This window comes from Acomys russatus, chromosome 8 (genome assembly GCF_903995435.1).
Source record: "Acomys russatus chromosome 8, mAcoRus1.1, whole genome shotgun sequence".
Classification (NCBI taxonomy): Eukaryota; Metazoa; Chordata; class Mammalia; order Rodentia; family Muridae; genus Acomys; species Acomys russatus.
Window position 1 is genome coordinate 5,486,497 of NC_067144.1, and position 53,123 is coordinate 5,539,619.

A 53,123-nucleotide genomic window follows, 5' to 3' on the forward strand; every position below is an offset into this window, starting at 1 on the left:
TCCTCCTGTACGCCCTGTCCCACTTTCTCTTTCACCTCTCACTTCCTTATACCTCAGAAAAGGGGAGCCCACCTGTCCACCCACCCCAGCTCATTAAGTTACATGAAGATTGAGTTCGTCCTCTTCCCCTGTGCCTGGCAAGGTAGTCCTGTCAAGGAGAAGTGATTGAAAAGCAGGCAACAGAGTCCGTGTCAGAGACTGCCCTTACTACCCTTACTAGTGGACCATGTGGAGCCTGAGCTGCCATTGGCTACATCTATATATAGGACCTAGGTCCAGTCCATGCATGGTCCTTGCTTGGTGCTTCAAGCTCCACAAGCCCCTCTGGGCCCTGGTTAGTTGGCTTTGTTGGTCTTCATGTGGAGTGCTTGTCACCTCTATAGTCTTTTATTTTTCCTTTCACTGTCCCACCTGACTCCCTATGCTTTGCCCAATGTTTGGCTGTGAGTCTCAGCATCTGTTTTGAACAGCTGCTGGGTTGAGCCTCTCAGAGGACAACTCTGAGAGACTCCTGTTTGCAACCATATCAGAGTATCCTTAATAGTGTCAAGGGTTGGCTCTCTTCCATGGGGTGGGTCTTGGGTTGGGCCAGGCATTGGTTGGACATTCCCTCAATCTCTGCTCTATCTGTTCTATCTTTATCCCTGTCTTGTAGGCAGGGTAAGTTTTGGATCAAAGATTTTGTGGATGGGTTAATGTTCTCCTCCCTCCTAATGTCCAAAATTCTGTACCTAAATCACTTTCTTGTTATAACTTATATTTATCAAGTTAAAAACCATTTTTAGACCTAAAGCATTGTCTTAGTCCTGAAACAACTAAGCTTTGTAGTAAGACTGGGAATTTACATCACATTTAAAAATTTTTTTAATTTATTATAATTTTTTCAGATGCTATCCCCTCACTTGTATTTTCCCATTCCCACCCTCCTTCCCTCTTCTCCTCTATTCCCCGCCCTCCCAGACCTCTGACAGAAGAGAACCTCTTCCCCCACCATATGACCATGCCTATCAGGTCTCATCTGGATAGCCTTGCTTTCCCTTCCTCTGTGTGCCTCTGGGCCTCCCCACTAAGGAGAAGTGGTCAAATCAGAAGTGATCATGTCAGAGGCAGTCCCCACTCTCCCCACAACTGTGGAGAATGCACTGTCCATGGGCTAGGTCTGAATGGGGGGAGGTCTAGATTTACTGCATGCATTGTCCTTGGTATGTACAGCAGTTTGTGCAGGCCCTCCTGGGTCTAGATCTGCCAGCCTTGATGGTCTCTTTGTAGGGTTCCTGAACCCTCTGGGTCCCATTTTTATTATGTTAATCCTACTGATGCATGAGCATGGGACATCTTTCCATTTTCTTATATCTTCTTCAATTTTTTTTTATTCAGAGACTTGAAGTTCTTGTCATAGAGATTGTTTGCTTGCTTGGTTAGAGTTACATCAAGATCTTTTTATGTTTTGTTTTGTTTTGTTTTGTTTTTTTGTGGCTATTGCAAAGGGTATGTCTTCTCTGACTTCTTTTTCAGCCCCTTTGTCAAGTGTATACAGGAGGGATAGTGATTTTTTTTAGTTAATTTCTTATCCAGACACTTTGCTTAAGGTGTTTATCAGGTATAGGGGTGCTCTAGTGGGATTTTGGGGGTCACTTATGTACACTATCATATCATCTGTGAATAGCGATGCTTTGACTTCTTCTTTCTTTACTTGTACCCTCTCAATCTTCTTTAGTTGTCTTATTGCTCTAGCTAGAACTTCTAGTACTATATGGAAGAGATATGGAGAGAGTAGACAGCCTTGTCTAGTCCCTGATTTTAATGGGATTGCTTTGAGGTTTCTCTCCATTTAATTTGATGCTGGCTATAGGCTTGCTGTATATAGCCTTTATTATGTTTAGGTATGGGCCTTGTATCCCTTGATCTCTCTCAGACTTTTATCATAAAGGGGTGCTGGATTTTGTCAAAGGCTTTTTCTGCGTCTCATGAGATGACCATGTGATTTTTTTCAATCAGTTTGTCTATATGGTGGATTAAATTGGTGTTTTTTTCTATGTTGAACCATTCCTCCATTCCTGCAATGAAACCCACTTGATCATGGTGGATGAAATATCTGTTGTTTCTTAGATTTGGTTTGAAAGTATTCTATTGAGTATTTTTGCATCAATGCTCCTGAGTAAAATTGGTGTGAAACTCTCTGTCTTTGTGTGGTTTAGCTATCAGGATGACTGTGGCTTCATAGAATGAGTTTGGCAACGTTCCTTCTGTTTCTATTTTGTGGAATAGTTTGAGGAGCATTGGTTATTAGCTCTTCTTTGGAAGTCTAATAGAATTCTGTGCTAAAACCATCTGGTCCTGGGCTTTGGGGTAGGAGGTGGTTAGGAGACTTTTGATGACTGATTCAATTTGCTTGGGAGTCAGAGGACTGTTTAAACAGCTTACGTGATCTTGATTTAACTTTGGTAAGTGAAATCTATCAAGAAAATTATCTATTACCTTTAGATTTTCCAATTTTGTGGAATACAGACTTTTAAAGTAAGAACTAATTGTTCTTTTATTTTCCTCCTTGTCTGTTGTTCTGATTTTTAGAATTTGACTATTATCTCTCTGTCTTTTTGTTAGTAAGGCTAGGGGTTTTTCTATCTTGTTGATTTTCTGAAGCAATCAGCTCTTGGTTTCAATAATTTTTTTGTATTGTTCTCTTTGTTTTTATTTTATTGATTTCATCTCTGAATTTGATTTATTTCCTGTTGTCTACTCCTGTTTGGTGTGTTCATTTTTTTTTCTTCTAGAGCTTTAAGGTGTGTTGTTATGTTGCTAATATGGGATCTCTCCCAGTTTCTTTATGAAGGTGCTTAGTCCTATGAACTTTCCTCTGGGCACTATTTTCATTGTGTCCCACAAGTTTGGGTATGTTGTACCTTCATTTACATTGAATTCTAGAATGTCTTTTTTTTTCCTTTATTTCCTCCTTGACCAAGTCATTGAGCAGGAGGTAGTTCAGTTTCCATAAGTGTGTTGGATATTTTTTAATTTAATTTAAATTTTTGTTTGTTTGTTTGTTTGTTTTGAGACAGGGTTTCTCTGTGTGTGTCCCTGGCTTTCCTGGACTCACTTTGTAGACCAACCTGGCCTTGAACTCATAGGGATCCACTTGCCTCTGCCTCCTGAGTGCTGGGATTAAAGGTGTGTGCCAGCACACCTGGCATGTTGGCTTTTTGTCACTTTTGTTGATGTTGAGGTCTAGCTTTAATCCGAATTGGTCTGATAAAGAACAATGGGTTAAATCAATTTTATTGTATCAGTTCAAGTTTGCTTTGTAACTGATGATGTGGCAATTTTTTGGAGAAGGTTCTGTGTGGTGCTGAGAAAAAATTACATGCTTTTGTGTTTGGGTGGAAAGTTCCATAGAAATCTATTAAGTCCAATTAAGTCATGACTTGTTAGTTTCATTATTTCTATATTTAGATTCTATTTTGATGATCTGTCCATTGGTAAGAGTGGGGTGTTGAAGTCTTCCACTATTAATGTGTGGGGATCAATGTGTAATTTAAGTTTTATCAATGTTCCTTTTACAAATAAAGATGCCTTTGTATTTGGAGCGTGGATGTTCAGGATTGAGATGTCTTCTTGATGGATTTTTTTCCTTTGATGAGAATGAAGTATTCTTCCTCATCTCTTTTGATTAATTTTGGTTCAAAGTCTATTTTAGTAGATATTAAGTTGGTTACTCCAGCTTGCTTCTTGGGTCTGTTTTCTTGAAAGACCTTTTCCAATCCTTTACTCTGAGATAATGCCTATTTTTGTTGATGAGGTGTGTTTCTTGTATGCAGCAGAATGTTGGATCCTGTTTATGCATCCACTCTGTTAGCCTGTGTCTTTTTATTGGAGAGTTGAGTTGACTGACGTCGATAGATACTAGTGACCAGTGATTGTTAGTTCCTTTCATTGTGGTGTTGGGGGTGATAGTGTGTTTGTGTGCTTGTCTTCTTTTGGTTTTGTTGTTGTGGGATTGTCTACATCTTGTGTTTTCTTGGGTGTAGTTGACCTTATTGGGTTGGGATTTTCCTTCTAATATCTTATGTAGGGCTGGGTTGGTGCATAGATATTGTTTAAATTTGGTTTTGTCATGGAATATGTTGTTTTCTTCCTCTATGGTAATTGAAAGGTTTTCTGTGTATAGTAGTCTAGGCTGGCATCTGTGGTCTCTTAGTGTCTTCATGACATTAGCCTAAGCCCTTCTGGCTTTCATAGTTTCTCTTGAGAAGTCATGTGTGATTCTGATAAGTATGCCTTTATATGTTACTTGGCTTTTTTTTTCCTTGCTGCATTTAATATTTTACTTTGTTTTGCAGATTTAGTGTTTTGATTATTATGTGATGGGATGAATTTCTTTTCTAGTCTAGTCTATTTTGTGTTCTGTAAGCCTCTTGTATGTTTAAAGTCATCTCTTTCTTTAGGTTGGGGAAATATTCTTTTATGATTTTCTTGAAAATATTTTCTGGTCTGTTAAGCCTGGAGTCTTCTTTTTCTTCTATTCCTATTATTCTTATATTTCATCTTTTAATGGTGTCCTTGATTTCTTGTATGGTTTGTGTCAGGACTTTTTTCAATTTAATATTGTCTTTGAGAGATGTACACCTGATATTCTCTCCTCCATCTCTTGTATTCTGTTGACGATGCTTACCTCTGTGGTTTTTGTTCTCTTCTCTAAATTTTCCATCTCCAGGATTATTGCAATTTGTGTTTTCTTTATTGATTCTATTTTCATTTTCAGGTCTTGAACTGCTTTATTTATTTACTTCGCCTGTTTGAAGTATTTTTGGTATATCTCTGTTGGCCTCTATTTGATTGCATTTTCCTGTATTTCTTTGAGGAATTTATGTACCTTATGTGCCTCTAATGTCTACATGAGCATATATTTAAGGTCCTGTTCCTATGCTTCAGCTGTATTAAAATATTCAGTGTTTTGGGAGGTTTCTTGGGAAGCCATTTTGCTCTGGTTATTTTTTTTTTAAAGATTTATTTATTATGTACACAGTGCTCTGCTTACTTGTACTCCTGCAGGCCAGAACAGGGCATCAGATCACATTATAGATGGTTGAGGGCCACCATGTGGTTGCTGGGAATTGAACTCAGGACATCTGGAAGAAAAGGCAGTGCTCTTAGCCTTTGAGCCATCTCTCCAGTCCTTGCTCTGTTTTTCTGTTGATTGTGTTGTTATGCTGGCTTTTAGCCATCTGGTTGTCTATGGCATTGGCTCTTTGTTTGCAAAACCTACTGGGTTTCTTGGGCTTTTGTGATCCACTGAGGTCCTGCCAGTCTCCCCAAGACAGACAGCTAATAGAGCTGAATCTGTGCCTGGATATGCACATTGCTGGAGTCCAGAGTCCCCTTCAGTATGGTTGGGAAAGTCCAGAAGAATACAAATGGGTGTATTTTGGAGTCATCCTCACGGTGCATTTCTTGCCAAGCAGACAGTGTGCTCCAGGCACTCAGATTCTGCTGGGCTGTGTCATCTTGGGTTTTGTGACCCTGCTGCCTCTATGTACAGCTGTTCTCCCTGGGGGACCAATGTGACCCTGGATTGGAGGTTGGGGTGTTATCTTCAGTATCTGCTTTCTGCCTCCAGGGAAGCAGGAGGACTCTGAGGTCTGGTGGCTGAAGCAAAGCTCTTCTGGAACTGTGGACCCATCCTTGAGTAGGTATAAAGTGCCAGGAGGGGGAAGGCTCTGGTGCAGATGTCACAGGGCTCTCCTTGACCTGTGAGACTGCCATGGAGAGCCTGTATCTCAGGATGTCCCCCTCCATCTGGGAAACACTGACAGTGTTTTAGAGTCTAGGATATTCATTGGATCTCAGGTCTCTGACCTTCTGACACTCAGATAAGGTATGGCCTGGCCGCTGCCATCTTGGAAGAATTCCATGTAGCAGTTTTAATGAATTTTGAGTCCCCAGTGAAGACACTCTCCAGTCAGTTACATCTCAAATCCACTTACTTCATGTCCAAAGTAGGGGCTGATTTATCAGTAGGGACTTTAAATTCATGGAGACAACCAATAGCATATATTATTTTGGGAGTGTCTTAGACTCCCCTAACCAACAACTCAAAAGGAAGATTCTAATTCTCAGCCCAAGGGTTCTTGTGAAATAAGTATTGTCATGCCCAGTAGTTTACATATACTTTCCCAAATGAAGTACCCTTCTGTGTTTTTTTTTCCCCTTTCCCATTTTCCCCTTCCTATCACAGGAATTTTTTTGATCATTTAATTTATTGAGGTAAATAACTGGCATGTCTATTATCAAGTAATAGACATTTGAGAAAATTAGATGCCAAACTTTGTCTCTTTATATTATTCAACTAGTAACACAAATGTTCTTTCATGTGTGTGTTTGTGTGTATTTTTCTTTGCTTGTTTGATTATTTGCTGCTGCTGTTTTAATTATTTTATTTTTGTACATATACATTTATATTATTACACATATATACAATAGATTAACCTATGGTAAGAAGAACTATGACACAATCAGGAATTATATAAAGGTTACATTCTTAGTGTTTTGGCTATTTGTATTTGACAGCCTTGAAGAAGACATCTTTCCTATCTTGGTGCATCTAAATTTCTGAATGTAAATCGATTTCCATCACATATTGTCATTATCAACTTAGAACACATATCTAGCCCTAAAAATATCTTAACCCCTAAACAATTAAGCTTTGTTGTAAAGCTAACCTACCTGGTCTTTAACTCCCTCAGAGACTTGAGAAAGAGTAAACTTGATTATCTGAGTATGCCAGAAGTGCAGGTTAGTAGCTTTCCAAATGAAAAGATGACAGAGACAGTTTTCTACCTGTATAGTCACCCAAAACTCTCTATAACATTGGAGCATATTCTTCAGCCTTCTGGTCCAATATATCTGATAGACATTTGTGAGGCAGGAACTATTGAAGACTTGCTTACCCATTCTTGGCAGAATTTCGCTATCAACTCTGCCTGCATCCAAGCTTGCCCTTTTTTAAAAGATAGATTTCTGTCTGTGGTAGAAATGAGGAGCTTTTCCCCAGTAGCTAGTTTGCCACATTTGAAGCCTTCTCCATAAGGAGGTTCTTTGATGCTCATCATCTTCTTTGAGTTAGGCTGGGTGTTGCCAGGAATTAAGCTGTCTCATTGTCAATGAATCTTTAAAGTAATGAAAACATTTAAATGCCATACTTTGCATGTCTCTGGGGTATTTGAAGACCTTGTCTTTCTATAGAGTCATATCTATCTGCTGCATCTAAGATGTATATTCTTGTGATAAAAATAGACTAGCAATTGGCATGACCATGATTTAATCTACTAACATTTAATTTGTATAACCTATTTCTCCTAAACAACTTGAAGTAAACCCTGTATTAAATTACTCATATTAGGGTAGAAATATATATAATATATAATGCACGTGAAGAATAATCTTACATTTGAATTCTATACCACAGTATCTAGAACTTATTTTGCATCTATATACAAATTCTATATCTTGTGAGTGACAATTGAGGAGTAAATTCACTAATCTACTTTTGTTCTACCTTCCCTATACATTTCTATATTCCCTCTTCTTTCTTTTCAACTGCCTTCTCCAAACAGGATGTCAATGTTCAGTATGCTGCGAGGAATGTATCCTGTCAGGTCTGATCCAGTGTCAGTGTCTGGCTTTTTTGTTCTGAAAGCATATAGTTTCTCACAAGCATTATACAGTCTTAAAATTATAAGTGTATAAAAGGTGCGTGTGACGCATGGAACAATTAAGTGGATTTCTGCTCTTTGTATGAGCAGGAAAAGAAGACGTCTGTAAACCTTCATTCATGCCATATGAAGAATGGCATCTAATAGTAATTCATAGGGGTTCTGTAGTCTACAAGAAGCATTGTCTATGCTTAGACATTCACGTTTCAGTTAGTCTCAGAGCTTGTCCCATATGGTGAGATTAGCAACATAAGTTACCTGCTTGTTCTGCAGTTTAAATTCTTCCCATTCTGATTGTAGCCCCCTCCCTTCTTCCCTCCCGATCTCTCCTGCCTCCCTCCTCCCCTCTCCCTCCCTCCCTTACTACTCAGACAGGGGAGCCCTCTTCCCCTAATGTCTGACCTCCGCCTATCAAGTCTCATCTGTATTAGCTGTAACCTCTTCCTCTGTAGCCTGGCATGGCCACATTGCCAGGGGGAAGTGATCTAAATTCGGTGGCCAGAATGCATGTCTGAAGTAGTCCCTACTCTCCAGATGTGGGATCCACAAGGAGCCTGTGCTACTACATCCAAGCAGTGAGTCTAGGTCCACATCATACATGGTCCTTGGTTGATGTTTCTGACTCTGTTTTGTAGTGTAGTTATCCTGTATTATGTGGCTAATGTCCGATTATGAGTGAGTATACACCATGCATGTCTTTCTGGGTCTGGGTTACCTCACTCAACAGGCATTCTTCTGTTATCCTCTCTGGAGCTCCCTAGCATGGTACCATTTTCCTTTCTGTTTATGGTGGTTATGCCAAGTAATGTATTTACATCTCGATTTGGAGCCATGAACCACAGATGAGAGAGGAAATGCAGCGCTTGTCTTTCTGGATCTCTGTCACCACACTAAACATAATATTTTTCTAGTGTCATTTAACTACCTTCTAATTTCTTCCATTCTTATTTGCTGTTCTTGTTGTTGTTGACAATGACAGAAATGTTGTTATTGACATGCTTTCCCTGTCAGGTGGCCTTCATGGTCCCGGCACTTGCTTCATATACCAGGCTGGCATCAAACTGAGAGATCCACCTATCTCTGCCTGAGATTAAAGGTGTGCACCACGACGTTCATTACTCAACATGTCATTTTTTAAAAGCTACACTGTGCATATGTACTGCATTTTAATTACCATTTCATTAGTTGAAGGACATTTACATTGCTTTCCAGGTAGATTACTACAGAAGAAATGAACACGGCTGAGCAATTATCTGTGGATTAGGGTGTCAATGCCTTTGTGTATATTCTAAGAAGTGGTATACCTTGTTTATGTAGCAAAATTATTTTTAGGTTTTTGAGAATTTGCCACACTGATTTCCATAGCAGCTGCCGAGGTTATAGTCCCTCAACAGGTGACTGAGTGTTTCCCTTTTCCCACGTCCATCCCAACATTCAGAAATTCTGACTTGGTCAAAATGAAATCACACTGTTGATTTCATTTTTTATTTACTTAATTGCTAAGGATGGTGAACATAGTTTAAGATAATTCTTAGCCATTTTTATTTCTTCTTTTGAGACCTCTCTCTTCAGACAGATAGCACATTTTGCACCCGTGTCACTTGCTCTCTTTACTCTGGTTTTTTACTTTTTTATATTACCATGATATTAATCTTCCTTCAGATGTGTGGCTGGCAATGATTGTCTCCCTTACTGTGGACTTCCTCTCCACTCAGTTGATGGGTTCTTTAGCTGTAGAGAGGAGTTTAGTTTCATGAGGCCCAGTTGTCAACTGTGTGCCTTAGTTCCGGGTCTGGAGTCCTATTCAGGAAGTCTTCTACCACACCTCCATCACAAGGCCCCGCCTAGGTTTTCTTCTACCAGTTTCAGCATTTCAGATCTCATAGTGTGGCCTTCAATTCATTTCAATTTAATATCTATGTAAAGTGATAAAGTCGCTTCTACTTTGACTGTCTATACATGTGGACACACAGTATGCACAGCAGCAGTGACTGAAGGTCTTTTTTTTAACAGCTTTGTCAAATATCAGATGGCGGTAATTCTGTGTGCTCATGCTGGGGCCCTTGTTTTTGCTCTCTTTCCTGCCACTACTACACATTCTTATATCTTAAATTTGATAATGATAATGGTAAACTATCTGCCTTGTTCTCTTTTGTTCAGAATTACTTTTGTCATCTAGGATATTTTCTGATTTTCATGAATTTTAGTAAGTTATCTATTTCTATGAAAAATATTGTGAGACTTTGATCAGGGTTCTATTGAATCTGTAAGTTAGTTTTTGTACAACGATCATTTTCATAATAATCATTTTACCAGCGTATGAGCATGGGGTATGATCTTTCCATCTCCTAATGCTCTCCTCATTCTCTTTCTTTCAGAGATTTATAGTTTTTATTTTGAGCCTTTAACCTTCTTTGTTGAGTTTGTCCCAAGATATTTTATATCTTTGAGTATATTTTTGATGGGAACAAGTTTATGACATCTCTCTCTCTCTCTCTTTCAGCAGGTTTGCTACTTGTTTTCACAAGTTGATTTTACATTCTGCCACTTTTCTATAACAATTACAGCATTTCTGTGGTGGAATTTTTGCGATCTCTTACATATAATATATCAGTTACACATAAGGATTTCTATTTGTTTTCTCAATTTCCTTCTCGACTTCTGGCTCCATCTAGTGTTTAGAGCACCACATTGAAGTGTTGCTGTGGCCTACCCAGTGCGGTTTCTGCCTTTAGTTGGCTTGCTTGGTCCTTTTCTCAGTTGAGGATAATGTTGGCTGGGGTTTTGGCCTTATTAACGCTTTATTATACTGAACTGTGTTGCATCAAGTTCTACTCTCTCCAGCACCTTTACTATGAAGACATGTTGAGTTTCTCCAAAGATTTCCTTGTTTGTATTGTTTGTCATGTCCCATCCACTGCTTCCAGGATAAAGGCAATTAAATCATGATCTTTTTTATATGGACCTGTATTGTTTTCAAGAATTTTATCAAAAATGTTAACAAGAATAAATTTAAAAAAATAAATGAATAGAAAAAAAAGTTGAGAAAAAAATGTTTGCAGCTGTGTACATCAGGATATTATCTTGAAATAGTACTTTTTATGGTCTTTACTTACTTTGGATATTAGAAATGTAATGGTGCTCATAAAATGAATTTGAAAGGGCTTCTGCTATTGTCTTTGTAATCTTTTAAGAAATAATGGTTGAAGATTTTAATCTAAAATCAGGTATAATTCTGTTGTGAATCTATCTGGCCTTGCAAGGCTTTTTTTGGCATAAGATTTTTATTGTCAAAAAAAAAAAGATTTTTATTGTCTCATTTTAATGACCTGTTATGAGTCTATTTGTGATGTCAATTGCATTTTAATTTTGGTAGTTTGTATATTTCTAGGGACTTTTAAATTTATTTCATACTTTCCAACTTTTAAATAATGATCTTAACTATCCTTTAGAATTTAACACAATATATATTTTGACTATGTTCTGCTCCTCCCTTCACCTTCTCCCAGATTCTTCCCATCCTCTCAAACTAAACAATTATGTGTTCTTTCTCTTAAAAATGAACAAACAATGATGACAGTAAAATCTGTGTTGGCTGATGCTTCCAAGCATGGGGTCTGCCCTGGAAATGTTGTCTGCTTCATTTATGGCAGTCCTTCTTTGAATCTCTTTCTCTCAGTCTCTCTGTCTCTCTCTCCCCCTCTCTTCTGTCTTTTCTTCCTTTTGTTACTTAAGTAATAAAGTCAAAGATCTATCAAACTTGATTTCCTTCACAAAGAACTAGATCTTTGATTCACTGATTCTTTGTAAAGTTTTGTTTCTATTTCATTCATTTCTGCAATGGATTTTTACCATTTCTTGCCATCTACTAGATTTGTATTTGGTTTGTTCTTCCTACATATTCTTAAGTTGTATCATTAAGTCACTTACTTGTGCTATTTCTGATCTTTTTAATCTCATGCAACTAGAGCTATAATTTTCCCTCCTAGTAGTGCTTTCAGTGTCCCAGATGCTTGCTTGCTTGCTTGCTTGCTTTCTGTTTTGTTTTTGAGACAGGGTTTCTCTGTGTAGCCTTGGCTGCCTTGGACTCCCTTTGTAGATCAGGCTGGCCTCGAACTCATGGTGATCTGTCTGCCTCTGCCTCCCGAGTGCTGGGATTAAAGGCGTGCACCTCCATGCGCAGCTCCTGATGTTTGTTCTTGTGTTGTTTTTCTTTTCACTTCATTCCAAGGTTTATACTTATTCATTTCTTGATTTCTCCTTTGCACTCTTCATCATCACTGTTAGTATTGAGGGTTTTTTTCCTATATAGGACATGAGAACACGTAAGCTATCAAAAGGAGTGAACTTGGAAATGATGCATTTATGGCCGTGGTTCCCAGTGACCACACTGCTTGGCTCAACATCCACAAAGCGGTCAAGGATCTTCAGGCCCCTCGTGTGTCAGGACACTTCCTCCTGAAGCCCAAGGCTCCCCCAGGGACCACCAGCAGAGCAGTGACTCTCTTCCCTTCAAGTTTTCACATTCTGTGGATCTTCAATCCTTCTGTTGATAGTTTACGCAATAATTCCAATGAAACTCAACTGATACTACTTTTTCTAACAAAAGGTTATAACAATTTGGGAAATAGTTTGATAAGATATGGGATTTGGGGGCTGAAGAGATGTCTCAACAGTTCAGAACACCTACTGCTCTTCCAGAGGATACTGGGTCTATGCCCAGCACCACTCTCTGTAACTCCAGTTTACAGAGAACAGACCCTCCTACAGAGATACACATGTAGGCAAAATGTGAATGCACATTAAAATAAAAATAATTATTAGAAAACCAAAATTCTACTAATATATTTTTGTTGTGACCACTATGTGTGAATTCAAAACTAATTTGAATTTTTATCATCTCTCAGTTTTAACATAGAGAAGTCACTAAATTATTTTGTAGTATTTCTTTAATCACACCAAATTTTTTTTTTTCCAGATACAATACAACACATTTCATTGGTCGCAGAGACCTTAAGAATGATCACCTCACCGACAATCCATTCTGTAAGGCTAGGTACAACTGGAGGATTATCTGAGAAAGAACCAGCTGAGGGTTGTGGTCTGTCTTTCCCAATTGAATAGCTAAATTCAGCTGAGTCAGTTAAAAAATCAAAGCACAGAACATTCTTCTTAACACAAGTAAAGCTAAGAAATATAATACATTTGGGTAAATTAAAATAATAAGGTTAGATTACAAAGAAAGATGGAAGGTTGTATAAAAGTATTCTATGTCCGTCTGTGTCTCTAGTGATCAAACATTTCTACCTGTTCCCATGAAGGGAAGTCCTCCATGCTGTGCGGGATGGCTGTTTTCTCATCTTACGGGTATATGAATGTAGGCAGTATGACAGCATGGCTAGAAACCTAGAAGTTTCTAGAGGTTTCTAGACCAAACAGAGTAAACAAAGTGTTCTGTTTGGTGCAGATTGCCTAAACCCACATGTGTTAAGGTGGACATTATCATTACAAAGAGTTGCATGACCATGCATTGACCTGAGAGGTGCTTTAGGGGAGCTGTGTCAGTGGCACACCATTGTTATTAGTCCTTTTGAAACTTTAATGTGTTTTACCACACTGAATCACATACTTACAACTCCTCCAAGATCAACTCCCCCTCTACCAACACACTCAACTTTTGTCCTCTTTTCCCCCTTAAAACATAACAATATCAAATCATGTTAAACTGTGTTGCCTATGTGCTCCGGGGTATGGGAACAGTCCCTGGAGCATGATCCACCTGAACCACAGGCCGCATTTTTAAAGAAAACTGAAACTCGCCATTGTAGCAGCTATCCCTTGCCAACAGGGCCCTAAATAAGAACAGGAATATCTGCCCTTCTCCTTCCTAGATGGGATTTAGCCTAAGAATTTGCTTTGTTGTGGGACTTTTACACACTGTAACAACTCTTCAGATTCACATCTGCAACTGCTATATAGTGTACGGAAAATATTTTGTTGACTCCATACACTGGCTTTTACCATGATTCTGCACTCTCCTTGTCATGATAACTTTAGCCTTGATAAGAGGGGATAAGATATAGATATCACACTTAAAATTCTCCCTTCCGAAGACGCCCACGGTCCATCAATTTCAGGAGAAGTAAACTATTTTTTGGCTGAGGAGAGAAGCTGTGCTAGCGCAGGGACACGTCCTGAGGATAACAATACGCTGCTTCAGCTCCTCCTCCTCACAAGGGTGAGCTCTCAGGTGAGACATGGTTGTCTACACTCTGAGAATGAAAAGGATGTTTACAAGTTCAGACAGTTGCTAATCCAATCAGAGCAGCATCAGGGCATGCAGTGGTATTACAAGATTTGCCAACGTTTTCAAGTACATGGAAGCTCATGCATGCACACAATCAATATGTCCAGTCGGAACCCATGTGAGTTGCCTAGTATACACATGTTGTATTTCTCTTCTTGCTTCCATGTGTCCCATAAGAACACACAGGATGCTAGTATCATTTGAAATAATTTGAGAGAACCAGGATCTTTAGGGGGGAAAATTATGTGACTTAATATCAAAGAAACAATCTAGAGAAGAGAGCCCTAAGTTTCTCCTTGTGACCTGTGCTGTTAACTGTCAAAAATTCTGTCAGCCTTACTTAGTCAGAAAGTACATCATTATCATAAGTATTAGATATAATGTATTGCTTTATATCTTTTCAGTATTGTATGGAGTCTGCAAAGTGTCCCCTAACCAGCAGTTAGCATCAGCCAAGGCAGCCTTTTAAAGCCTATGAGCAGCTTTTCGCTGTCCAGAGTGGAAATGAGAGCCGTGGTGAGGACACAACCCTCAGATCCCTTCACGGCCCTGGCATTTCTTGGTTTGATGACATTTGCCTTGTCGCTTTGGGGAAATATCTACAAAATGCATTGCAACCACAATTGACGTTGGTGTAGTATTTGAGAGGATGTCTGTACCAAAGGATGTATTTATGTTTCATTAAACAGTGTGTAATGGAACAACCTCTGGATCCTATACCATTAAATGTCACCATGTGCTACAGAAGGCACAACCGCAGCAGGCAGTCTGGGGCCCTCATCTGGATCCACCCACCTGGCCACATATCCATGGTTTCCTCACAGACTGGAAACTGCAATCCCCCACAACTTGTTGCTCTCTTCTTTGGTGCTATATCATTCTACTGACAATTATTTTTCAAAAATGTTTACAAGATTTATCAGAATATACTTCAAATCCTTTTCTGCCCAGAAATAATTGATTCAACAGAAGAATGGACAGACATCATAAACTAAGCATCTGCAAAGACGCTCTACAACTTATTTGAACTGAGCATGAATAAGCACCACTATTCTGTACTAGCTCATGACATATGATGCTTCCTTTTTCTCCTTCCATCTATTATTCATACTGACCAAACTTTTTCCGAAAATCTATTTTCTATATTATTACATTTAAAATATTGTATGAATTCTACTTAGTGTATTATATGTGTTACACTTTCTTTTTGTATTATATATATTCTCTAGTGTTAGAATAAGTATTCTATAGTTGACTCTGAGACAACATTTTGTTTGTGGGTTTCTTTAACGCTATGGTATATGCTGAGCGGGGCCTGGATTGTGTTCTCTGCTGTAGCTCATACCTTCATTCATCTGGGAGTTTAACTGAGGCTCACTCACGTGTCTCTCACTTGGAGCTGAGCTGTTGTTATCTCATCTATGAGAATTTTGTCCAGACTTCTTTACATCACAAAGTAAGGGTATGCCAGCAAGGGAGGCCACTGATTTTTTTCTCTCTCTTTAAGTTTATTAATATGCCATTGGTCAAGGTCAAGTTTATTAATATTGTACTAGTCAAGATTGACTATGAGGGAGTAACTCCAAAATCCATGTAGGTATTGATGAGAGGCAGCACAGGTCCAGCTACTAAGATGAGAAATAAGGCCTTCATTGTTATGAGAGGCTCTTATTTGGAAAGTGTCAAACTGTTGAATCAAGGTCCATGTAACCTCATTACAGCACAGTTTTGTTTTTTTTTTCAGTTTTACACATCCACTGAATGCATTGGAAATATATCCAACAAACAAACAAAAACCAACCAGCCACGCAAGGAAAAACTGAGCCAGATCCTAACCTTGGAGAATAAGTTAAACTTTTGGGTGACAAATCTTATACAAAGTCGGTGTGAGATACTCCTCAGTATGTAACAATTAAAAATACAACTTTGTGCAGAAATACTGTCTTTAGAGGATCTGTAGAAATAGATGATCTTGCAGTCCTACATATAATAAAATCTGAAAATGGTCAAATCAAGAAATATATGCTCTGCTTGTGCTAAACACAACAGAAGAAGCAACACATTCTCACATGTGTACCCCTGTATGCGTAAATTCCTCTTCCACAATTTGAAGAAATGCTCACAAAGTAAAAGATTGAGAAACTATGAAGAGACTGACGATTTCATCTGGATGATCAAGGGAAACCTTTTCAAATTTAAAATTTGTAAGAAGTAATGAGCATCAACCTCCGTAGTCATCAGGGAAATGCAAATCAAAACAACTCTGAGATTCCATCTTACACCCATCAGAATGGCTAAGATCAAAAATTCAAGCAATACCACATGCTGGCGAGGATGTGGGGAGAGAGGAACACTCCTTCATTGCTGGTGGGAATGCAAACTAGTACAGCCACTTTGGAAATCTATCTGGTGCTATCTCAGAAAACTGGGAATAGGGCTTCCTCAAGACCCAGCTATTCCACTCCTTGGAATATACCCAGAAGATGCTCCAGCACACAACAAGAACATTTGCTCAACCATGTTCATAGCAGCCTTATTCATAATAGCCAGAACATGGAAACAGCCTAAGTGTCCCTCAGTAGAAGAATGGATAAAGAAACTGTGGTACATATACACTATGGAATACTACTCAGCTATTAAAAACAAGGAATTCCCGAAATTTGTGGATAAATGGATTGAGCTAGAAATGATCATAATGAGTGAGTTAACCCAGAAGCAGAAAGACTCAAATGGTATATACTCACTTATATCTGCATACTAGCCCAAGGGGCATGTCCCACAAAAGCCTTCACTTACCAGGAAACTGGGACAGAGGGGAGGACATCCTATTGGACTTTACATGAGAGAAGCATGGGAGAATAGCAAAGTAGAAGGATCCAGAGAGGCCTAGAAACCTACAAGTAGAACATTATGATAGGCAGATTTGGGCCCAGGGGTCCCGCTCAAACTAAGGCACCAGCCAAGGACAATACAGGTGGTAAACTTTAAACCCCTACCCAGATCTAGCCAATGGTCAGAACATTCTCCACAGTTGAGTGGAGAGTGTGATACGACTTTCTCAGGTACTCTGGTGCCTCATATTTGACCACGTCCCCTGGACGGGGAGACCTGGTGGCACTCAGAGGAAGGATAGCAGGTTGCCAAGAAGAGACTTGATACCCTATGAGCATATACAGGGGGAGGAAATCCCCCTCAGGAACAGTCATAGGGGAGGGGAATAATGGGAAAATGGGAGGGAGGGAAGAATGGGAGGATACAAGGGATGGGATAACCATTGAGATGTAACAAGAATAAATTAATAAAAAATTAAAAAAAAAAGAAGTAATGAGCATCACATTACAATATATAGGCAAAATAATATAAGTCATGTAGTAGAGCTGCTCTCCAAAGGGAGTGTGACACTGCCATTAGGGAGTGTCCGCTGAACATTAGAGGATAATATTAACTAGTGAACATTTTAAAATTTATTAACTACAATTAAATATTGGTTGTTGTGACAAAATTTGTAAAATTGTGATTGCTCTGCTTTGAGTGATCAATTCTTTGTTTTATTTTGTTTCAAAACAATATTTTTCTGTGTAGCTCTGGCTGTTCTGGAACAAACTATAGACATGGCTGAACTTGAACTCAGAGCTCTCCCTGAGTTTATATGAATATATATACTTTACTGAAATTCATTGCTAAAAAATTGATATGGAAATAAATTTCTTTGGCACCAAAGTTGCAGCAATATAGTTTTAGTATGTCTGATGAATACAGTTCCAAAGTCTGGGAAATATGTTTCCCAGAATTTCTTTCCATCCCCAGTCTATGAGGAGGATGAGGACTCATGGTAGAAAGAGGAAGGAGAAAACCTTGTGACACCAGCCTTGTATGCTGTCTCCAGACTGTTAGGAAGTGACAAGTGTACAGATGGCAATGTACTTCACTGCAGGACATCCTCCGAGAAAAAGCCTAGGAATCATGGTGCATTGACTAAAAATCGATCTTGAAAAACTCTGCTACTGCTTACGCGTGATCTCAAGACGGCTTGTGAAGGTGCTGCTTCGCCTCATTATGAGATTGTCTCATCTACTGTGCCTCAGAACAGTGCCACACAGAGAAGCTGAAAGCAATCTGAGTCCCTTTTCCTAGCAATCTTACTTTTAAACATGTACTGTGGTTTCCACTTCTACAAAGTTCAGCGTGCTTACTGAGTGGTGTCTGTCCTCTTCTGCTTTGCACTGGTGCAGTGTGTGGCTGCAGTGTGCAGACCAGAGTCACTGGGTGGGAAAACGTTGTCCTGCATTACATCTTGGTTTTCTCTTTATTTGTCAGGTCATCTTCACAGACCAGCTCGTTCAGTATAGGACCTCTACATCAGAGTAGGGCTGCTGAGAGAGCTCAGCTTAGGTGCATTTTTGTTTACTTCTATTTTGTTTGGTCCTTATCTTTCTTATTCTTTATATATAATTCTCCAAAGTTCTGTGTATCTATATAGATAGAATTTAAGAAGATACTTCCATACAATTCTTTTTTTCTTTCTTTCTTTCTTTCTTTTTTTGTTTTTTTTTTTCGAGACAGGGTCTCTCTGTGTATGTAGCCTTAGCTGTCCTGGACTCGCTTTGTAGACCAGGCTGGCCTCGAACTCACAGCAATCCACCTGCCTCTGCCTCCCGAGTGCTGGGATTAAAGGTGTGCACCACCACGCCCAGCCTTCCATACAATTCTTGATTTAATTGTTATGCATAAATATCAATCTCTCTTTTAATACCTGTGGGTTTTATTTTTTATATTTAAAAAATGTATTGTTTAATTTATTGACTTTACATGCTGATTATAGTTCCACAAGCCCCTCCCCCGCATTGCCTCTCCATCTCCCTCCTCCCCCTCCCCTAGTCCTCAGAAAGGGGGAGCACTCCTCACCTACCATCTGACCCCAGCCTGTCACGTCTCATCTGGACTGCCTGCATCTTCTTCCTCTGTGGCCTGGAAAGGCGTCCAGCCAGGGGGAAGTGATCAGTGAGTGGACACCGGAGTCCGTGTCAGAGGCAGCCCTTACTCTCCATGTTATGGAACCCACAAGGAGAGTGTGCTGCCTATGGGCTACATCTGAGCAGGGGGTCTAGGTCCTCTCCACACAATCTTTGATTTAGTTATGCATGAATATCAGTTTCTTTTTATATTATCTGTGGTCCGTTTTTTTTTTTTTCATTACGGCCACAAAATTTTGATGTTTAAAACGTTTTAACTTTTATATTCATTCACTATATATATATTACTTTCATTTATATTACAGCTTGTGGGGTAAAAGGTTTGCTTTAACTCCCTGTTGTAAGCTATTACAGTCCACAACTGCACATTAGTTGTCAGAATAAGACTTCTACCACAATATTTGAGCTAAATTTGAAGCAAATTTTAACAAATACTGACAGGACCATGGGCACTAGCCAGGCCCATATTCCTGATTCCCAGAGGATGGTACTGCCTTACTTTAGTAGTCAGAGGTTAATAAAGTCAAGACCCACAAAGCTCATCCAATGCAAGCTTGCATACTGAGACACTTCCTGCCTACACAGCAGCTCCCTACCATACATGTGATCAGGCACTTCCTGTAGACTAAGCTTGTTTACAGAAGCAAGACCACGTCTGCTTGTTATCTTAATTGAAAATAATTCAGGTTCTGCATATTACGTGAAACGATAGTTCCAAATATGCTATCCATCTGTAGTGAGCTAGCAGTAATTATCTGTGTGACATATATCATATAAAATATAAATGAATGATAAAACTAAAGAGCTGCATTCTAAGTAAGGATCCACCACTGTAGAAACTGATTTTAAACATCAGTCTTCATGCTGGCACTGTGGCTGCTGAACAGAATTTCTCCTGTATGGGCACTAAAAGGCATCGGAATCTGGCCACGAGACATCAAACGGCATTGCTGGATGCAAGAGGAACATTGGGGAAAACAGGAACCACTCATTAAAAAACACCATGTTTCAAGCATTATTATTTGCAGAGTAGAACATGTAATCATGCCATTTGAGCACTAATATTTAGCATAGTACCCGTGTAGTACCCGTGTTAGTTTTTATATTTCCTGTTGAAGTGATTAAAATTAGTTTGTTAACCAATATGCCCATGTCGGTATAAACACAAGAGCACTAGCCGTGCTATTTGGCAGTGCTCTGGGACTCTCAGAATAGCAGTTTTCTGATCATACACTGCACTGCAGTGTTTTTTGTGTGTCCGTTGAATGCAGACTCCTGATGTCATAGGCACTTAACTGCCTAATTACATTACAGAGTGTGGCATTAAACACTAAATATAACCATAAGTTTGCAATTGTATTATATTACTTGCTTTAGTTCTTGTTAATATTAAACCTACCTACTTATGATTCTTTGTAATGGTCACAATTAAAATGAGCTATTTTTTATGGAAATACAATTATACCATAATCCCCCATCCTTTTCTCCTTCTTTCCCTTCCTGGACAGCTCTACCCTCTCATGTCCATGACTTACAGCCTCTTTTAATTGTTGTGACATATGTATCTGTATCTTATATATTCACATCCACTCCTATATGCTTACATAATTAGGAATTATGTATAAAGACAACTGTTCATTCAGTGTATGGTTACTTGTATGTAATAATTTCGTGGCTGACCCCTTGGTGTTATATAACCAGTTGTGGAAATCTTTCCTAGGGGAAGACTATTTCTTCCTCTCTCAGCATCACATAGTCTAGAGTCCCTGCGAGATTTCTTCCCCCCCCCCCCCATGAGATGTCTGTTGATGCCAGTCTTGTCTGGCTCTTTTAAAACACTTTGTGAGGTGATGGATCTTGGAGGAGAGACCTACAACTGCATATTTATAATGAGCACTTAAAAGATGGGTGTTTGGGCTGGGCGTGGTACCACACGCCTTAAACCCTAGCACTTGGGAGGCAGAGGCAGGCAGATCACTGTGAGTTCAAGGCTAGCCTGGTCTACAAAGTGAATTCAGGACAGCCAAGATAACACAGAGAAACTGTATCTTTAAAAAAAAAAAAAAAAAAAAAGATAGGTGTTTGCTACAAGAAGAAAAAAAGTTGAATTAATAGTCAGAAAATTCCTAAGTGAACCAATATGGAGAATGATCATTAATTTAAAAAAAAAAAAAAAAAAAAAGGCTAGGCAGTGGTGGTGCACATCTTTCTTGAATCCTAGCACCTGGGAAGCAGAGGCAGGCAGATCTCTGAGTTCAAGTCCAGTCTGGTTCACAGAGTGAGTTCCAGAACAGACAGGGCTACACAGAGAAACCCTGCCTATTTTTAAAAATGGCCATTAAATTGGATGTTATTTGAATAGTGTTTTGAAGTTTATGTACAACTAAGAAATCCCAGTGTGGACAATGGGGAGTGTAGACACGTTTTTTCATGATATCAGAAGAAATGTCCTCAATTCCCCCCATATAACATTTTCTTACCATATAGAGCTGTCTTAATTTCCCACAAAACTTATTTTAAACTAAAGCTAAAGAAAAGAGATAAAGAGGGACACTTCAGTCTGTTCAAGGCAACAATCAATCAAGAACACAATTAAAGTCCTACATATAAACACCAAAGAGTGGTATGCTCATTTTCATAAGAAGAAGAATACTGGACTTCAAGAAAAAGATGAACTGAACTTAGTATGTGATCTTAGTACTCCATTTTCTCAAATAAACAGGTGATCTGGACAAAAAACAGTAAGCAGAGAAACATCAGGATTAAATGGGATTGTATCTCCAACAGACTAGCAGAGCTACAGACCACTCCACGCAAACACCAAAGAGCACGTGCTCTACTCGACAACTCAAGATTGTCTAAACTGCAGCGCATGCTGGGATACAAGACAAATCTCAGCAAATAAGGAACTGAAATAACCCTGAGCATTGTGTCTTCCCACAGTGCAACGAGCATCAAATTAGCAGCAAAGTGATGCAAGTAACAGCAGGAACTCACAAACACCACTGAACAGTGAGTGGTTCATCGTTAAAGGAGATTCAAAAAAAATTAAATGATTGGGAATTAAATTAAATGAAAACAGAACACCTACAAGGGAAATGTCTATCTCTAAGCAAATGTACACATTAGTGTGTGTGTGCGCGCGCGCACACACACAGAGCCCAGAAAGAGCACAGATAAATGACTTAGTAATCTGAAAGACAAGAACACACCAAGCCAAAAGCTAGCAAATGGAAAGAAATAAGAAAAAGAAAGAAAGCAGGAAGAAAGAAAAAAGAAAAAGCAGATATTAATGAACTGGAAAGAAAATAACAGTGGCAGTATATTTTACTAGTTAGGCATGTGATAAAAGACAGTGCCAACCACATATACACACACATACATACGCAAATTGGCAAAACATTCATCTTCAAGTTTCATAAACATCTGCAATTCTGATTGTAAAGTCTCTACGTGTGCACATTTCCATAGCCTAACGTTAACTCAGGACGGTCCTGTTAAGCAGTTAGCATTACCTAGATCTCACATTCTCTCTATAAACACTCAGGGAAGCAAACAAAGATGCTGTGACTTTTGGATCATATCCAAGCCTTAAGGGGGGGAAAAAGCAGCAACTCCACAGCAGCAAGGGCAGTGAGCCCTTTCCTTCTTTTTTGGACACAGTTGTTTGAAAAACACTAGAAGCAGACATGAGGTTTTCTATAGACTGCCCAAGAACTTGGCTTTGCAATTTTAGCTTCAGATTTTCTTCCTTAACTGCATCTACTCTTGCAGAAAGATCTTTGAGTGCGTGCTGGAGTTCCAACACCTGATTGATAAGCCAAGTGTCTTTTTTACAGTTCCACCTGATTCTCAGCATCAACTGCATCCATCATTTTGGGTAACAGAGTTTCAGCTCGTGGATGCAAACTCTTTGATGAATGGTCTTGCGTCTGAGGCACCGGGAGCGGGTGGGATGGGTAGGACGCCTCAGGCCTCGGCTCCAGCACCAACTGACAGCAGCAACTCCACCCTTTCCCTAATTTATTGTTTTATGTCTTTCCACGGTTTTTCTGCTAGTTTATTCTTCTCTTCAGAATGAAATTTTACTTCCTGTATTTTCTTTTGGATTGTTGGATTTAAATCCTTTGAGGCAGATTATATCATGGAAAGTTTTTTTCTCCTTCAGTTATGGCAGATTTTGTTGGCTATATTTGTCTAGGCTGGCCACCGTAGTATTGTAGGAATGGGATGCTTTGTTCCAGAATCTGGTTGTTTCTAATGAGAAATCAGCTGTTATTACGACAGGTTTGCCTTTACATGTGACTTGTTTCTGCTCTTGCAGCTGGCAATACACTATATGCTTAATATTAACCTATGACATGCCTTGAGGAGTTTCTTTTGTACTCTTGGTTTTTGTTGTTTTCCATCTGTATGGGTGTGATTTTCCTTAGTTTGGGAAAGTTTTCTATGATCTTGTTGAAGATCTGGTATATGCCATTGATTTGGGATTTTTCTTTTTTTTTAAAATCTGTAATGATTTTGAAGGTTTGGCTTTGGGTTTTTTTGTTTGTTTTTCTTATTATTGCACAATTTCCATTTGTTCCTTCTCTCTCTCTCTCTCTCTCTCTCTCTCTCTGTGTGTGTGTGTGTGTGTGTGTGTTTTAACAATTTTCACAATGCTTATTTGGTCTAGATCCTCTATGTCATCTTTAAATCATGATAGTCTATCTACTGCTTGATGTGTTCTTGACAGGCTTTTTGGGTTTTCTAGTTGAGTGTCAATGTTTGTCAATTACACTTTCATTTCAACTTGAGTTCTCTTTAATGTTTCTATCTCCTTACTAAACTCTGTTCTCAAGTCCTAGGTTTTCTTCATCATCCATGTTTTCTTGGGCATCACTCAGGCAGCTATTCTCTTTTAAGTTCTTACTCTTTACTTTCACTGAGCTTTTTCATTGTCCTCTTTAAACTCCTTGCATTCTTTGATGCAGTTTATGATTATTCATTTAAGTCTGTGTCTTGGGGTCCATCTAAGTAATTCTTGGCAAACATTTCTGTGGAGGGAATGTGACCTTGCCTTAGACTGGGCCCAAGGTGAAAGCAGTCTTGGGTGGCTTGACCCCACTGTTACCCCACTGAGATACACATCTGTGATGGACTAAGAGGAGCCATTTGGGCCCAGGACTGGGGCCGGGAGGACGCAGTCTGCTACAGGGCTGGGAATGAGATTTGAAAAAGAGCATCTGAAGTCCAATACTGAGAGCCATGATCTGTCCCCTGGAAGGCCATTTATCTGAGCATGTGTCTGGGGATGGTGGGATGCCTGAGTAGAAATTTCTAGAAAAGAAGCTGAACTGCTTTAATTAGAACACACACCTTAAGCATAAAGTTGAAACAGGATTTCCTGTCTATATTTATCCAAGTTATTTCCTTTTGTTTTGGGGGGGAGCTGGTGGTGAGTGTACATGTTCATGAGGGTGTGTGCATGCACACCTATGTGCATACATTTAGAGAGCAGAGGTTAAAGCCTAGGGTTTTCAATTGCTCCCTGTCTTATTTTGTGTGGTGGTGTGTTCACACCCATGAGCATGTGTTCCTTACATGTGCAGAGGCCAGAGAAGATCACAGAGTGTCGTGCTCTGTCACTGTAGGCTATTCAGACAGGGTCTCTCACAGCTCATCAACTGGCTAATCCTTACAGCCAATGAGCGAGCGCCAGGGCTTCACCTCTCCACCGCCCGCCACTCTGGTCCGCACACCGGGGTTACAAGTGTGTGCCACCACAACAGGTCTTTTTATGGTGCTAGGACCCAACTCAGGTCCTCAGGCTTTCATGGCAGGCAGTCTCCTGACTGAGCCATCTTCCCAGCCAGCTCTTCTCCTCTTCCTTTAGCTGCAATTTTGACCTAGACAGTAAGTCCTAAAAATAGCTTCTTGATGTGTTGCTCACTGTCAGAAAAGTCATTTAGGGAAATGTATAGAAGTGCAGCGCTGTTACTTCAGACTACGACAGCGAGACATTGGCTTCTATTTTCTACTGTGGACCAATCCAGGAGAGGAATGTTGGAACCAATGCTAAGCAGATGCCCGGTACGGGATAAATCCAGGGCTCAGGAAGGCACAGTGGCACACACCTGCAATCCCAACACTTGGGAGGCAGACGCAGGCAGATCTCTGTGAGTTCAAGGCCAGCCTGGTCTACAAAGTGAGTCCAGGCTAGCCATGGCTACACAGAGAAACCCTGTCGCAAAATACAAGGCTCCAGGGTCCCATCAGGTGTATTTAAGGGTCCCCCACCAGGTTCCTGGCTTGAAGAATGACCTATTTAACAAACAAAGCAAGTGACAGAGCAGCAGCACTCTGAAGGAGCAAACACTGTTTACAAACTAGAGATATAAATGTTTATTTCACAACTTTGCCATAATTTGCTAAGGAGACATATACTGGGGACATTTAAAACACTGGTGCAGCAGATGCTGAGACTCTCACACGCAGCAAGAACCAGACGCACCGTTCTAGCCAGCTTTCACTTAGAGCCACCTCCTTTCTTGGGGCCATTAGTCCTTATTTCATGCCAGATTTTCACGAGAGGCTCCCTGTTCTTCCAAATGAGCTCATGACCGTAAGTGATATACCATCTGGAGAAAGACAAACATATCCAGTGTTCAAGCTCCATGACACACAAACTTCACATCACCGCAGCACCAAGCCCACACTTAAGCTGCTTTTCAGTAAAAACAGTATCTGTCTTATGTGAATGGGTGTCTCGGCCACATGACTGTCTGTGTGTGCAGTGAAAGCACAAGGCCAGACAGGGCACTGGCCCCCTGGGACTGGAGTTACCAATAGCTGTGAGTAGCTGTGCTGGCCAGGAACTCAGGGCCCAGAAGAGCAGCCAGTGCTCTTAACTGCTGAGCCATCTCTCAGCCCCAAGTCGGCACTGTAAATAAGACGCCATGGCCACTCCACATAACTGAATAAAATAGGTAATTTGACCCAAAAGCTTCGCTGTTTGTGATTTATAAAGAACAACAGCGGGCTGGGCCTGGCTGGGAGTTTGGAACATGTGGCAGCTTTACAGTTACTTAAACATTTTCTTTTACATTTTAGTTCTGTCTTGGGGAGGAGGCACGGGTGCCAACATCCATTTTTACTATGGATAAGAAGAAATGTCAGGTATGGGATTTGCTAAAAAGGACTATAATGGTACAAGCCTCCTGCCATTTCCACCTTCCTACAGGCAACGAGCCGTGAAGGTGACAGGTTTAACACCTTCATTAGCTCAGCCCACTAACCAGGAATCACCAAATACAGAGTGGAAGCCACACCTGCTTCCTGCGCTCTAACCACTGCACACAAAGCAGCACAAGTGACAGGAGCTGAGTGGCACTGCCAGCTGGAAGTGTGCGCCTTAAGCCACAGCTCAGGCTGGGGAGTCAGCCTAGGGCATCCTCAGCTCTTCCAGGGCAAGGGCGCAGGTTTCTGGAGGTCGTAGACTGATGGCAGCTTAGGAAAGCACCTACTCCTGACCTTGACTTTCAGACTCACGTCCCCAAACAGACCTCATGTTCGCAGAGGCAGACACCAGACTTGACTGAGCTCATTCTTCCTAGACACATGTATTACATTTAAGAGAAGCAGCATGATGGCCATGCCTTAACCCTGGCAGAGGCAGGGGAATGTCTGAGTTTGAAGCCAGGATGGTCTACACATTGAGATCCAGGCCAGGATTCCACAGTGAGGCCCTGTCTCACACACACACACAAAAAGGTGTAAGAGAGTTAAGGAGCTGGAGACGTCTCAGAGGTTAGGAGACCTTGGTGCTCTTTAAGAAGACCTGGGTTCAGTTGCCACCATCAACAAAGTGGCTCACAACTATCTGAAACTCCAGTTCCAGGGGATCTGATACCTTCCTGTGGCCTCTGTGGGCACCAGTCATAAATGTGGTGCACAGACATACATGAAAGTAAAAGTGATATATATAAAAAATAAATACACCTTGAAATTTATCTGATTTACACTGGTACCAAAATAGCATTATAATGCTCCAATAACACTTCAAAAATACTTGAATATTTTTTAATCATAAAGGGCTTGGCTTATACCAGAATTTTAATTCTTGAATACAGAGGAAATCTGCTTATGAAAGCTGGACAGAATGGTGCACATCTTTAACCCTAGGACTCAAAAAGCTGAGGCAGCAGAACTGCCTGAGCAGAACACTGAGTAAGAGGTCAGGCAGGAGCTACACAGAAAGACCTAGTCTTAAAAACAAACAAAAGACACCAATTAATAGGCAAGTAATAAAATTCTTTGGAGCTACAGTAAAATTCTCCTATGGATTCAGAAGAGAAAAAAATTGCCCCAATAGTCAAATGTAGCTGTAAAACTCCTCAGAAGTGAATCATCTGTCAAGAACTCTCCGTGGACAGAGCTCTTGCCAAATGGTCTGAGCCTATTACAACACTCAGCGTGACAGTGACTATGAACACAAATTAACTGGTTATGTGTTTGTTTCGGGGATTGAAACACACACACACACACACACACACACACACACACACACACACACACACACACACACACACACACACACACACACTAGGTTATGGCAGCATTTAAGGTCCTCTTTCCTGCCTCAGCCGTGTAACAGGTTAGTGTACTGGGGTTACGGGCTGTGTGAACTTGGACAAACTACCCATTCCTCTGCGTGCTGAGATTAAAGCCTGCAATAGCACACCCACCTCAAGCTTCCCAGTCTATGACATTTCCTTATCTGTAGACTAGAACAGCTCAGAGAGCTTGGTTTTTTGTTTTGTTTTGTTTTTCGAGACAGGAATTCTCTGTGTAGCCCTGGCTGTCCTGGACTCAATTTGTAGACCAGGCTGGCCTCAATCAAACTCACAGCGATCCACCTGCCTCTGCCTCCTGAGTGCTGGGATTACAGGTATGTGGCACCACCGCCCAGCTTCTCAGAGAGTTTTAAGAAGTTAAATTAAATTCACCCTTGGCTCATACTGTTCTGTGCAAATAAGCAGAATTAGCATGTCACACAGCAAGGTTCAGTAGCTCTGTCGTAATTCCACACGGGGACAGTCTAAGAAGGGGTATGCTGTGTGGGGGCCTGAGGATAACTTGTGGGATCCAGCACTGGCCCTCCACCACATGTACCTGGGGGTTACACTTGGGTCACTAGCTTGGCAGCAAGAGCCCTTACTCACTGAACAGGCTCCACAGCCCAAGTTTCTAAATCTTTACTAAAGACAAGTCTGAGACCCAGCACAAGAAAACGAGTTGAAATCAGAACAGCAAAGAGACTCCTCTGCTTTTCAGATCATGGACTTTAAAGCGCACTTGATCCCATTGTTGTCAGAATAAAAAAGGCATGTTTACACTAATGGACGCATGCCAGGGGGAAGATGCTGGGAGAGCACATGAGAGTACAGGTAAATTTAGAGTTCACAAAAACACTACTTTTCTAGGTCTTTGTGTCTGCTATAACTGGACTAGAACACGCACATGCTGGGCTTTAATCTCCGTGGAAATTATACACACACAGCAGCGCTAAGCCCCGCCTAGGGCAGCACTGCCTCACTCAGAAGGACTTTCTACTCTGCTTAAGTTTAGGGAAAAAAAAAACCCACAAATTTCCTGAAGCACAACAGAAGTGCGTCTGAGAGCTGCAGATGGCAGTCTGGACGTGCATGGGAGCTTCTGCTCTGCTCCTTCAGGGCCGCCAGTCACTCCTGAGACTCAGTTTCTGTCATCAAAAAGGAACCTAAGGTAACTGTCCCGGCACTTGCATGCAACATGTACCCAAAAGCACTGACACTGCTGCATGGTCCCACATCAACCTCTACCCATACATACCGTGTTCTCCCACACAAGCAGTCCAGGCAGAGCAATGGCTGCACTTGCTCAGTACAACACCGGGAAGATGGGACCAGCGGGGCAGTGGGGAGAGCAACCGGCTCATCAACTGATCACACTCAGACTTACATTCCAAAAAGAGCTCCCCCAAGATGTGCTGCATGATCAAAAAACTTCCATCCCAGGATCATCCCAGCTGTATCCATGGCGATGATGGCTTTTAAGGCCTAGAAGCCAGGAAAAGAAAACAGAAATGGTAGTTTTGATCCTCTCCTTCCAACGTAAGACTTCAGTCACGGTGCAAACACCAGGCAGCACTCACATTGCCCGCTGTGAAGGTGAAGACAGGGAGGAAGATGATGGCGAGCCTCCCCTCCGGGATCTTGGTGCAGACTGCTGCAAGCACAGTCATGATTGCTCCTGACTGCAAGGTAAGGAACACAGTGGTGAGGTCAGCAGGTACCATGTGACCACAGCTGCCTAGGCTCTGAGCACACTGACACACTGCACATCTGGAGGGAGCACAAATCTTAAGACCTTTCCTCGGTGACTGTGCACAATATCAGGGTAAGGAACCCAGGCTGCCACCCAGTGCTGCAAATAAACCCTGGAGACAGACTGCGCTTTCACTACAAAGAAGTAAAACATATCGTAAGGAGCACACAAACGCTTAATTAAACACGCCACACACCTAAGAAAGCCTATCTCCAGCTCAGGGGCTGGAGAGATGGCTCAGTGCTTCAGAGCACTGGCTGCTCTTCCAGAGGACCCGGGTTCAATCCCCTGCACCCACTCTGCAGCTCACAGCTGTCTGCAACTCCAGCTTCAGTTCCCGGGAATCTGACATCCTCACACAGACATACATGCATGCACAATGCCAATGCACATAAAATAAAACAAACACACACACACACACACACACACACACACACACACAATGTCTCCAACACCTCACTAACCAGTTGTAAAAAAGTATGGGATCATTTTTTTTTCTTACTATTTAAACTTATAATGGGTTTAAGATTATTTTTCTGGAATATACCAATTTAACAAATCTCTCTCAATGCTAATCACATTCCTAACTCTTTTGAATGACCTGTGGGAATATGGCAACTTTTAAAAGCCAAGAAAAACATAACAACCAAATGTCATACATGAGCTTTAGGGGAGTAACCCTGGGATAACTTCCATAACTGTACAAAAGTGCTCACAGCTCTTGTTAGTTTGTTTCATTGTGTGAGACAGGGTCTCACCAAGTAGATGTGTCCCTCACTGACCTGGAACTCACTGTCTTGCCCAGCTTTTGTTTTTTTTAAATAATGACCAACCCATGTGTACATCATTTACTGAAGGGATAACTAACCACAGAATGGATTTATCACCCACAAAAAGAAGTTCTTTTTAAAATTTATTTACATTTTTGAGATAAAGTCTCACTAAGTAGCTCAGCATGGGCTCAAATTCAATCTCCTCACTTTATTCTCTGAAACTGGGATTACAGGAGGAGCCACCACACCTATCTTGGAATAAATGATTGGTGCACACAGCAATACTGATAAATTTATAGGCAGATATCATGCCAGGTGTTGGTGGCACAGGCCTTTTAATCCCAGCACAGGGAGGCAGAAGCAGGCAGATCTTTGTGAGTTCAAGGCCAGTCTGGTATATAGATCAAGTTCCAGGACAGCCAAGGCTACACAGAGAAGCTCTGTCTCAAAAAAAAATAAATAAATAAAGATAGAAAGAAAGAAAGAAAGAAAGGAAAAAAGAAAAGACAGAATACACAAGCCAGGTATGGTGGTGCACACCTTTAATCCCAGCACTCGGAAAGCAGAGGCAGGTGGATCGCTGTGAGTTCGAGGCCAGCCTGGTCTACAAAGCGAGTCCAGGACAGCCAAGGCTACACAGAGAAACCCTGTCTCGAAAAACAAAACAAAACAAAAACAAAAAAGGGTGGGGGAGGAGAAAGAATACATAAAATAATCCTATAGTCATTAAACTAAAAGGAAAGTTGCTAAAATATTTTTTCCTTACGCACTTGAACATCAGCTCCTGAGGGTAGGAGACTGTCTGCTCAGTGACTGTATCTGGGCAGCACCATGTCTACCCATGGAAGTGGCTCCACTGGAAGACCAGCAGATCTCAGTGTGTACTAAGAACTACCTAACACCAGAGTGGGCTCTCACTATTCTGACATATTCTTCTCAGTGTGCACTACAGTCCAGTAAGTACATTCAAATGATCAACAGTTAAAGCTATGGAGGCAGCTGGGCAGGTGATGCACACCTGTGATCCCAGCACTCAGAAGGCAGAGGCAGGAGGATCCCTGTGAGTTCTAGGCCAGCCAGGTCTACACAGTCAGAACCTGTCTCAAAAAGATAAACAATGAAACAAAGAAAAAAGAACTGGCTTCTTCAGGTTGTACTGTCCCCAGACAAAAGGCCTGGAGGCCACACATGTGGACGAGGCCACACATGCAGACACACCGACACATGGTAGACAGAAGAGCTACAGTCTGAAAGGTTCACTTCACACGTGTATAAATTCACTGCTTCTCTAAGATACGAGGGAACAGCAGGGTGAGAGTACACTGAAGTTGTACTCATCTGCAACTTTCTTAGAAGCGTTAAGAGTCACAATGAAAATTAAAAAAGTCAGAAAGTAAACTGCTGCACCAACAAAGGACAGTGCATGCAGTAAACCTAGACCCCTGCTCAGACCTAGCCAATGGACAGCGCATTCTCCAGTTGTGTGGAGAGCAGAGACTGACTCTGACATGAACTCTGCTGCCCCCTATTTGACCACTTCCCCTTGGTGGGGAGGCCTGGTGGCACTCAGAGGAAGGGTAAGCAGGCTACCAGGATAAGACCTGATAGCTGTGACCATATGGTAGGGGAGGCGGTCCCCTTCTGTCACACACCTAGGGGAGGGGAATAGGGTGAAAGAGGGAGGGAGGAAGAACAGGAAAATGCAAGTGAGGGGATAACAATTGGGATGTAATATGAATAATTCATTTTAAAAAATACTTACTGCACCAAGTGAAGGTCCGTATCTTCCTGTGGCAACTTTACACACGTAACTGACAAAATTGGAAATAACACCTATGAAATAAGCCACATTTCAACAATTTAAGTATAAAAACATATTTTTTTCTTCTTTTAGCTGTACTGGGAATTGAGGCCAGAGCTATGCACACTAGGCAAGCCCTTCACTACTGAGCTGTGCCCCAGCCCGCAGTTTCTGTATTTTAGTTTCCAATCCACACAGTTTAATAGTATCTGGTTTGCTTCTTTTCTTTAGATGGTGTCTTGCTTTGTAGCCCAGGCTGGCCTCAAACTCTCTATTCTCCTGCCTCGGCTTCCTGAGTGTTGGGCTTACAGGCTATGCTCAGCAATAACGTAAGGTTTCATCCAGATCCATCTAAGGTTACCAATATTAACCCCGGCCCGTTATCACTTCAGCTAATATATAGGGAAATCATCAAAATGGTGTGCCCTCTCCAGACCCCACACACAATTTACTGAGTGACACAGGGTATTCACTTTACCTCTCAGTTATCATTTTCCTAATCTACAACATGAAAAAAGATCAGTACCCAAACTTAGCAGCTATCTCAGAATAGTCTGGGCTGACCTCCAGGGGCCCACTGGGTTCTGTTAGCTTTAATGTCATTAGAACCAATTTTTTCGGTGCTAGGGATCCAACCCAAAATCTTGTGTGCTACACACCATTAAGCTATATCTTCAACCTCGTCTATAAGACAGCTGATCTGAACCAAAAGAAACCAAGGTCCAGTGAGATTTAAATGGTTCGTGTTTTGTTTTAATAGTACTCTATTCCTGAATGCTTTACTCATTTAAAACCAAGCAGAGCCAAGTAATGATGGGGAATCTATCAGATGAGAAGCAGGAAGAAACCACGCCATTGGTCTGTGATGCCCTGCTCTACACACACCGTGCACAGAGCCTCACTGTGGCCATTCCTGTCCCTTCTGCAAAGAAGTGAGTCTGATACTTGCAACAGTCTCAGAGGAAAGCCGTTACCTGCAGACAGGTACACCGCCACAAACTGCTCCTGGCCCAGAATGTTCACGATGCTGGAGGAGAAGCTCCACAGAACATACATATTTGCTGCCATGTGGAATAAGGAGAAGTGACTGAACGTTGACAGCAACATTGGAGAGCAAAGAACCTCTACAAGAGAAGATAACATCTGGTAAACACTCGACACAAGGGCAGTACGTGTCACTCATTTTAAGCTTGTCTGATTATTGTTATTAAATCATAAGAATCCAAAACAGTTGGTTAAAAGCTTAAATAACATGGTTTAACAGCATTTTTCTTTTCTTTTCTTGAACTCAGGGCCTCTGGAGAGCAGTCAGTGCTCTTAACCTAACAGAGCATTTTTCAAAGAATAAAACTACCTAACAAATACCTATCTACTTAGTAAGCAGCCAGTGAACATTCTGAAGTTCAAAGCAACTTACATTTATAGCTACCGAATGAGTAAATTATTTCAATTATAGACCCAAAAGTATATGTAATATTTTCCTCAAAGAATAAGCCTCTAGTGAATAGACTTTTTCAAGACAGGGTTTCTCTGTGTAGCCCTGGCTGTCCTGGATTCACGTTGTAGACCAGGCTGACCTTGAACTCACAGAGATCTGTCTGCTTCTGCCTTCCGAGTGCTGCGATTAAAGGCATGTGCCACCACATCCAGCTGTGATTATAAGTCTTAATTAAACTTTTAAATTTTATTTAAATTTAGCCGGGCATGGTGGCACATGCCTATAACTGCTGAGCCATCTATCCTGAACTCACTCAGTAGCCCAGGCTGCCCTCAAACTTAGAGATCCACCTACCCCTGCTTCCCAAGTGCTGAGATTAAAAGGGGAACCACTAGCTCAGCCCAGATCTTAATTTGTTACAAAAGAAAACCAACTACACGTAAAGTACCTCTCAGGCAGGAGAGATGAGGTTACAGACTTTGCCTCAGTCCTTTGTTCATAATTACTAACAAATGACTCAATTTTGTAGCATTCCAACTAACATAAAACACTTTTCGCCCCCTCAAATCCACACAAGTTAGACTCACTTGACGCTGGGTTCGATGTGAAGTATCTGACCATAGTGCGGTGCAGGGACGGCACTCTCCAGAGGCAGAACACAAGGGCATTCGCAGCTATGATACCTATAGAGGACAATTGAAGGATGCTGAGACAGAAGCCCAGAGAGCCGGATCCAGTGCACCTGACGGGCCTGCCACTTACATGAGCCCACTATGTATCTGTAAGGGGACAGCAGGCTGAAGAGAGCACGTGATGTCAATGCCATTAAAGGGCCAAAACTGCCACACGGCAGGGAAGGCAGAGGACATGTGGAAAGTTGCAAATGCTCTAAGAACTGCTCTTTTTAAACAGTTATTTATGGTGTACCAGGTACACAACTTTCGGTGTCATTCTTGCCTTTGTGTTGTGTTCTCCAGCAGGGCTGGCCTGCAAGCCCCAGGCCGTCTCCTGTCTCTACTTCCCACGTTGCTATGGGAGAGCTACAACATCCAGCCCTTTTGTGGTTTTTCCATGGTTCTGGGGACTGAACTCAGGTTGTCAAGCTTGGGAGGCTAAGCATCTCTTTCTCTTTTGGTTTTTCAGACAGGGTTTCTCTGTGTAGCCCTGGCTGTCCTGGAACTGGCTCTGTAGACCAGGCTGGCCTTGAATTCAGAGATGACCTGCCTCTGCCTGAGCCCTGGGACTAAGGGCGTGCACCACCGCCTGGCTGATGCTAGCACAGGTCACCTCCCCAGCCCACAAACTTTCTTCACCCAAATCAGTATTTTTCTCCTTCAGAACAGTGTACCCTTCTCAGTAAATAATCAGATCCATAATTATTATTTGATAATAGCCACGCCAGAAACAGGGGCAGGAGCGTCAGGGAGTTAAAGCTCATTCTAACCTACAGAGTAAACTGGAGGCCAGCCTGGGGTGCAAAAGACTTTTTCTCAAAATAAGACAAACAACAATAAAATGTCTTTGTAGATTCCTTTTTCAAACCTTCTAATTCATTCCAATCAACCAATACAACTCCTGATAGCAAAACCAAAATGTGACAAGAAAAGTAGCCAGAAAGCAATGTAAGGGAGGGTGGGCTCCCTGTGGCTCGCCCGTCACGGCAGGGAAGGCATGGTGGCAGTGAGGTGGCTCCTCACACAGCTCCACAGGCAGGAAGCATAAAGAGATGAACTCTAGACTCGGCTTGTTTCTTCCCTTTCTATTCAGTTTAGAACCTTAACTCACAAGATGGTGACGCCCACAGTCAGGTGAGTCTCCCCATTTTAGGATTAAATATATCCATAAACTTTATGATGACAAGAAGAGGGTATTTGAGATAGGGTCTCTCTATGTAGCTGTCCTACAACTCAATATGTAGACCAAACTGGCCTCCAACTCATCGAGGTCCTCCTGCCTTTGCCTTCCAAGTGTGGACACTAAAGGCATATAACACCATATCCCAGCCTGATCTATCATCATTTATGTATAGTTTAAAAAAAAAATCACTGAATTTTATACTTTTTAAGTAGTGAATTAAAGATACATGGACTACACCCCATTTAATCCCAAGACCTAGGAGGTAGAGGCAGGTAGAGCTCTGAGATCCAGGTTAGCCTGGTCTGCAGAGAGAAACAAGACAAAACAAAACAAAACAAAACAAACGAAGGCATGAACAGATTCAGAGACTTTTAGTCTACCTTGCTCTTTTCCAACACTTAGGACTTCCTACCCCACTTGAGTACCTGAGCACAGGATCCCACTCAGGGGATGGGTTTACCCACCCCTCCATCTTCTCATCTGAGGAGCTACCAACTGACTCCAATCCAACAAGTCCAGTTAATGGCAAACACGATGTCTACAGCAGCCGAAGCACTGACTTCAGGTCTGACAAGGAGGAGGCAGGACAGGGGTCACCTGGTGACCTCACACAGTGGCTAAGTGATACGGACTCAAGAGGGAACCTGGGAAATTCTTCCACCCCACAACTGAGATGGAGAAAAGGTGTTAAATTAAGATGAGAAAATAGAAAATATTACGGGACAAATTCGCAATAAGGAGGCCAAGTCAGCCACAGGCTTACTTCCTCCAGCAAGGCTCTCCTCCAGGTTCTATGATCTCCCTGAGCGACAGCACTACTGCTGGCGAACACACACACACACACACACACACACACACGCAGACACACACGCAGACACACACATGCACACGAGTGATACTGCACACTCACACCACAACAGCTGGAAAAGCCTGCCAGGCATCCTGAAAGGCAGACAGCTTCCTGGGATTGTGCAGGGACCAGCCCCTCCCCCCCAAGACAGGCTGAAAACTCTGAGCAGAATGACAAAGCAGCCAAAATGAAACAGCACCAGGGTCAAGTCTAATTGAAGAATGCTACTATAGGCTTCTCCATTACCTCACAAATGCCAAAAAGAGTACATAAACCCTTTTTCCTGGGCTGAGGAGATGGCTTGGTCGGTAAAGTACTTGCTGTGCATGTGTAGACTTGAGTCAAATCCTTAGTATGTATTTAAAAAAAAAAAAACCACCACCACCAGCAGCACAAAAAAATGGTGGTGCACACCTGTAACCAGACATGGACAGCTGGAGACTGGAGGATCCCGAGGTTTGCCAGTCAGTCAGTGAGCTCCAGTGAGAGGGACCCTCTCTTAAGGTGGAGAACAACTGAGGAAGAAGCAGATGTCACCTCTGCGTGCGCGTGCACACACACACACACACACACATCTTTTTCCTCCAAGCAACTTTTAGTCTACAGGTATTTCTGATTAAGATCAACAAAACTGCTGGGTGTGGTGGCACAGGCCTTTAATCCCAGCACTCAGGAGGCAAAGGCAGTGGAGTGGATCCCTGTGACTCTACAAAGGGAGTCAGGACAGGCAAGGCTACACAGAGAAACCCTGTCCTGAAAAACCAAGGGGGCAGGGGAGACCAAGACCAGGTATGGTATTTCACACCTTAATCCAACACTTGGGAGTCAGAGACAGGACAACAGCTCAAGTTCCAGACTGGGTTACATCCTAAGACCCTACTTAAAATAATAACAATAACAGCAACAACAACAATAAATTCCAAAAATAACAAAACAAAGAAAAAGCTAAAAGGTGCTTTCTTTTCTACCCTGCCTTTAAAAAGTGACTCAAGAACAGCCTGAGACAGAACAGCCACACAAGGGCGCCAAGCCAAGCAGGAGCTACAAGTTCTTCCCCAACACAGACTCTGCCTTTAAAGAAGGAACGCAGCGCAGGGTGCTCATAATCTGCTCCTAGCACTAAAAAAGCAAACTTCTCTGAGCCCAGAGAGCAAATACACTGCAGACAATCCACTGTCTAGACTTGCCTTATCTGGCATCCTGCCATGTGAGTTCAGGACATCAACAGGATCAGACATGAAGGAATTGTACACACAAAGCCTGACTTCACAGGAAGAAACCTTTAGCCTACTAGGGCTTTATGCCTCTGCCCCGCATGTGTGCGTAATACAAAGCAAAGGCTCAACAGCTTAGAAACCTCTAGGTCAGAATTTGTCAAAGTCTTTAAAAACACAAAAATAAATAAAACTAAACACACACACACACACACACACACACACACACACACACACACACACACACACACACACACACACACCTCAGAACACCAATAATCCCAGGAAGTAAGGCTATAAGCTCTGCATTTGACTCCTGGCACTCACATAGTGGTTCATAACCACCTGCCACTGCCCTCTTCTGACATTCAAGAACTCATGCACACGTATGGTGCTCACACAGAGATAGTTTTTTTTTAATTCTGGGTACAAAGTTAACTGATTAACACCCCAGATGTAGTACAGCTAGAAACACTACTAAATAAGTCTCGGGTGACTGACAGCTCAAAGAACCCCTCCTCAGTTTTCCTGAAACCTTCTGGATAGTGCATTATCTGGTGACCATCCCACTGGCATTATTCAAAGCGCTTCACACTCGGGCTGTACCAGCTTTGCTATCATTGCTTTCTCTCTGGGTGTAACTTCATAACAAGCGACCCGCTTCAGGGGGTGGAGGGGACTGCCGTTACTAAACTGCTTGTACAGCAGAGAACTGAGTTTAGATCGCCAACATCCACATAAAATCCAGATGTGATAGCCATGCCTGTAACCACAGCACTCCAGGAGGCAGAGGCAGGTGGATTGCTGTGAGTTGTAGCCTGGTCTACAAAGCGAGTCCAGGACAGCCAAGGCTACACAGAGAAACCCTGTCTCAAAAAACCAAATTGGGAGGTGGGGCTGGGGGGGTGGAGGTTGGGGGCTGGGGGAGGAGATGTAGCAGTTCGTGTCTGTAATTCCCATGCTGGGAGTAAAAACATAAAAAGGTAGAAGAGCCCTAGTGTAGAATTCAGACTTTCAATTAGCACTTATATTTACACTCAAGGCAACTAGTGTTATGAGAAAAAGGTAATGAATTCAGAAAAACAAAAGCACTTTCTAAAGAAAGCAATGTCAATCGTAAGCTTGAAGGCCACATCATGTTCCAATAAGGTAAGGAAAAAGTAAGCCTTAATATAGAAGAAATATAAATATATAAACACCTTTCCTACTCAGGAAGCTATGACAGCAAAGAACCAATAACCCCAACCATATCTGAGAGTAAGTAGTACCTGGCTGTTCTAGAACTATTTATGTAACTGTACAGAAGTTACACATCCATTTTTTGAATTTTTAAATCCATAAAATATTATGAAACTATTACTTTGAAAGAAATATTTGATCTGTCTTTCCATAAAAATGTAGAGGCCAGACATGGTAGCGCACACCTTTAATCCCAGCACTCAGGAGACAGAGGCAGGCAGATTACTGTGAGTTCAAGGCCAGCCTGGTCTACAAAGTTAGTCCAGGACAGCCAAGGCTACACAGAGAAACCTGGGGGGGGGGGGGGGGGAGTGTAGAGAAGCAGCAATGGTGGTAGCGGCACACACCTTTAATCTCAGCCCTCAGGAGGCAGAGGCAAGCAGATCTCTGATTTCCAGGCCAGCCTGATCTACAGATTTTGTCTGCTTGCCCCTCAAATTGGAGGAAAAAAGAAAAAAAACAAAATAAAATCACCATGGTGGCATGGATGATATGACTCACACTTATGCTAAGGGAGGCTTGATGGATGACGTGACTCACACTTATGTTGAGAGAGGCTTCTGAACATGGTTTAACAGGCAGGAAGATGGGCCTGGGTTAAACTCACCTCTATTTTACTAGCAATTTGACTTCAAAAGGTTCTTTTTCACACATTATTTGCATGAATAAAATTTTCACACAGTAAAAAGGGAGAAAAGTTCTTTCTCTGGATGCCAGTCTCATCTACAAACCTGCAGCCAGCCCAGAAAGCACAGAGGCCCCAGTGCACAAAGGCACTGAGCAAGGTCGCCTTTGGCTTGTTTGTTTCATTTTCTGTATTCCAGGCCAGCTTCAAACTTGTTACAAACCCTCAAACTTCTGATTCTCCTGCCTCCACCTCCCAAGTGCTGGGATTACAGGTATGTGCCACTCTGCTGGGTCTATGCAGTGCTGCAGCCCAACCCAGGGCCGTGCTAGGCAGGCAGTCTATCAACTAAACCATATCGCAGCGTCCCTTACTATTCTTAAGTGCAGTGCTATTTGTCTGGTCAATGTCATGTTTTATCCAAACTAGAAAAGTGATCCAGCACATCTTGAAAATACTCATGCCACACTCTTTTCTGTTGGTCATATCAGGACCTTCTGATAATGCCTGGCTATGGGACAGACTGGCCTTGCACTCTTTGTATTACAGGTGGGCCATGACACCCAGTTCCACACTATTACAGACTATTACATAGGCACGTAGGTACAGAGACTCCCTGTCTTCTAAGCCACCAGTGAGCACTCTTTGAAAGCCATTGCCTGTGACATACTGTACCTTTTGGTTTGATTTCTCCTCCCTTGAATGGCTAAAACGTGTGAGCTAACACAAACCTGTCACAGTCCGCTGGCCATCACTTAGGCTATTCCACCACTTGTTAATCTAAAACAGAAGGAAAATTGCATATGACTCTATGTGAAATACTTCAGACTCAAGGGAAAGACGTGCAATACTCCAGTATCGAACTCACAGTGATCCACCTGCCTCTGCTTCCCAAGTGCTGGGATTACAGGCGTGTGCCACCACAGCCCAACAGCTTGTTTCTCAATTTTTATCTGAAGAACTGGAAACTTCCCTAACAATACTAATTTGATGTCCCCTAAGCACCACAATCCTTTATTGTTTTTAGAAAAAGATTACTGTCTTTTATAAGTAACTAATTTCATCCAACTGTCAGTATCTCCCACACAATTTTCAATTTAATATTACTCCTGCTGAAAAGCCTTTTAATAATGTCCAGTTATAAATATGAATATAAATGAGTAACTACAGGGAAAAAGAACTAAGTACTGAAAAAGGCCCAAATCATGTATATGACAGAGAGAACATCCTGTTAAACACAAAACTGAGAATTGAATGATAGAGTAAGAATGTGCTGACTATAAGAAATTAGCAACTGGAATCAAGCATATACAGTCAGCTGTGCATCTGTGCATCTGTGAGTCTCCCTGGAAAGCTGGTTTATACTTACACTCCCCAAAGAACCGGGGCTCAGACATTTCTTTCTAAATTCCAGAGTCTGCGAGAATGAGATAACAAAGGCTAGCTAGCCATATTGTCATGAGACCTACCAACAGAGTGAAGCACAGAGCGAAACTACCAGATGTAGCAGGTACCAAGTGAGCATTCACTAAGGTCTTACCAAGTTTCAAATTCTAAGAGCAGGGTGTGATGGCACAAGGCTTTAATCCCAGCACTTGGAAACAGAGGCAGGCAGATCTGTGAGAGTTTCAGGTTAACTTGTCTACATAGTGAGTTCCATGACAGCCCAACTAAACAGACTCTATCTAAAATAAAACAGAATATAATTAAATAATTTAAAATTCTAACAACAGTGCTGGAGAGATGGCTCAGTGGCTAAGAGCACTTGCGTCCAATTATGAACACTGGAGTTCAGATCCCAGCACCTTTATAACAAGCTCCTAGGGCTCCAACATCCATTTCTGGCCTCTGCCACACAGCATACACTCACATACTCTCTGTGTGTGCGCGCACGCGCGCGCGCACACACACACACACACACACACACACACACACGATACATATCTTAAAAACAAAAAACATAAGGAAAAAATTACAACTAGAGTGCTAGGCATGATGGCATGTGCCTAAAATCCTCATTACTTAGGAGAAATGCCTGAGCCAGGAGTCGGTGGTAAGACTGAGCAACATGGCAAAAGCATGTCGAGACAGAAAGAAGGGGCTGGAGAGCTGATGTGGCTGACAGCACCCGCTGCACAGAGCACACACATATCACAACCATGTGCAATTCACTCAGGTCCTGGGGACTCCAGTGCCCTCTTCTGACTCCTGTGAGCATCAGGCATGCATATGGTACACACACATACAGGCAGGTAAGGCATTTATACATATAAAATAAATCTTCAAAAATGAAATTCAAACTATACTTTTCACTAAAGTTGCCACTTTAAAAAAAAAAAAAAAGACTGTCTCAGTGTAGAGAGGAAGGGAAGGGGTATGAAAAATAAGCTGGCCGTGTGCTGAGACTGCTGGGACTGCTGGGACTGGACGATAAGGCGTCTCATTACACTCACTGGTCTCTCTACTTCTCAATCTCCAGCTTTCCCATGTTTAAAATGTTTAAAAAGTACAATAAGGCTGTTGATGTGCCTGACATGCAGTCCCAGGTTCCATCCCCAACACAAATAAAACAGCATGGTAGTTCACACCTGTAAGCCCAGCAGGTGGAGGCAGGAGGATTACAAGTTTAAAGTCCACACTACAAATTCATGGTCAGTCTGAGCTTATATTTGAGATCCTGCCTCAAAAACAATCCCAAGTATGAAGCTGAACCAGACTTTTATATAGAAAGGAATTCAGGACTACAAAGGAAGGACGTATTAGTATGCGTGTGAGCCCACTTGTGTAGCAGTAACCGTGTGAGTCCCCAGAGCTGCAAGTACAGTGCTGCAAACAGGTTTCTAAGAATCTGCTTTCTAACTGTTGTTGAGGGTCTCCCCAAATTTCAGGACTCCAGGATACCAGGCTAGGACATCCTCTTCCATACTGTACTCAAATTCCTTCCATTTTCTTTAATGAATATGGATTTTATATACTGTAACCTACCATTTGCTTAACTATTTTTTAAAAGGTTTTTTTGAGATAGGGTTTCTCTGTGTAGCCTTGGCTGTCCTGGAACTCACTCTGTAGACCAGGCTGGCCTCAAACTCACAGAGATCTACCTGCCTCTGCCTCCCACATCCTGGGATTAAAGGAGCATCCCACCATGTCAGGTGTAGCTCACCACGCCCTGCAACTCCAGCTCCAGAGGATGCAATGCCCTTCGCTAGCATGTGAGGGCACCTGCAAATATGTGGCACATGCTCAGAAATAAAAATAAACTTTAGGGGTTGGAGAGATGGCTCAGTAGTTAGGAGGCATCTTTCAGAGACCCTGGAGTCAATTCCAACAACCATATGCAACTCCGGTTCCAGGGGACCCTGTGTCTTTTGATGGCCTCTGAGGGCACCGCATGCACACAGTGTACAGATACATGCGCAGGCAAAACATCTATACACATTAAAAAAATTTTTTAAAGAGACGACAAAAATCAGATGCTTTGTTGAGCTTGTACAAGGCCCAGAGTCCAAGCCCTAGCACTGAGGGAGTGCTGAAAAGCAATGGATGTGGAACCAAGTATGTTAACCCGATGCCTCAGTACTTAATATGTACTGACAAGTAAAACTACTGTGTGTCTAGAATGATCTTAAAAACCATTGGGATGAAAGAAGGCCACCAGTTTCCATACAGAGCACATGCGACTCTACAAGCTCTGAACTTGTATCTCTTTTCGGCATCTCACTCCTGAACAGTGGAACATAAAGCAATGGGAATTTACGAGTTCATAAAGCCCATGTCATTGAGCAGTCTTTTAAAATCCGCTAGATTAAAAAAAAAAAAAAAAAAAATCAACAAGCCTGCAGGCACACCCTTATATATTTTTTATATGTCCCTGTGATCCTGTTATAAACTAAGTCAGCAAGGTGAAGAAAGCGAACACTGGCTCCTACAGCAGAGCTAGAAAGGGGTCCTCCATCCTTTTTTACAACTCTGTGGTGACTGTGACACATTTGGGTAAAAGGACTAACTTCTAGTGGTGCCAATTACAGCTCACGCAGAAATGCATCTATTGTGCTTAAAGGACACAAAATAAGAGTAATTCATGACCAACTCACATCTAGGGATGGAACGCTGCCACTAAAAAAGGACACTTTCAGCCGGGCATGGTGGCGCACGCCTTTAATCTCAGCACTCGGGAGGCAGAGGCAGGTGGATCGCTGTGAGTTCAAGGCTAGCCTGGTCTACAAAGTGAGTCCAGGACAGCCAAGGCTATACAGAAAGACCCTGTCTCAAACAAAAACAAAAACAGAAGGACACTTTCTGTAGCCATGCTTCAATATGACACTTGCTGTGTGAGCCAGGCGACCCCCAGAACACACTATAAAAGCCTGTCCCCTTCAGCTAGGTATGGTGGCGCACACCTTTATTGACAGCGCTTGGGAGGCAGAGGTGGGTGGATCTCTGTAGACCAGGCTTGGTGAGACTCTGCACACCAAGGCACTCACCCCACCACCTTCTCCAACACACATAATAATAAAAGTTAAAAAATAAATAAAAAGTACTTTCTAAATGATCAGATTCTCAAGATCGTGGTGAGCAGGAGAAAGGAAACAGTTTATTCTCACCTCCTTTCTGAGGTTTCCTTCCTTCTGTGGCCGTATGCTGTCCAACCAGTCAGCTTTTATACCATCAAAATAACTCTGCACCCTGGATTTCAATGATTCATATTGCCAAATGGCAGCTGATCCAAACGCACAGCCTGTGAACTAGAGAAAACACTTAAATAATCTAAAAGGGAAATACATTTCTCAGAAAATATTTCACCTAGCACAGGAAAACCTACTGTGTTGCTTTATTAATGTCAAGCATTCAGAGGCCTGTTTCCAGCAACAACTCCCCAGATAAGATAAAGATACCACCCTAGAGCCACTCGAAATGCTGTATGAAATAGGAAGGCATACATAGATGTGGTCCAGCACAAATTCTGAAAGCATTGTTGAATTCTTTCTTCAGTTCATGCAGCTGGCTTCCCCAGCCCCGCCCACCCTGTCCTTATGGCACAGGAGCAGCATGTGACTACAGAGCTAGCAGCAAAGCAGGGAAATAGCAGTGGCGCGAGCTCTTACCCCAACAGTGAAGAAGAAGGGCTTCACAAGAGTTCGTATGGGGTAGGGGGAAGGATAAAAGACGGTCTCCTCCAGAGGTGGGATCAGGGCACTCCTCTTGTACGCCTCCCCACCGGACCCTGTGTCTGATCTTCGGGGTTCAACTTTCCTCGGTGCTTTTCTAAATCCACACTTTTGCTGAAGAAGTAAGTTAAACCTGTGAAGAGTTAAGTATATGGGATCTGATTAGAAATAGTGCATCTACGAACAATAGTTCCTAAGACCCTCCACTTGGCCATCATCATCATCATCATCTCACTCTGTGTTCATAACAATCCAACAAGAGACAAGACTCCTAATCTCAAATAGGTGTTCTTAATCCTGCTGGGAAAATGAGACAAACTGCAGATAGTACACCACTGGGCAATTACTTTGTATCAATTAGAAAAATAATGCCTCTATTCTCCACATAGGTCTGTTAGAAAAAACCTACATAAGTTATAAACCATTTCTTTTTGCTTCTATTTACTTACTGTGTGTGCACCCAAGCCAACATTCCAGGCTGAGGAGGTCTCACCTCCTACCTAGTGGAACCATGAACTGTCAGCTTCAATAAGCATAAAATAACCTTGCTTTGTTTGAATTCTGGTCAGTTTCCAAAAGAAACATTAAAATGCACTATCCTTGCAACCTATTTCCTCTGAATAGGATTAATCATTATTAAGTGACGGCATCCTCCCCCACGCCCCTATTTCACTGTTGTAGGGACACTGACCAAACAATCAAAAGGCACTTGTTGTCTGAGTCCTTATAGTTTGGCCGTCTCAAAACACCCGACCCTACTGATGACAGCCTTCCCCAGCTTCTGCGAGTCTGTGCGCTCCACTCTTCAAACTGCTCTCTCACTCTGATGGTTCTGCTCCTCAACTCCTAAACAGGAGACACACACTTCCAGGCTCTACGTTCCTTTATCTATGCAAACTCGATCCACACAAGTTCTGTTCTCTTTTTTTCTTTTATTTATTTATTTATTTATTTATTTATTTATTTATTTATTGTTTTTTGAGACAGGGTTTCTCTGTGTAGCCTTGGCTGTCCTGGACTCACTTTGTAGACCAGGCTGGACTTGAACTCACAACGATCCGCCTGCCTCTGTTTCCCGAGTGCTGGGATTACAGCTGTGCACCACCACACCCAGCTCTAAACAGGAGGCAAAGGCAGAATACTGAGTCCCTGTCTAGATCAGGCCACACAAGAATGTCCTGTTTGAAAAAGGAGAAAAATAAGGTGGGGGACTGAGATGCATGTCAGTAGACCACTTGACCGCCATGCATGCAGGCGTAGCCTCAACCGCAGCACAGCACAAACCAGATATAGTAGCACGTAACTGTAATCCCAGCAGGAGAGAGAGAGAGAGAGAGAGAGAGAGAGAGAGAGAGAGAGAGGGAGGTGCGCGCGCACATGCAGAGGCACAGACACAGAGACGGAGGGAGGGGCAGGGCTGCCACATTACCAAGTTTGAGGTTAGACTGGGCTATATTGAAACCCTGTCTTAAAAAAAACAAAAAACAAAAAAAAACCAGAATTTCCTTTCTAGTCTAGTCCCCGCCTACATGCCTGGATAACCCACTTATTCGGTCAATGCTAAGGCTGTCTAAATAGCTCTGAACCTCCTTCAAAGATGTCATCAGTCTAACAAGCACACACCATTTCCCTTTGCCCAGTTTTTCTGTAGTGGCTAAGAAAAAAATACTTGTATTTTCCATCCTTCTGTATGGCAATGTCCAGTATCACTGGCCAGCCTGCCTGTCCCTCCCTCCTTCTCACATCACTGGCCCCTACACATACATACATACATACATACACACACACACACACACACTCCCCCCCCACACCACCCCCACCCCCTGGCTTGAATAAGGATGAGCTACCTAAATCTAGAGCAGTTATCTTTTTTCTTTTTCTTTTTTTTTTTTTTTTTTTTTTTTTTTTTTTTTGGTTTTTCAAGACAGGGTTTCTCTGTGTAGCCTTGGCCATCCTGGACTCACTTTGTAGACCAGGCTGGCCTCGAACTCACAGCGATCTGCCTGCCTCTGCCTCCCGAGTGCTGGGATTAAGGCGTGCGCCACCACGCCCGGCTTAGCGCAGTTATCTTTAAAGCCAAGAGAGAGGCAAAGAGATTTACACTTAAACCTTGACATTTTGGAACTACCAAGTCAGAGCTATTTCCTTCCCTCAAAACAGCTTAGAAAAATAATTCCCATTTCTAAACAACCATTAGTTTCTCTGTGTAGCAGCCCTGGCTGTCCTGGACAAGCTCTGTAGACCAGGCTGGCCTCAAACTCACAGTGATCTACCTGCCTCTGCCTTTTTATTTTGTTTTAGGCTTTATTCTTGTTTTAAATTCAGTGAATTATGAGTGTTTTGCCTGTATGTATGTCTGTGCACCACATGTGTGCCTGGTGCCAGCAGAGGCCTGAAAAGGGTGTTGTGTCCGCTGGAACTGGAGTTTCAGACAGTGGTGAGCAACCACGTGGTGCTGGGAACGAAGCCCAGGTCCTCTGCAAGAGCAACGGTTGCTCTTAACTGCTATCCATCCAGCCCCCAGGAGCTTAAAGGAGCAAAAGCAGGTCGAATAAACAAAGTGATAATAATCAAAGCAAGTAATATCACTTTGGACCAAACCAAAGGCTCATTAGCAGAAAGCATTCATTATACGTGCCTAAACTTGTAACCCAGTACTGCTGATTTCTCTAAGCAAGAATTATGAAGGATATAAATCCAAAAGCTTAAACTTAACCATTCCTTCTCCTTGTAAGATAGGGTCTCACTGTAGCTTAGGATGGCTTGCCTTTATCTCCTGCACCTTGGGTCTCAGACTCCTTCTGTGTGTCACCATACACAGAAAAACAACCACCATTCCTAATAAAAGATTATTTCTGCATCTCACCAAATGATGAAGTTTGAAAATTACACTGAAACCCTAGAGTTAAAGCAAAGACATTTAATTTTGCCTGACTGAATGAGTACATAAAGGTGGGAGATGATTCACCTGAAATATGAGGGAAATTGGAAGCAAAGACATTTAAAGGAAAAGGCTTTGTTTATGTGTATGAATATTTTACCTACATGTGTATCTGTGCACAGAGAATGTGTCTGGTAACTGAAAAACCCAAAAAAGTGTCAGATCTCCCTGGAACTGAGTCACAGACAGCTATGAGCTGCCCTGTGGATGTTGGGATTTGAACCATGGTCCTCTAGAAGAGCTCCAGTGCTCTTAACAACTAAGCCAAAACACCATAACTTTAAAGAGAAAACTCACATCCATGTATCTGTTGGCTAAATGATGAAGTTACAAGTAATTTTAACGTAAATTTAATGTATGTTGTAAATACAACTTAAACATACATACAGGTTGGTATTGTTAACAAAGTTGAGTAGAAATAGCCTACTGCTGGACCAGGCATGGTAGCACACGCCTTTAACCCCAGCACTCGGGAGGTAGAGGCAGGTGGATCCCTGTGAGTTTGAGGCCAGCCTGGTCTACAGAGTGAGTCCAGGACAGGCAATGCTACACAAAGAAACCCTGTCTGGGGGATGGGGGGGGGGGGAGCGAGAAGGAAGAAAGGAAGGAAGGAAGGAAGGAAGGAAGGGGAAAGAGCGAGCCTTGTGCTCAAATAGAGAGGTGTTTCTAGGCATGACTGATAAGTTTCATTCCACTTAAAAACAAAATATGCTTTGGGGCTGGAAGGGAATCCTACACGCCCTCCAGACTTTGCGGTTTGAGAGTCTTGCTATGTAGCCCTGGCTGACCAGGGACTTGCTATGTAGACATAACTGGCCTTCAATCTACAGGGCTCCTCTTCCCCTAAGGGCTGGGATCTTGTCATGAGCAACTAAGCCTGGCTCCACAGCAACTCTTCAAGGCCAAGATTGCATGCTTAACACACATCTTTAGTTAACAGTGAAAAGAACAGGCTCGGTGTCTCACCTAACACAACTAACCTCCTCAGAGGTGCCAAAATCAACTATTTACCCCACCTGGGTTTCATTCAACTGGAAAAGTACGCAGGTTTCTACTTTCAAACTTGCTAAGTGCCTAAATGATCTCATTTACTGTCAAACACCAAATAAATATTTTAGTACTTGTGGACTACTGAAATCTTCTGTCACATAGTGTCATATAAAATCTTACAACTCCTATAAATGTAGAAATGATTTTTGGCTGGCAAGTGCCTTGGGACTCTGTATTTGTTTAGGCCTTTATATCCCTAAAGTGTTTGTAAAATGCAAATGCTGGGCCCTCTTTAGAGCCACTTGGCCTGGCTCGTTGTGCATGCTAATTTTAGAACCACGGCAACTCAAAGCAGAAGGAAAGCAACTCCCAGTTCCTGTTCAGTCTGCACTTAGGGGACAAGGAAGGAGCAAAGCCAGTTCTTCAGGCTCATCCGCACGCTCATCTGATGCACACTCCCATGGCACCTCAACGTCACTTCCAAAGTGTCCATATAAATATTTAATACCACATGTATTTGGGGGGTACAGGGAGAGTTGAGACAGAATCTCAAGTAATTCATGTTGGCCTTACAGCCCAGACCCTACAATCCACCTCCCAAGTGCTGGGATAGCAGGCCTGAACCACCATGGTGTACTAGACTGTTTTGAGAAGTTGTGTGTGTGAGGCCTTACTAGAGATTATAAATGCTACCCAAGCACTCTACCGGTGACCGCTAATCCCAGGCTTTTACTAGGAGCTCCTCACAAATGAAGTGAGCTTTCTTTTGCAGGCTTTTCCCAAAACCATTACAGCAAATTTAAATAGGATCAATGAAATCTTTAGTTCCCTCCAGTTAACCTCCCCAGCTCCACCAGTTTAAGATTTTTTTTTCTTAAAAACAAACAAACAAGCCGGGCGGGTGGTGGTGCACGCCTTTAATCCCAGCACTTGGGAGGCAGAGGCAGGCGGATCGCTGTGAGTTCGAGGCCAGCCTGGTCTACAAAGTGAGTCTAGTACAGCCAAGGCTACACAGAGAGACCCTGTCTCGAAAAACCAAAACAAACAAACAAACAAAAAACAACAAACAGCCAGGAGTGGTGGTGCACGCCTTTAATCCCAGCGCTCAGGAGGCAGAGGCAGGTGGATCGCTATGACTACAGAGTGAATCCAAGACAGCCAAAGCTGCACAGAGATACCCTGTCTTCAAAAACCGAAACCACCCAACCAACCAAACAAAAAACCCATAGTCTTATGCTGCCCAGTAATGTTGAACTCTTTGACTGCCCTTACAAGCATGTCCGACCACATCGATGTCTGAAGAACCACACGTTACCATGTGTCATATATGGAGCTACACTCTCTGCAACCTTTCACAAACGCTTGATAAACTCCACTTGCAGAGCATAAAAAAAAAAAAAAAAAAAAAAAAATCCAGGTTCTTCCACTTTTACCATCTTCCCGATTCTGATTAACAGCTCAGGTGTTTTTTATTTACTTATTTTTAATGCAGGGTCTTGCCCAGGGATGACTCCAACACACCATTCTCCTGTTTCGGACTCCTGAGAGCAGAGATTACAAGGCTCACCTCAGGAGACCAGCTGGTAACCTCACCATGCTGAACCTTATGTACCACTAGGGTTAGCCCACACGCTGATACGGATTTCAGGCTCCTTGGTGTATCGTTACCACCAATTAGGTAAAAAATTGCAAAATCGAAATCTTTGGATGAAGTTTCAAAGTCAAAATTAATTCAACTGCTGAGAAATTTCTCTTCTACTATACTTAGTGTAAAACTGGCCGACCTGGAAGGCCATGTGCGTCCTACAGCGGCATAAAAGATGACTTTCTTTCCAAAGCATCAACCAAATAACGGAGTCTCAACTCTTCAAAGAAACTGCCTCTAACGGGCAAGGGCTGTAGTCCCCTAACCCGGTGCTTTCTTTAGCTTTCTGGACGCTGAGAAGGCAACGCTGTGGCGGGGCACCGGCTTTGCCAACGACCGGCCACCCACGCCACCAGCTCTGCAACCGCTTCTCTAAAAACCGGCTCCGTCGTTTCCTCTCAAGAATATGAACCGGACACGCAACTGACCCTCAGAAGTTAGTTCCCCCTTTCCAACACGTCCCTCCCCGTTGCTAGGAAAGGCACCGCGGGCTTGGAGAACCGGGCCGGGCTCCGCCAGCCACCGCGCGCCGCCCGAGCCGGGGCGACACCATCAGAAGCGACGAGGAAAAGCGCGGCGGAGAGGAGGTAGTCTGAGGGGAGATCTCGTTGAACAATGGAGAGCGGGAGCCCCAGGAGGCAGCCGCCGCCGCCGCCGCCGCCGCCTCCCGAGGATGTGCGCGACCCATGGGGAAAGCGGGAAGCCGGAAGCGGCAGCCATTACCTGCGTCCGAGCAGCCGCCGGACCGGGGTCGCAGGGAGCTCCCAGCAGCCGCCGCCCACAGGAGGCGCCCACGCCTGACCACAGCCCCAGCCTCGCTGTACCCAACCTCGCAACGCCATCTTCCCAACCTCTGCCCCACCATGGCCCGACCTTACCAACCCCAGCCCCGGAACCACTTCCGGGGCAAAGGAGGGTACGTGGAGCGCGGAAGAGCGCGCCTAGAGCGCCACCTGGAGGCGGAGCCATTCCGGCCGGCCTCTTCTCCGCCTCCGACGAGCCACCAGCCTGGAAGCTTCTGGTGAGAATGGCTGGGGAAAGCTCCAGCGATTGAGTAAAACGCTGTGTATCAGCACCCCCACCCCCCCACCCCCCGCTTATCACATTTAATCACAACACACCGTTTCACTGTGCTTCATAGTCTCAGAAAAGTAAAATGATCCTGTACACTGGCAACCCTAACAAGGCAGGCTTGGCCACCTGTCTTCAATACGTCGATCCAACAATCAAACTGATAGAGAAAGGCAGAAAAAAATTTGTTCTATGGGGCCACATTGGGAAGAATAAAAAGATTCAGTGACTCCCATGTTCATCGTCCAGGTCCAAAGTGAGGATAAGGTGTAAATAGAAGGCGAGAGGTGTGCAGAAAGGACACTGTGTTCCCCCGCCGCTCAGGGTCGGCTCAGCCCCAGTCTCCTTGGCAAGTTGCAACTCCTTCTATAGGAAACAAGTTCCTCCTCTGGCTGTCTCCAGGAGCCTCAAGACTCTTTTTCTACCAATATGAGATTTCTGGGGCGGTTCCGTTCTCTTAGGGTGCATTACTTCAATAGTCTGATAGCCAAAGAATGAGCCACACGTGTCTCTGTCCTCACCTCTGCTGGTTACATGGAGCCAGGATAGAAAGGAGGCAAGGGAAGGGCGTCTCCCACATTGAGTCTGGCTGGTCTGTAGCCAACTGAGAGTCAGGCACCACAGCGGCTAAGTTTTGCTGTGAAGATAATGTTCCCTTTCTGTAGTGATATTTCAAATAAGGACGGTACAATAGCAAAGTATTGTGTTTAATGCCTAAGCATGGCCCTTTTCCTTTCCTAGCTGTTAATCGGCAGCTTTCCAGGACTCTCACAAGAAACCTCGTTTATAGTAAAAGTCGTTTTTAGATCCCTCTGAGCCTTATGACCCGTGGTTTCTATTGTGAGATTGTAATCTATGAGAAGCACACCCAGGACTACTCTATGATCTCATTTATTTACTTAAAGAGGCAAAAGGGTGATGGGGAGGAGCCTCTCAGAAACTCTTTTGTTACTGGTGGTGAAAGTCCTGGCTTGGTGTTCCCAGGCTTCAAGAATAAATAAAAGGCTATACAAAACCATGGCGAAAGACCCTGAGTCAAAGGAAAACGAGAGAACAAGGCAGGACACACTGCAGAAGAACTGCAGGTCAGGGCATGAGTGAAGATTCTTGAGAGACTTCATTGTCTGTAACTTGTAGGGATGCTAAGGGCTGGGTGTACGGTCCTCTGTTTTCTTTCTTTTGTTTGGTTGGTTTGGTTTGTGGTTTTGTTTTCTTTTTTCTTTTTCTTTTTCTTTTTCTTTTTTTGGTTTTTCGAGACAGGGTTTCTCTGTGTAGCCTTGGCCATCCCTGGACTCACTTTGTAGACCAGGCTGGCCTTGAACTCACAGTGATCCCCCTGCCTCTGCCTCCTGAGTGCTGGGATTAAAGGTGTGCGCCACAACGCCCGGCTTGTTTTGTTTTTTCAAGACAGGGTTTCTCTGTGTAGCCCTGGCTGTCCTGGACTCACTTTGTAAACCAGGCTGGCCTCGAACTCACAGAGATCCACCTGCCTCTGCCTCCCGAGTGCTGAGATTAAAGGCGTGCATCACCATTGCCCCACCTTACTTACTGCTCCTTTATTTACTGCCCAGTGTCATTTTAGCAGGCCAGCTGTGACCTGTTCTGTCTGCTCTGTTCTTGCCTCTTCTCTACCTCTTCTTCTTTCCTTTTTCCTCCCCCTTCTTTTCCTTTTCCTTTTGTTCTCATGGGTTTTCCAGACACCACAGGCTGTCTTGATTTGCAGGGTCTGTACCTTAGTCTCCAGAGAGTTTGGCTTGTTTTAGGTTACTTGCTTGCGTTGCTTGACCTCTCTTCCCTCATTCTACCTTTAGTCAAACTGTCTCATCACCACCCAACTTGTCCCTACTGTACCCTTCTGTTTACTTTTCCCTCCTCTACGTTTTCTGTATCAACCCAAACCAGTCACTTGTTGGGGGTTTGTCTGGTGTGCTTTATATTCAGATGCTGATTTCTGTGCCCCGAGGTCTGGCTGCAGTCCAAAAGTGGGCATCGTCATGACCATTAATCAATGTGTATAAACACTGCTCCCCAGTTATCTCTGATTGGTTAATAAAGAAGCTGAGCAGCAGCCGAGCTGTGGTAGTGGCGCATGCCTTTAATCCCAGCATTTGGAAGGCAGAGGCAGGTGGATCTCTGTGAGTTCAAGGCCAGCCCGGACTATAGCATGAGTTCCAG

At 42.7% G+C, this 53,123-nt stretch overlaps 1 protein-coding gene and 1 pseudogene across 2 annotated transcripts; both read right to left on the minus strand.

The window, feature by feature from the left end:
• Nucleotides 1-22,500: 22,500 nt before the first annotated feature.
• Nucleotides 22,501-23,927, minus strand: LOC127193229 (short coiled-coil protein-like; annotated as a pseudogene).
• A 1,413-nt stretch (nt 23,928-25,340) lies between these two features.
• Nucleotides 25,341-50,773, minus strand: Parl (presenilin associated rhomboid like). 2 transcript variants are annotated; one of them, XM_051150703.1, is made up of 10 exons: nt 50,601-50,773; nt 44,239-44,434; nt 43,738-43,878; nt 39,865-39,913; nt 33,936-34,031; nt 32,885-33,034; nt 31,872-31,942; nt 29,164-29,265; nt 28,971-29,068; nt 25,341-25,609 (listed from the first exon to the last, which is right to left on the minus strand). In XM_051150703.1, exons 1-10 carry the CDS (start codon nt 50,717-50,719, stop codon nt 25,498-25,500), a joined length of 1,134 nt encoding a protein of 377 aa, XP_051006660.1. In that variant the 5' UTR covers nt 50,720-50,773; the 3' UTR covers nt 25,341-25,497. The 2 variants fall into 2 exon arrangements, with proteins under 2 accessions (XP_051006660.1, XP_051006661.1); XM_051150704.1 differs by lacking the exon at nt 50,601-50,773 and adding an exon at nt 49,710-49,785.
• Nucleotides 50,774-53,123: the final 2,350 nt, after the last annotated feature.

Coding starts and splice junctions, on each gene's coding strand:
- Parl (XM_051150703.1), bottom strand. CDS start 50,719: ATGGCGTTGCGAGGTTGGGTACAGCGAGGCTGGGGCTGTGGTCAGGCG. Junction 39,914..43,737: donor AAGGAAACCTCAGAAAGGAG/GTGAGAATAAAC, acceptor CTTCTGTTTTAG/ATTAACAAGTGGTGGAATAG. Junction 29,266..31,871: donor ACGGACCTTCACTTGGTGCA/GTAAGTATTTTT, acceptor CTTACCTTGCAG/TCAGGAGCAATCATGACTGT.